This window comes from Alosa pseudoharengus, unplaced genomic scaffold, assembly GCF_046254945.1.
Source record: "Alosa pseudoharengus isolate Yale_2024_CS ecotype anadromous, Long Island Sound unplaced genomic scaffold, YU_APseudo_1.1 YU_APseudo_1.1_scf_7, whole genome shotgun sequence".
Taxonomy (NCBI): domain Eukaryota; kingdom Metazoa; phylum Chordata; class Actinopteri; order Clupeiformes; family Clupeidae; genus Alosa; species Alosa pseudoharengus.
The window spans coordinates 30,626,445-30,687,392 of record NW_027468859.1 but is presented as its reverse complement, the minus strand read 5'-3'; the positions used below and the strand labels follow the sequence as shown (position 1 = coordinate 30,687,392).

At 42.9% G+C, this 60,948-nt stretch overlaps 3 protein-coding genes across 5 annotated transcripts; 2 read left to right on the top strand and 1 right to left on the bottom strand.

Annotated features, from left to right (window-relative positions):
• Positions 1 to 3,876: 3,876 nt before the first annotated feature.
• Positions 3,877 to 23,017, bottom strand: LOC143109464 (uncharacterized). 2 transcript variants are annotated; one of them, XM_076272208.1, is made up of 8 exons: positions 22,747 to 23,017; positions 17,083 to 17,731; positions 16,478 to 16,653; positions 15,695 to 15,740; positions 15,487 to 15,594; positions 6,754 to 6,852; positions 5,033 to 5,379; positions 3,877 to 4,685 (listed from the first exon to the last, which is right to left on the bottom strand). In XM_076272208.1, exons 2-7 carry the CDS (start codon positions 17,132 to 17,134, stop codon positions 5,246 to 5,248), a joined length of 615 nt encoding a protein of 204 aa, XP_076128323.1. In that variant the 5' UTR covers positions 17,135 to 17,731; positions 22,747 to 23,017; the 3' UTR covers positions 3,877 to 4,685; positions 5,033 to 5,245. The 2 variants fall into 2 exon arrangements, with proteins under 2 accessions (XP_076128323.1, XP_076128324.1); XM_076272209.1 differs by lacking the exon at positions 22,747 to 23,017 and having other exon boundaries at positions 17,083 to 17,866.
• Positions 23,018 to 24,698: 1,681 nt separating this feature from the next.
• On the top strand, positions 24,699 to 25,625 carry ora6 (olfactory receptor class A related 6). The gene has a single exon (XM_076271936.1). It carries the CDS (start codon positions 24,699 to 24,701, stop codon positions 25,623 to 25,625), a length of 927 nt encoding a protein of 308 aa, XP_076128051.1.
• A 4,211-nt stretch (positions 25,626 to 29,836) lies between these two features.
• Positions 29,837 to 55,788, top strand: LOC143109126 (bromo adjacent homology domain-containing 1 protein-like). 2 transcript variants are annotated; one of them, XM_076271759.1, is made up of 7 exons: positions 29,837 to 30,450; positions 40,333 to 42,018; positions 42,245 to 42,603; positions 44,490 to 44,649; positions 44,974 to 45,053; positions 46,579 to 46,670; positions 50,302 to 55,788. In XM_076271759.1, the coding sequence occupies exons 2-7, from the start codon at positions 40,353 to 40,355 to the stop codon at positions 50,498 to 50,500; spliced, it is 2,556 nt and encodes an 851-aa protein (XP_076127874.1). In that variant the 5' UTR covers positions 29,837 to 30,450; positions 40,333 to 40,352; the 3' UTR covers positions 50,501 to 55,788. The 2 variants fall into 2 exon arrangements, with proteins under 2 accessions (XP_076127874.1, XP_076127875.1); XM_076271760.1 differs by lacking the exon at positions 29,837 to 30,450 and adding an exon at positions 36,091 to 36,188.
• The last annotated feature ends 5,160 nt before the right edge of the window (positions 55,789 to 60,948 follow it).

The window sequence follows — 60,948 nt, the reverse complement described above, 5'->3', positions numbered from 1 at the left end:
ATTTTTGGAATCTGATCCTTTATCATACCTGTTCATTCATACTCGTCGCTCGACTTATCGTGACTAAATTCAAGATGGCAGCAAACGGTAAACTTCCTGAAGGTACTGTCTGTATAAATCATCTTGTAAATGAACTACCAGTGCTTTTTCAAAGTTATCAATGTCTCGTTTTAAATGTCAGGGCCCTCGGAAGTCTACCAATGAAGTGTGGAGCTACTTTGAGCCTCGTAAATGGTGTAAAACAGTGATTTATTTGCATGGCTAGGCCGATGCCCGAGGCACCCCCTTTGAAAACCTGTTGGTAGCATCGGCTAACTAGCATCAGATTTTGGAGTGCAGGGGACAAGCCGAGATGAGCTATGAGACAAAAGTTCACACTCGGTATCATGTTTCAACACACTTTAGGTCAATATCACATCGAACTTCTCCTTTAATGTACACTCAGGCACACAGACATTTCTCACTTTAAAGAGTTCGATTTCTCATTATTTTTCTCTTGAACGTAACACACTGCAGATCGTGTGCTTTTTTTTAAGGTGCTCTTAGCGATGTTTTTTAGGCTAAAACATTTTTTGTCACTTACAGCAAACGTCACCTCACCATCCGCTAGCTGCCTGTGTTCTGAATACACTGTAAAAAAAAAATGCGATCTCTGAGGACAACCCAGGCTCCAAAAACAGCCACAAAACAACTTGGGCAAACCTTGCCCATAAAAACATAACAAACTGTTCCAGCAAATCATCAACGAGATGCGCGTTTAGGAGAGTTTCAATTGCATGGGAGGGAGGGGGAGGAAGTAGTGAGCTAGCTTTCTGTTTTGTTTGAACGTCAACAGAAGTGACGTTACCCAGCATAGCTTAGAGCGCCTTTATAAGCATTTTTTATTCAGATCATGTAAATAAATAAAGAACACATTACAGTTGAATTTGGTTTTGTTCAAACAATTCACAGAGTATACAGCAACTTACTTGTAGGAAAAGAGTCATCATGAAGTCCTCTTAAATCAGATTCTTCTTGCTCTTCACTTTCCATTGGTGGGTCCTGTCCCTCTTTGCAGGTGAATGTTGATGGTGTGGATAGTTCACTCTTATGCTCATGTTCAGGTTTCTTGTCTGCTGTCTGTGCTCTGAAAAGATACTCTTGTAGAAAATCATCAAACTCTTCTTCTTTTATCTCCTTCTTCACTGACATCAGCAGTTCTGATGGTTTTGTAAATCCTGACATCAGTTCTGTTTTGCAAGTGAAATCCAGTCCTTTCAGTGCACAGATAGTGCAAGTGAAGATGTATATAAATAAGCTACAAAGAAACCAACCACAGCATTACACTGTTGTTGAATTGTATAGCAGTATACTTCAAAACTACTCCACAGTGCACCATGAAAATGAGTTCAATCAGTGATCTCCCTCCACATGCCCCTGTCCGAACCATTCACAGCTTCCTGAATTCAAACCCAGCCAATCAGCTACAGGAGCTTTTGGAATGCAAATGTGCAAAGGATTGTGGGGAGGATTTCCAGCAGGATTCACACATCTGATGGCCCCTTCTCGGTGGGCATGCCTGCATATAGCTTAACCTGCAGGAACCTCACACAGGGCAGGTTCACACAGGGCAGGTTTCAGTGCTTTGTATTGTGTGTGTTTTTGTGTCAGGTTCTTTGAGAAAAGCCTACTGCACCATTAATTGCCTATCTACACTCACAGGGCAGAAGAGACTCTTGGCTGAAATGCCACCCTCACCCTGAAGAAGATGTACTTTTTAATTTTGGTACAGCGTTTGAGACAGAGCACAAGTGCAATTTCCAGGGTAAACAGTCAACACTACATAAAATGAAATCTAATTTATTATTAGGTTACTAACTCTAAAAAAATACAATTTAATCTTCTTTATTCATGACCAAAATTTGTGTATGCATTTATTTACTTACACATTTAATTTTTTCGTGCAATTATTTATGTACACTAATGTCTGTTTTGGTCTAAATAACTTCCTGTAGCCATCTTCATTATGGTTATTTTGTTTACTGGTTATACTGTTTCCTACGAAAACAGGTTCTCAGCTTTCTATAGAGGTCCAACATTTGATGGTAGGCCCCAAAAGAGGTGGGAACAATGCCCTTGTAAATAGGCACAGTGCAATTTCAGGCAAAAACTTGACATTTTTATTGAGATCCATGTGGTTAATTAATTATGCTTATTTCTAAGGAAAAATGTATGAGAGATTCCTAAAAGAAAGTTCTTAAATGCATCCTTTTTTTATTCTTAACTGTAAGATAACCCTGCACCGGACTTATAACTGTTACAGTAAAACATTCAGGAGAAGGTCCAAAATGAGCATGGCCCAGTTGTAATTCAGATGCAAATCAGCTTGGTGAGCTGTACCTTGACTCGCCATCAAGTTCTAATGGGTAAGTTCCATTTGATTCATGCATAGTATGGATGCAGCCCCTATTGGCCCCCCCTTCCCCCAGGTATGAAGCTTTTGAATCAGTTTGTTGAACTGACTGATGCTTCTGACCCAACAAATGACTGCAAAGTCCACAGACTGGCTACAGATAAGGCATATCCAATATCTTGCTGCACTCGTTAAAAATGGTTGAGAGGTCAGTTAGACCCTTTCATTGTTGGTACAGTATGTGGCTTGACTGATTTCTGGAATTTCAATATTTTGGAGCATGAGCATAACAGAATTTCTTTAAAAGCAACAATGTGTGTGTCTGCAGTGCCGCTGTGTGAGTGCATTCCCACCACGGGCACTAATGGGCAGCAGAGGAGCTGTGTCTGTGTCTTTTATTGGATATGTTCACAGGACCGCTCCCCAATCTCTTGCCCTCTTTCATGAAAAATTGGTGCCACTTCAATTTTCTAGATGACTAGCGGTTGTAGTGTGGCTCGAGCCACACGTCTCACAGAGGCAGTGTGAAAGCACTGACCTGTTAAAGAAGCACTATGCAGGCCTGGTTATACATGGCAATATATGAACATATATGTTAAAGCGATGGTTCGGAGTAATTTCACCCTAGGGTCCTTTGCACCATGACCCCGAGCCAAACACCCTCCCAGAACCTGTTTTCTCTTGGTCGAACCCTGGTCGAGTAGCGCTGTCAGAAACTAATGAGTACCACATAATGGTACCAACTTTTATCTCGTAAATTACCCCACTAATAATACCCTGAATGGTACGAAACTTCTACAGTAGTAGCACTACAACTATGTTCTTTACTCATAAAACGAGGCATTGAAAAGTTTGTAAATACACCAGTTTATTTAAATAACACTTGCCTGATGGATGCTACTATCTGCTACTATACCGCTGCGTCGACATTACTTCCGTGATTTGGGAAAAGCCCGTAAAAGTCCTGGCAGGAAGCGATTACATCAACGTTTTTTGGTAGATCAAGTTTTTAATATTTTTTTCCCGAAGTGGGGTTGTATAAAATGTATTTTGCATGTGAAATCTATGAACTAATCATGTTTTGTTACTTGTTGTCTAGCAGATACCACTGAGAATTGAGTATGCATAATGCAATTCAGTGAGACAGAATCATATATGCCTTTCAGCGTGACTTATTTTTGTGGAAAAAATGTGCTGGACTGGCCGGCGGTCATATTTTGTACCGCTCTGCGGTACATCTAGTTTTAAAATGATTTTACCTTGTGTGTTTTATGTTTTCTTTTTATTATGATCTTTACCTTTTGAACTACAGTATTCTTTGACTATATTGCCCTTTTATGCTTTTATTTGTTATTATTGTTTGGTTTTGTTTATGTAAAGCACATTGAATGACCCCTGTCTATGAAATGCGCTATAGAAATAAACTTGACTAGACTCTTTCCAAGGTTAGTTTTATTCAACAGAGCACACTCATGACATTTACGATAAAAGAAGGTGTGATAAAAATGTCTCTGGTTTACAATACAATCTACAACTAATGTACAATAAGTCTGGTGTCTAAAGAAAAGACCTGTATCATGACCATCCCTGAAGGCACTTACATATACACTTTTGTCAGTAGGTACAGGACTGGTAACCGTAACAAGGAAGCCCCCAATATGGGGACCTGTAGTGCGTCCACTCATCTCCACCCCTTCTCTTTTTCCTTCTTTGTGTGTGTGTGTGTGTGTGTGTCCATCCCCTCTCTATGTGTGTGAGTGCATTCCGCTGTCTCCTCCTCTTCCGTCTGTCTGTCTGTATGTGTGTGTGTGCTCATCACCATCACCTGCTCTTCCCTCTGTGTGTGTGTGTGTGTTCTCATCTCCGTTGTGCCCTGCTCTTCCCTCTGTGTGTGTGTGTGTGTGTGTGTGTGTCTCTGCAGCTGACGATGCTTGGGGTGGAGCCCTGACATGGGTTCGGTGGCCTAAGAGGCGTTCTTGGCTTAGGGCAGGTGGCTATGGACTTTGGCCTGCTTGGCTGGCCTGCCTTGTTTGCGGTTTGATCCACTGTGTGTCTTGTTTGCATGCTCAGCATTCTTTGTCAGTGATTTGGAGCGGTCATCAGGATAGTCTGCAGAGAGCCAATCGCACTCCATGGGCATGAGCTGCGCCAATCACACTCCATGGGCATGAGCTGCACCTGGGCAGAGTTCTGATGGATCTTAAACTGCTGCCGTCGGCTTGTCTTCCCCAGCTTGGTCCTGATCATCCACTCCAACTTCTCCTCCGGGTATAGGGAGGCTACTCTTGAGTGCCTGTTCAAAACACACACACACACACACACACACACACACACACACACAATCAAACAGCAGGATACTAACATTATTGTGTCAGTGCTTTTGCTTCTCAAATATGCCTGTGTGTCATTTCTGTTTCCCTTTTTTCTTTTCTAACATTAACATGCCATAGACTGCAGATGTTTAAATCTGGCATATTTACATGGCTCACTTAATTGACGATGCTAATAACAGTACATTGACCATTTTAAATAAATAAACTTAAACATAAATGTTAATGCTCCCCATAAGTTAACACTTTAAGGGTCTGTGGCAACAGTAACTATGGCGATGATTGTTAAAGGTAACCCCAGTAACCATACCTGGAACAGGAGATGTGGTGAGTGCAGACGTAGGGGCAGGTATGAGCTTGGCCTGGTGCGTCGTCAAGGGCACCAGGACGACCTTCTGACCGTTGGGTTGGACGTACGTGATGTCTTTCTGATTGCTGCTGGACATGACATTCTGCACTCGGAACACTTGGAACAGCTGCCCATCGCGTTGGCAGTAGAGGGCGTCCTTCTGAGTGACCTTGCTCACTGGCAGCAGAACGACCTTGGGGCAGGGGTCGCCGGAACGGTGAGGTCAAGGGTCGCGGGGGCAGGAGGAGCAGCTCTATCAGGAGAACCAATAGGGACGTGGACAAGCTGAGGAGCACTCAGAGCATCAACTGCAACAAAACAGAAACACACAATGACATTTAAACAAGGCACCCACAACTAAATACACAAACCAAATTATACAATGACATTTATACAAGGCACCCACAACTAAATACACAAACAGAAACCAAATCATACGATAAGATTTATACAAGGCAGCCAACCATTTTCTAAGCAATTTTCTTTTAAATATTTTTAATATTCATAGGTGAATGTGTGTGATCAACTCTAGTAGATGGAAGACCTTTGCTGGAACAGCCTGACCAGCTGAACCTGGCGGATGTTTCACTAGCCGACTTCAGACCGTCGAGCCAGGTCAGGCTAGGGTATTTTGGGGCCCAGGTCTAAAAACCTCATAACCCTGAGACCCCAAGCACACACAACATACATGTATCTAAATGAGCTATGTACCATAAATTACATTTTACTGTGACTCAAAGAGCTGTAAACAGTGTTGTAAGGCTGTGTGTACAAATCCGCTTGGAGCTCCAGTAGATTTTTGATTTCATGACGATGTGCCGCATGATTGGGCACCCACCAGCCCAGCACTAAACTCCGACCGCACAGTAAAGAAAATAGGATTTTGAAGGCAGTAGATGCTCCTGCTAAGAACCAAACCAGGCCTTGTTCAAATCTACACATCTATGGCTACTGGAAAATTGAAGATTAAATTATCAAATGTTATTTTGAAATATTTAAAAAAAACATCTTTATTTTAGAATTTCCGAACGAAAGGCCTGAAATTGGCTTTTACGATAGTTCTTTAAAGTAGACTATTCCACACTATCGATAGCATTAAACACACTGTCAGGAATAATTTAGTGAAACTCATAAGTTCACTTTTTACTGTGCTACATGGCGACCTCTGACCAGAGTTAACCTACTGACAGGCAAACATCTGCTATCTCCAAATTCGGCGTGCTAGCAAATACTGCTGTACTTTCATAGCCATTCAATCATGTTTCTCGACTCCACACACAACAACGGGTTGACCCCGCCTTCACCTTGACACCACCCCTGGCCCCGATCTAGCACCAAGTGGTCCAACGTTTAGGGTGGGCGAGAAATCAGGGGCCAGTAGCACCAATAACCGACCATTTAGCACCCGCACCTGAAGGTGTGAAAGCAATTAGCCCCGGCACGGCCTGGTTAGCTCGGCTTTGGCTCAACGGTCTGAAGGGGGCTAGTGATTCCACTACCTATTCCACTAGCTATTCCACTTTCTCTCAGACTCACTCACCCAGCGGTTCAGGCACAACTTGTAAAACAATGTCTCTATAATGGCCAATAAAGGTAAGCCTATTATTATTTCAAATACTGATTTTTTTGTCAAAATTCTCCCAAACAAGAAATCAGCAGCAGGGCTTTAAGAATGTTCTCACCTGCACAGGATTGTGGGAAGGGAGGCATCGGCAGGGCCACGCCCAGGTACTGCAGATCTATGGCCACTTCAGGATCCACCAGATTCAGCTTCAGGCCAACTGGAGGGAGAGAATGTCAGCATCATAACTTCAGGGCTGCCAACTTTTCAAAAAACCTTGGAGTGAGATTTGGTGGGGCCAACCAAAATTTTGCTGCGGTAATTTTTGTTTGGCTCATTCAGCATTATACCGTACAGTAAAAAAATATATACATCAGTGGTTCTCAAGTGTAGGGACCAGGCATGGACGGATTATAAACTTTCGGGCCCCTGGGCCCACATGTATTAAGGGCTCCCCACTAATTGTCGCATATGTGGAAGGAGGGGTTGGGGGTCGTCCCCCAGAATTTTTTTAATTTGTTTGATGTGATTTCCTGTACTCTGGTGCATTTTGGAGATGGCCAATACTAAATTCAATCAGATTCATAGCCTACATCCTGATGTGTTGATATTGAGTCAATGATTCCATGCAAAGGCTTGGGCTTCAGGGCCCCCTGACACCTTGGGCCCCTGGGTCTGGGCCCGGAAGGCCCGTGCAGTAATCCATCCCTGGGACCAGGGTCCCAGAGTTAAATTAACATTGCTATCTAAGGGATCTAGCCTACTACTAGGACCATGGGCGTCGGAGGCATTCTGAAAGTGGGTGGGACATTTTAGCAGGGGGTATGGGGGTCCTCCCCCAGAAACATTTTTTTGGACTAGATGCAATTTCCTGAATTCTGGTACATTTTAACAGGTTATTTAGATACTTCTATATAACAAAATAAAGCCAGCCTACTAAATTAATAAAAAGTAAATCATGCATAATTTAAAAATAACTCAATATATAGGCTACTTGGCTACGCAATAAGGTTTCCATTATAGCACCGCGGACCTTTAATGAACGCATGGAAAGTATGCCGCTCCAAAAAACGCATGTCTCAAACTAAAACTTGCATAAGAAATAAAGGGCTGTCTCGAATCCTGCCCCTAAAGGCCTGTACTTTGTCTTAAGACCCCGGCCATAATTTGAGGATTTACACTTACAGTATCTAAGTAGACAAACTGGCTTTAGATATCCAACAGAGTGAATACGAGATTGTGCAGTCGCTGTGGTTAGTGACGTGATGCTGTTAATGGAGAGTTTTACATAGCCTAGCGTAAACCTATAGGTTATTATTTATTTGGCATACCTATAAGGCTTTTTACCTTATCAAAAGTCAGGGGGATGACTGATCTCTTCAACACTGCGTGGGATTTGGCGCTTGTCATTGTGTGTGTGACAGAAGAGAAATGGAAGAATGCGTGTAACAAAAAAAACAATGTTTGAGCGATTTGCGCGCAAATGGGAGAATCCAATGAAAATTACAATGAAGCACTAAACAGATGCTAAAAACAGCACTGGTATTTCGCACGGCAAAAGTGGGGGTGTCCAAACTAACAACTTTAAAAAGTGGGTGGGTGTTTTGTAAGAATTTAAGAAATGTTTGTATATTTTAACTTTTAAATGCATCAATCAGGTGCACTTTCAAAATAAATTCAGAGGTCAGACTTGCTTATTTTTATGGAAATACTTGTGCTGTAGCCTAAGCTATTTTGCACTTCAGAATTATAACCATGCATACACAGGTGTTATAGTTATGGTGATATTGCAATAAGTTCACAACCACAAAAACATATGCTACATTTCACAGTTCAGAAATGTTCAAAAATGTGTGTACATTTCAGCACTCCATGAAATTATGCAGAAGTGGTCACCTGTGTTATTCAGCTAGTTTATTTAAGATAATATATTGGTCATTGTAATGGTCATAGCCTATAGCCTACATGCTATTCCTTTTTCAGGATGTACCCATATCTGCATGATGTGAATGTTTGCATATGGCTTATGTCAGGCTTTATATCAATATTTGTGTCTCGTTATTTGATTTTCTTCATATTTTTGCATTAATGTCACTAGGAAGCATGCCAATATAAATATATTCATTTGTCTCTAATGGGATTGGCTGGAACCTGACAATATAAGAACCATGATAGTGGGATAATCTATGGCTGAGCAATTTACAAAAATGTATGTACAGTAGGCCTACTGACAAATAGAATACATTATAATTTCGCCTCCAATGAGGCTATGTAGAAATGTGTTGCAATTTCAAAACCGGATTACGCAGGAACCACTTATTGCACATAGGCATGCTTTATATCCTCATATTCGGTACGGTTTGCTGTTTATTTTGATATTGGGTTTGCCACGTGTTGTGTGAAGGGTTAGTGAAATATTAAACCGAGAGTAATGGGTGTGCACTGTGTGCAAAATGCAAATATGATTAGCCTAAATTGCACGTCGGTTCAATGTGAATTTTCTCGCGAACCATTTATCACAGCAACTTGGCGCTAATATCATTGGAAAGCTTAGATTCCGCACGTTCACCTGATGTATGATATCATATGTATAGGTTTAGTTTAGTTGAACCTCATCTGCAAGGTAGGCTATTTGACCTACCAGGTTGACACTTCAGCGTGAAAAATACTCAATAATACTCAAAGCATAACTGAAGCCGGGGGAATGCGCCTGGGACGGCTTCTGAAGTAGCATCGCAAATGAGAGAAAATTTAGAAAATTCCACAGACAGGGGGTGCTCTTGAACCTTCTCACCGTCTCTGAAAGCATAACCGTGGCTCAACAGGTAGATCTATAGCTAAACTCATTTTTCAGGCATCTGACCAACCGGGTTGACACTTCAGCGTGAGAAATCGGGGGTGTGGCGTGTGAGTGTGTGAAACTAATCAAATGCGTGTGTCTCACGCCCAATGCGTGAGAGTTGGCAGCTATGTAACTTAAAGCTGTAGTAGGCAAGATTTTTTTGATCATATTCACTGAAACCAACACTATGCTCCGACATGGAACAGAAATCAGCTGGTTTTTAGACCACTGACGATACGCACTGACGAGCACAAACTTGATGAGGGGATGCTCGGTGGTAGTGGGCATGAGAGTTGTAAACATTCAAAAGTCCCCTCAATCTGTCAGACTTGCCTACTGCAGCTTTAAAGCAACACTATGGAGTTTTTCAACCTTCATAATATATTTCCAAGACCCTTGTGATGGTACATCGACTTACAATAGGTTGAATGACATGTATGCCATAGCCTGACAGGGTCTGTATCACTTTTACTGGCACTACGGAACTTCTGGGTGCGGGTAGTAACCCGAGCACAAAAAGAACTACAAAATTCGACTGCTCTACGGCATACCTCACTCCCCCCCACCCTTATTTCCTCAAATTCGGACGTGAGAGAAGCGTTTGTTTGCCAGCTGTCATGCATGTATGTTGTTGTCATGGCCGAAGCAGTAACGAAACCGAAGAAGGCATAGGTTTTGTCGGAGGAAACTAAGAAGAGAAAGGGAGAGTGATAAAATCAAAGGCCGGAAAAGGGTAAACCATAACTATGCGGCCATAATTAGCCGATCAGAAATGTGGCCTATTGAACTGCCTTCATGTAGCCTATTTCAAAAATTAAATGCGCCTGCAATTTCGGTCATACTAATAAATTCAAATAAGAATTAAGCAATAAAATAAAGGAATAAGGCAGGCTAAGCATCAAAGAGTGCACTTTAAAAATGAAATGCGTCTGTAGGCCATAGGCTAGACCTAACTATTATCTTAACTAATAATAGGCTAAATAAAAAATGAATTAGACAGGCAGGCCTACATTAGTTTTTTTGCATTCACTTTCAAGAAAACAATTCTGGCCAAGGTCTCAGGCTTCAGACTAGTCCGGTGATTTCTGGCCAGTAGGCCAGCAGCAGAGAACACCCTCTCAGCACTTGCAGAGCCACTTGGGATGCTGAACACTCTGCAAGCTACTTTGGCCAGGCAGGGTAAAAACACGGCATTCTCTTTCCAAAACGAGATTACCTCTGCGTCCGGGTTCTGCCTCAAGGATGAAAGATATTTCTCTACCTCACCTTTGGCGTCAGTAGGCGTGTGCAGCTGCTCGCTGTAATATGAGCCAAACAGTCGAGATTTTGGTTCAGAATCACTGTCGGATGGGCCCGCGGTGTCGGGTGTCCTGCTGGAAGGGCTAATTCCCATGATTTCCTCAATGAGGAGGTCCCGGATCTCCCAACCTTGTTGCACATAGACTCATCTCAGATTATCCATTCAGTCTTGAATCTGGGGTCTAATACTGATGCTAAAACGAGATGCTTGGCTGTGTAATAGCTCTCGTACCGAGTTGACATGTTGCGCCAAGGTGCGTCAGCTGCCTTACTTCATTAAGAGTGAGATGAGTAGCATTCGTTTTGAGTTTGTTTTGCCACAATGGATCTTTCTGAAATGGTCGGAGGACCGAATCAATCATGTGCAACTGGCTGCTCCATCTAGTGATGCAGGCAGTTGTGGGCCGGACACCTAATCGGTCTGTTACCTCAGCGTTCAATGTGCTCTTGCACACACTTCTCACCAGCTGACCGACTTTCAGGAGCAGCCTAGAAATGCTGCTGTGCTCGTTAACAGCATCTTTGATTGCCAGCTGCAGCATGGGAATCGGACACCTCAGATGTAGGCCTATGTTGGACACGGTGAAGTACTGGTTTATCATTGTCTTAAAGTTGGCCGTTACCTCTTCAACCGAGAGCGCAGGTGGTATATCCTCCTCCTGGTCTTGGTCAGCGCTGCTGCTGCTGGCCCCCATGGCCTCCATCTCGCTCTCAGCCTCCTCTTCAGTGACAGGGATGAGGTTAAATGCCTTCACCATGTTACTGGCACTGTCGGTGACGACCCTCATTACCTGCCGCTCCACATTCCAATATTGCAGGACTCTTTCGTACCTTTGGTAAATGCGATCAGCGGTGTGGTTCCCTTGTATGTGGTCACAGCCCAATAAAACCGTGTGTCCCCGGAACGTCCCATCAATAAAACTGGCCACGATGCCGAAGAAGCTGTGCCCTCTTCTATTGGTCCAAATGTCCGCTGACAGAACAAACCATTCACCATTTTGCAGTAGGTCTCGCAGCTTTGCTTCCATCTCCCCAAGAGCATGCGGCAGGAGGGTGTCCCGCAGAGTGTTGTAGCAGGGGGGTGTGTAGCCTGGCTGGGCCACGCTGGCAAAGAGTCGCATCGTGTCTCGTTCTCCTGTACTCAGCGGTTCATAATCCATGTAGATCATTTTAAAAAAGGCTGTGTAGTTCCTTCTTTCTCGTTCTAGATATAGTTGGGGCTCTGGCTGCAGTGAAGATACTTTTAAATGCCTCACTTTTTTCCTGTTGTTGTTGCTGCTGCGCTTCTTTCTCTATGAAATATTACAATATTATAATTATGAATTATAAAATATTATAATCATTAATATAATTTCATGAACAGCGACAAAAACCGTATTAGGCCTACTTTGAATGGCAAAACTAATTTATTTTATTTTTTACAATTAGCCTGTATTTACTTTAGCCTTGTACTTAATATGAAGCACATTCAAATTGCTCACGTTTTTCTTTGTTCTGCGTGTGTTCCCGTAGCACACTCTCGTGTTTTCTTGACATGTGTCTTCTTAGATTACAATAGCAATCTTTACCGACTGAAACTGTTTCACCACATGGCTGCTCTTGCTCTACGTTGTTCGTATCTATTTTTTTTTGTAGCAATAGTACACGTGTATGCCTTATGAATTTTTTTTTTCTAAAATATTTAACAAACTCCATCCTCATCAATGAGCTTATGAGGTCTTGGTTTTATTAGGAAGAAATAAATTTTGGGTGGAGTGAGTGGTATCCGAGCGAAATTGGAGCAGACCAGAGCGCCCGCTCCGGCCTCTAAATTAAAAAGCGCTCCGCGCTCCACCAAAATTCCATCCGCTCCGCTCACTAGCAGCCTACAGCCTAATGTTGGAGTAGTGTTTTACGAAGCCCCTTTTTTTAGGACAAAAAAAAGTCAGAAAAAAGCCCATTTATTTTTCTGGTGAAAGTGTCTTGCCTCAGGCGATTTTTCAACTTTGCAGATTCATCTATGGTAGCTTGATATAATAGCCTATTGATGATATGGCTATTACCTACCACACAAACATTTAATTGAATTAGCATATCCATTCTGTAAAACAGTAGCCAATAGGCTAGTAATGACGCTGGCTCGTAAACGTGAGCTACGCGATCTTTTGGCGTTTGAAAAAAATAAAACACACAAAATTATACTTGTATGACATGCTGAAATATATGGCACTGTAGGCTACCTGGGATGAAGACATTTCACACGCAACGCAGGCAGGGTATCGGCTTGTCAACAAATGCATGTGTATTCCCTGGTGTAACCCAAGGGGGCAGGCGAATTCCCGGAAGTAGAAGAATCAATGGAGGCTGGAGGGACCACTTCTCTGCTAACCCCATAGAAGCCCATTCATTTTAGGATTTTTTTTAAATGCCATAACCTCATATAGCATATATCCTGTGCCGACATTGTAGCTTCTGTATTATCTACATAAACAATAGAAGGCAAAACAGGCTCAGCTACCTCGTATGTAACGTTGAGGTTCCCGTAAGAAGTATAGCGAGTCCGGTTGTAGGGAAGTTAACGCACCGTAGGGAGATAACCGTATTGTTTGGATAAGAAGCTTAGTCCAGCCAGCACGGAAACTCATGAACAAAGCTATGTAGCCTACAATACATTTGTATGTTAAGGTAAAGCATTGGATAGAGGCAAGTAAACCTAATGAAAAACGGCACTAACGATAATCATTTTAGAGGTTTTCGATGGATTGACCGTAGGTCAGAAAAGTGTTAAGAAGATTAGCTTCTAGTGCTAGGTAGCAGTGCTAGGCTATAACTTTTTCGTTTGTTTTACCATGACTGTTTTTGAAGATGATCATGTGTGGTAGTTTCAACATTAACACGACTTGATATCACTTGTGAGGATGATATTAATAATAATACTTAAATAAATGTTTAACTTTGATGGCAAAGGAATTGTGAGAAGAATTTCTGTATAGCCTATCTATCATATGATTTAGTTTGATGGCTAACGTCACGAAGTTAAGTGCGAGTCTGCGCAGTACTGGGGGGACCAACTGAAAAATCGTTCTATTTGACTCAGTGCCCTCCCATTGAAAACGACGGAGTCTGTTCGTCCACTTCTTTTACTGTCTATGGGTGTAACCGTGACAGATTTTACGACAGTACTAGAAGACAATACTGTTTCCCGACTGTAGGGGGACCCCGAGAGCAAAACTTCCATAGTGTTGGCAACTATTTCAACGTAATAAACCCATTTAGAAATCATTTGGATGGTTAAATGACCTGTTCCGGTGAAAATGGTGACTTTTCCCGTTGCCCCTAGCGTCCCCAGGCGGAAAACCAACCTTGCAACATTGAGACTACCGTCCTGGAAAGAGAAGTGAGAAACAAGAAACTCGTTTTAAATCGTGTTTCTTACCTTTTAACATCCACATTGTTTGCCGAACTTATGCTAACCGTTTTGCTAGCTTGTAAACAAATCCATGTGCTTTATCGTTACCTTTTTCCACAGTTTGAAATAGCATAATGCACAATTTCTCCAGCAGAGGGGGAAATCATGCCAAGTTTCCCTTTAAGAGAACACCACACTCTAATACAACAGTCATGACATTTGACTGCAGTTGTATTGGTGTTGTGTCTGTTTCAAACAGTTTTACTCATCATGAAATAAAAAGTTGGCGAAGCTCTGTGGGTCCAAAATAACGTTTTATATATATATTGGGGGGGACTTTATGTCTTTAAAATTTGACAGGACAGTGACGTGAATGACAGAAAATGAGTAGAAGAGAGATGTGGGATGCAATTGGCATGTGGACCCAAATGTGGCCCCTCAAAATAAAGTTGATATTTCATTCCTGGATGCAACAGGCAAAGTACACCATACAAGACCTGAAGCTAATTCAATTACTTGGCAAAATAATTTAGCTAATTTAAAGAGGCCCTATGCAACAATTTTAGCAAAAATGACCTTAATTATGCAGGTTAAGAGTCGTTCTGATGGTTCTACAACACTTTTTGGGTCGTTTGGTGGGTGCTTCGTCTCCCCTTAGTGCTTCTCCGTGGAAAAAACGAATATGCAACTTTCTGGTCGCGGTCCGAACACATCCGGATGTAACTCGGCGGAAATACTCGAAAAAGTAGTTAGATTGTAGTTTCTAAGAAGACTGCAAAACGGACTCCAACTTGGCTTTGTTGCTGTTGAAATTGTAAGTAGCCTACCCTAAGGTTTTTGTAATGTGATTTGATAGTCTCTTGAACAATGTGTTTGCTCAACCGTTTTATTGTGAGCCCTATGTGTTTAGCTTGGTTTATTGATGGCTAGCTCGCTAGCTAGTGGGGGTTTAGCATAGCAGTCACTTGCTACCGAAGCTGCAGGGGGAGCTATGTCGTGAAAAATGGCAGCCCAAATCAGGCAAAAACCCAGAAACAGCAAAGGAATAACCAGACTTGCATAGGGCTTCTTTAATGACGTGAACTAGATGTGAAGTGCAAACATGAGAGCAATGCTGAGGATGTGGCTGTACAGAACCATGGCAGTGCAACGACTAAATAGTGCCGTCCTGGGGTACACTCCCAAGCATTGAGACGAGACTGTCAGTCTGTCTGTCTCTGTGTGTGTGTGTGTGTGTGTGTGTGTGTGTGTGTGTGTGTATCTTTGTCCATTTCTCCACCACCTGAGGGAACAGAAAAAAAAACAAAAAACTGATGTTGACTTACCCTGTTGCAGAGCAGGATGGATGACCTGTCTGTGTTTGATAGACCCCAGATGCAACAGCAACACCTTCTGCAGCTGCACAATACTCTCCTGCTGGACCTCTGTACCTTCTACACACATGCACACACACACAATATATAATATATACAATATATACAATCTGATACACTGCGTTCAAGTAGTTACAAAGAGAACCAGGGTTTGTGCTACCTTCAGTGGCTTCCTCAGGTTCTGTTACCCCAGTTGCCTCCTGGACCTGCAAGAGAAGGGGGTAATTAGATGGAGACGAAAGAAGGTGACGGAAGCGGCTGCCTCTTCCTGGGCAAGTGTGTATTGTGAGATTCCTGCAGAGAACGCCTCTGGCCTAGTACCAGGGAAATAGAAACAAAAAGCACAACCTCGTTTGTGTGTGTGTGTGTGTGTGTGTGTGTGTGTGTGTGTAAGTTAGGCTGTTTGTGTTTCACTAATTCACCGATTGGGTTAAATGCAGAGACCAAATTTCCCTCACGGGATCAAAAAAGTATATACTTATATATACTTATAAGTTGTAGGGCTCCATGTGTGGAAAAAAGGCATCAACAGGAATGCCCAGAATGTTGGCGGACTAAACAACTTGATCGTTTTTTGTTTTGTTTACTGTGCCACTTTATCTTCTTCAGTTGTTCTGTATGTTTCCTATCTTCCCTTTTGTTACCTCTCACCTCGCTTATTTAGCTACTCAAAAGTATTTACACTCATTTTAACCAGGCCTGTGATTGGGACATCCACTCATTCACTACAAAGCACACTATGTGTTTGGGACATCCAAACAAATACACAGGTAAACAGGTAAACATCTAAACTCATACACGGGTAAACATCTAAACACATACACAGGTAAAAATCTAAAAACTCATACACAGGTAAACATCTAAATACATACACAGGTAACCATCTAAACTCATACACAGGTAAACATATGTTATTAATGTGAGAGACCATTTATGTCATCACCTTACTGGTAATGGAGACAGCCATGTTACAAGTCACTTGCCCTGGTCCAGATGGTGTTTCCGTGACTACGGAGGAGTCATCTGGTGATGACGGCTCTGAGGGATCCATCTTCTTCTTGAGCACGAGATGCCTCGAGCCCTGACTGAGCAGCAGTGGGGAGATATGGCTTCTTAGCCCTGAGGAAGCCAACAGAGAGACATGCGTTACCATACCTGAAACACTACTTTCATAGTTGGGGCACTGTCAGTAGCCCAAAATTAGCTGAAGGATATCTTGTGCTTAGGAGCTAGTCATTGCAATTCAAACATTTTTGTACCAAAAACAGATTCTTTGTCGAATTATACTAGACATACTAGACTACTAAATTATACTATAACCTAAAGGCTTGAACCTCACCTGCACATTTACTCTCACAGTGACCAAAACAAGCTATTCTCCATAGAATTGGTTCTAATCCTCTGTACCGTGGTATGCTGACCATTTCTTATGTTTTATGTCTTAGTGAAATATAGGTAATCCATATCTAGGATTCATAATACCACTACCATATTGGGTCCTCAGCACCTGGGTGTGGTGCTTATGTGTAGTGTGGCGACTCCCCTTACCGCTTGTTTTTGGCATGATTGAAATCAGGTGATGGAGAGGCACTGGACTCATGGGCGGTCCCTGGTGGTGACTGCATGTATGTGCCTAAATGCATCTCTTCATGGTCAAACTGGTTGTGCTTGATCTTCAGGTTGATGAGCTGGAGGTTCTGGTAGCACGAGACGGCACAGAACTCTGTCTGCGGGAACATGAACATCCACGTCTCCGGGTCGTCAAGGTCGACCTTTTGACCCCTGCTGGGGTCAAAGGGCACCACGTGCAGCCGAGGGACGTACCGCTGGTCTGACTGCAGCATCACGATGAGGGATCATTCAGCAGGTCGCTGGTCAGCTTCACCATGTTGAATGTCACCGGCACTCGCATCCACTTCAAGCCCGTGGCGGGCGACGAGGGATGTGTGTAGATGTGGCTGACCACCTTGTGCGTGTCACTCAGTCCACCCTGCGCCCTGCTCTTGTTCACGAGCTGGAAGTCCATGAGGAGGAAGTACTGTCGGTGGGGGGGCCAGACCGGTCAGCCTGAAGCGGCAGAAGGGGATCATGCGGGAACCCTCCCTCGTCAGGAGCATCTCCGTCCCCATGCTGTGGAACTCCTGCCACACGGAGTCATTGTCCAGGGAGACGCGGATTTTACCGTCCATGTCGCGTTCTGAGGGGCAGAAAGTGCACATGCCACATTGGTCGGCCATCTTAGTTTTGGTGGCAGGAGCAAAGGCTTGGTCATCAGAGTGCTCTGTTGTTATCTGCAGCGTAACAATGCCAGGTGAAGGAAAGAGAAAGAACGTCCTTCTCCTCTTGCTCATCACCTGAGCCAGTGATGGTAATTTTGATACCATAGACTTAATAGAGACCCAATAGTATGAAAAATCAGGAACAGAGTTTATTCACAATGATGCGCATCAAGGGAGAGACAGCATGACTTCACCTAAAGATCCATCAGCTGCTCTAACTAGACAAGGAAATAGTTAGAGTTTAAGTATCCTTCCAGGCTGACGGGAGATGGCGTTAGTCATCCCATCTCACGTGGACTACACTGAATCAGACCCTGATTAGTGGCAGCCTGGCAATCCGGAGCAGATAGCTACTGACGCAGCCATGCAGAACAGTGAAACACTGCAAAGTCATAATATTCCTGCTTATCTCAACACAGTCACACAGAGATATACACAGGGACAGTACAGATATCATACAGTCATTACATAGAATCATACTCTTAGTATCAAAGTGACCTATTAATGAGAATGCAGAACATTAAACCATATATTGGAATATTGGACATGTTCTATTCCACTTTCTCTCACCAGTCATGCAACTGAGTCTGTTGTCTGTGGCAGAAGCAGAGAACTTCAGCCATTTTAACAAAGGGTTCTATGGTCAATATGCTGCCTATATTTTTGGCTATATACCAGACAAATACAACAAAGAGCTTACAACACTGCTGAAGGAGTAACGCATATAAGATATAAAAGACTATAAAAATTAGGCGTATAGGCTATAGATTTACAGTAGCAAGAAATTACCCTAAAGCTCAACCAACTCATGCTCATTGTCATTTGCTGGCAATCAAACACCTGTCTGATTTCCAGTCAGACAGGTGCAATTTAACTCTCCTAAACATGCATCTCGTTGGTTATTGGCTGGAATCGTATGTTATGTTTTTGTGGTTAGTTGCCATTTTTGAAGTCAGGGGTGTCCACAGAGATTATGTTTTGTTACAGTGTATTTAGGGCACATGCAGCTAGCGGATGATGAGGTGATGTATGCTGTATGTGACAAAAAATGTTTTAGCTTAGAAACCGCGTAACATCGCTTAAAGAGCTTGTTAAAAGTAAAGTTGGGTTGATATCAACTAATGCCTCTCATGGCTCTGGAATGCCGGGGCACTGGAGATATTTTTAACAGGCAATTACAACGATTTGCAACTTACTTTGCCCTTATAATCAACTATTAGCATTTTAACATTTTAAACATGTCTAAATACATTGAATTATTAAAATATAAAAATAAATAATTTCCCCATTAAAAATAGGCTATAGCCATGCTGTCATGCTATCTGACATATGCATATCCATATATGCATGCAATATGCCAACTGACATACAGTATGAGGGGATTTGATGACTATTGCATTGGACATGGCTGGGGGTGTATATGTCAACTTACATTGTTTGCCCTCTGAAAAAATTGTTATGCTTATTTTTCTGAATTCATTTGGATTTTCTTTGTTGTGACCCGAGCTTCAAAGAACTTATCACAGCTGTGACAGGTACAAGTAAGAAGTATCTAAATTCCCAGCTTGCTTAGGACCCCCCTGAATGCTATTAATAGGATACACTGTATCCGATACTGAGATGCCTTTACTGTCTATGAGGAATTTATGTACCAAGGTAACTCAAGTAAATTAATTGTGTCTTGTAAATTATGTCTGCAATGAATGTTTTAGAACTTAAATGTGGTGTTAGAGTTACTCATCTTGTGAAAACGAGTTGATAAGTAGTAGGCTCGTTGAGTTGGTTATTAAAACATAATAGATAACATCGGGATGACCAGGAGACGGTCTACAGAAGCAAGTAGCTATGATGGTTGTTAGACAAACTGATTAAACATTTCCGTTATCCAACTGTTAGGCTACTAGCAGAGTGAAAGTGAGATTGTGCACTCTAGTTGGCTGTGGTTAGTAGTGCTGTTAATTAGAAGTTTTATTTAGCCTATATTTATTTATTTATTTAAAGAGGAATGCCTCTTGAGATGTGGCATCTCATTTTCGAGAGGGTCCTCGATAGGACTGGACAAAGACAAAGGTACAAGGACAAGATACTACAGGACAGTACAGTACAACATACACATTCACTCACATACAGCCCCCTTCCCCCACCCCCAACAGCTCCCATTCCCTAATAATACATACATATACACATATATACAACAAGCATACATCTACATATCCACATATATACATACAGAGACACATATATGCATGCGCACAGTACATACATACACATATACGAAAATATAGACACGTACGCTCACATATCTATAACAGAGCATATTGACAGATCAGACAGATCAAAGACACACAAAAAAGCATTAAAAACAATTACAACGGTTACTTGCTTTCAGATATGTGAACAAAGATGTCTTGAAGCGACTCAAAGATGTAATTGATCTTAAGGCCCCAGGCAGGCTATTCCAGTCAAAGGGAGCCTTGTATTTAAATGAACGCTTGCCCCTTTCTTTGGAGATATGTGGTACTGTAAATGATAGATATTCGGTGTGCCTCAAACTATAGTTTGTTTGGTAAGGTATTAAATGTTGTTGCAGGTAGAGTGGATAACTAAGATGTATGCACTTAAAAATAAGCTGGAACCAATGAAACTGTCTCCTGGCGTTGGCTGACAGAATATTCAGTGAATCATACAAGACACAGTGATGCGTCCTGTATGAACATTTCAACACAAATCTGCAAAATGCTATTAAAGACAACAGTCAAAGGCTTAAGACAGGTCTCAGTGGAGTTGTGATATACTACATCAGCATAGTCTATAATTGGAAATAATAATTGCTTCATTCTCAACCTGATCTGCTGTGTAAAACAATTATTGAAACGATACAGCATCCTTATATTACAATTCAACTTTCTTATAGTATGATTTATAGTATGATAGTATATAGTATGAATATGTGGGTTTTATAGGAGAGTTGAGAATCAAGCCAAAAGCCCAAGTATTTGAATTCCTCAACTCTGCCAAGAGCGGTGTCATCTAAAAAGTTAATTAACAAGTTTGTTTGTTTAACAGTATATCTTGTTGGGAAAAGCATACAGTATGATTTCTTTTTATTCAACAGGAGGTCATTACATTGGAACCAATAATATCAAAGTCTGTCTGAAGAGTGTTCTGTATCTTAGAAATATTAGAGTCAGAATTATAGATCACTGTGTCATCAGCATATAAGTGAATAGAACAGTCTGAGCAAGCATGTGGAAGGTCATTGATAAAGACTGAAAATAGGAGAGGCCCTAACGAAGATCCTTGAGGGACACCCTTTTCCATAATGGCAAAGGAGGATAGACTACCCTGAAAAAGGACACACTGTTGACGAAAATGTGAATAAGAGCTAAACCAAAGAAGAGCTTGTTTAGAGAGCCCAATAGCATGAAGTTTATCTAAAAGCATGTAGTGATTAACAACGTCAAAAGCTTTGGTTAAATCTATAAAAATCGCTCCAGTAGACGTATTATCATCGAGGGATGATGATACATCATTGGTGAACTTCAATAAGGCAGTTGTGGTGGAAAATTTAGGTCTGAAACCTGATTGATGTTGAGACAAAATAGAAGACGCATTAATATAATTATATAATTGATTAAATATTAACTTTTCGAAAACTTTTGCCACGCTACTAATAATGGAAATGGGTCTGTAATTAATGTTAAGGTCAAATGGATCACCTCCTTTATGGATTGGGGTTAACCTGGCACATTTCCATCTTAATGGGACCTCACCAGTGGTTTAAGATTGGTTAAATAAATCAGATAGTGGATATGTCAATATATCAGAGGCGACCTTGATGAACTTGGTTTCCAGACCATCTAAGTCTCACTGCCTGTCTTCAGTTCAGATAGCTCTCTGTACATCGGGACTAATAGTTGAAAAAGAAAAAGAGGTAGGCCTATCACAAGAGTATTGAGCCATATTTAAGATGTTGTTGGAATTAGGATACTGGGTTTTGCAGATGGAAGCAAAATGCTGATTAAAAGCTTTAGCTATTGCAAGTGGATCAGAAAGAGTATCATTTTTAAATCTAATTTTAGCTGGAGCACTTGGATTAGATTTGTTAAATAACTCATTAAGATTTCTGCAAAATTTCTTGGTATCGTTGTAGTGATTTGATCAGATCAGATTTAGGATTCCTTGTTTTTGTAATACATATGTTCCTTAAGTGTTTATGTTTCCCAATCTACAAGGTCCTTAATCGAACGATATTTACCCCATGCCTTATCCCTTTGTTTAAATAGTGTAAGTTCACCACCAATCCAGGGTAGATGTCTTCCTTTTACCCTTACTGACCTCCATGGAGCATACTTATCAATAACTTGGAGAACCTCGGTGTGAAAATAATTCCAAGCATCCTCAACAGCGGGAATTAAGTTAAGCCTGTCCCATTTAATATTCAATAGGTCTTGAATGAAATGCTCATCATTAAAGTTTTTCAATTGTCTTACTTTAATAATTTAAGGTGGTAATCTTGTCTCATTTTCCATATGCAAGACACAATAGAGTGGTCACTAAAACAGTCAGGAAGTACTCCAGATTCAATTATCCTATCAGGGTGGTATATAGGCTATTATATAGGCTAACTATATAGGCTATTATTTAGCGTGTAAGGCTTTTCTCCCTCAAAAGTGAGGGCGACGATTGCGTCTCTTCAAAACTGCGGGTGTCATATCCCCAGTGTCGCCGGCGCGTGTGCAGGAATGCAAAGGTTCTCAAAGGCTCCAACATGACAAGAAATTGCTAGAGTGCCTAACAGTGCCTAAACTATTGGGCTACAAACTTAATGTAGTCGAAGAAGCTGCGTTCCCCTCGGAATATAACACTTTGGCCAGTGGCCACATCATGCAGCTTATCGCCCAAACCCAAACCTGCCCTATAGCCTACCTACCTGGTAAGTTGTGGTGACTTTTAAACTCAAGTTTAAAGAACACTTTTAGCTCAGTGGTGGTGGAGGCCCATATTCAAAGACAGACTGCAAAGGCCAATCAATGGTGCGAGATTCCAGCGGTAGCAATGGAATCTCATCTCATCACGGGCTAGTTGCACACTGCAAAGTTCTCTCAAAAGCTCATGCACGCTCACAAATCGTGCGTCATCTTATCCATCTAAATCTCTTGTGGATCGAGCTGTCGGAAGCGCAAATCCGTGCTATATTTCTTTTCGCAGACACTCTCACGGCCCTTTGACCATGCTGCTTCTCACTACAGACACACTCTCTCACACGCACACAACAAATAAAAGCACGTTCGCACATCCGTGCTCAGAGTGACGTACGAAGCAGCCTCATGGCGGCTTTTGGAATTGTGGACTATACGCAGGCTCCCTCCAGAGGTGACCCGAAGGCCCATCACTTCATTATGGTCACTAAGCTATGTGGGTCCTGACACAAGAGGCTTGTTGACATACACACACAAAATAAAATTTGAAGGTCATTGCCAGAATACAGTATGCCCTTGTATTGTATCCTATCATTACAAGGTTGAGCTTTTCAAAAATCAAATAGATGGCTGCATACAGGAGTGATTCTCTTAGTTTCGCAGAGGGGTTAATGTTTCATTAATGAATGTTCTCCTAGTGTAGGGCTACAGCAGGTTAAAACGGGTTGTTCATACTTTTTTTTTTAATTTTAATTAACTATGCTTCAAATGTAAGAGTTCACGGCTCTCTCAAAGAAGATTATGAATGGTGCAGAGGACCATTGGTGAGAGCAGATTACTCATTTATTATTGAAGTTATTATTCAATAACTTGTATTATTTATTATTTAACATATTTAATATATAATCCTATTGTTAAGACTATGCAGTTGGCAAGCCTATTTATTATGTTGTGTTTTAGAGAAAGGCAAAACTGGACACACTCAAATCAAATTGTACTGTAACACGGCCACACTGACTGGGGCTTATCTCACAACAGTCTTTGCCTGTGGATGCATAGATGCCTCTGCCCCTTTCATTGATAGAGCATTGAGTGTTTCCATATGTTTCTATTATGCAGTTTAATTATATTTATATGTGAGTTAAACCATAACACGTCCAAATAAGTGCCCTTCACAACCTGTAGCACATCTGTCTCCATAGGTTAACATGCCAAAACTCAACCCCCTGATAGATCCATACACATTTACATCGTTCTTTTCCATGTCTCACCACCACAAAATATAGTGTTAACACAGATTTGTGCATTTACTTGAGGAATATACTGTACATGAAGAACATATTCAGCTGATATATGGAGGTTGAAATGCTCAATGTTTTGACCTAAGGGTGTCGGCCTAACTCTGAGAGAGCCAGAGTGTTTGATCCATCCCCCGTTTCAATTGTCCCGGCTGTCCTCTACATATAATTTAAAAGCACCTTTCACGGCACCCAAATTCACAACTACACCAAAAATACAAATACAATTCATACAATGCTAAAGTAAGAGAACAATCTTATTTCTTCAATTTCTCTGTTGTTACAAAGGGCTGTCAATACACCTGTCAGTAATAATCAGAGTTAGCTATAATCGACAAACAATCACCAGTTTGTTATGTAAAGACATAATAATGGTAGCCATGCAGGCTGTACTAACATAATCCTAATCTAACTCAAGGGGAGGACAGGGCTCATAGGCATCAATTAAAATGCTCCCACCACACATACCTGTAATGAACCGCCAGTGAGCACCTGAAAATGCTGCTCAGGTCTCTATAGGTACATTATGACATCAAAGACATCAGGCCAGTGAGGCAGAAAGACAGAAAGAGTCTGAAATTAACCAGAGCACACCATGAGTCTCTTTCTTGGTTTGACTGTGACCACGATACCACGGGCTAGTCTTTGCAAAGGTGTTGATATAGATGGCATTGGTAGACCTGCTGGTTCTGAGAGGGATTGTTTCTGTTGCTGGACTCGTAGGCAACGTGATGCTGATCCAGGCCCTCCTGAAGTTGCCTCGGCTGAAGACATTTGAGCTCTTCTTGCTGGGGCTTGCGTTCTCCAACGTCGAGGAGCTCTTGATCGTGGAGATCTATGACATCATTGTGGTCCTGTTCCGGTCACAGATCAGCCGCTGGGTGTGCCGCACACTGAAGTTTCTCACCATCCTGGGGGAGATCGGCAGCATCGCGTTCACCGTGCTCATCAGCATCTACCGCTACCAGAAGCTCCGGGACGCCGAGCAGCGGGTCAACAAGCCTATCCTCATGGACAGCACGCGTGCGGCATACGCCTTCGCCTGGGCGAGTCTGCTCTTCGCGTTTCTCCTCGCCGTGCCCACCTACGTCACAAACCTCGACGGGCATCTGGGCAACCTGACCTACAACCCCAGCTGCCCGCCTGACTTCTTCCAGTGCCCGCCGGACAACTGTCCCCTGCTCAACGCCCTGTACAAGTACGTGTTCATCCTGCTGTGCAACCTTCTGCCCCTGCTCATCGTCACCTGGACCAGCTGTCTCATCGTCAGGGTCCTTATAGCCCAACAGAGGGCCGTGCACGCTCGCCTTGCCACGCAGATACAGTCACAGCAGCAGCAACAGCCCAAGTTCCGTCTCAGAACCTCGAAGTTCCAGCAGAGCACCGTTGCCATCCTGGTTGCCATGGTGGTGTTCCAGGTGGACTGGACCCTGTACCTGATGCTCCACCTGGCTTTCAGCCCTTACACATTTAGTGGCTTCTCTGAGTTGGAGTTCTTCATCACCACATCCTACACCACCATCAGCCCGTATGTGTATGGGGTTGGAAATAACCTCTTGTCCTGTAAGACTTGTAAGAGGTGTGACGGCTGACTATACAGTATACACTACACTTGTGTGTAGGCCACGTCTGCTGCAGAGGCAACAGGGATTATTATTCTATCCTCATTTGGCAAAGGTAGGCCCAGTATATTTAGTCCTAATCATAATCATCAGTGTATATGAGGACCTAATCTTTATTAGAAATTTGTACACACAAAAGGATTCTACAATCAAACATACAGTAAGATAATGATTGCATGCTGAGATGTTAGGCTGACTTGATTATTTATTTTTCATTAAAAGAAAACTTTATTTAAATCATAACTCATTTTAGCATATGGATTTAAACAATATAATCGCCTCCTCATAGGTCAAAAAGATATTATAGCTAAATGTACATCTTTAACACTGACCATTATTTTTCTTTATCTATTTTTCTTATTAGTGATGATCATGAAATGATTACATAATGTTGTTCTGCTGCAAAACTCTTTATTATTCATTATACAGGAAAAGGCCTATGTTTGACTATATATCTCTTTAGCACTATGTCAAGTGACATGCGCAGTAACAACACAAATTATGGTATGAATTATGAGTGATTATTGAGAGAGTGATTATAATTCCTTGTGTGTGTATTGTCATTACAGAATGTGTAACTCAGTTAAAGCTGATTATTGTAACGGTACTGCTTTTGATATATTTTTTGATTGACATGAATTATGATAAATAAACAAGGAATATTGATTTAATCTAGATATAATCCAGACTCAAGTTTGTTATTTTAATTGATTTAATTTGTCATTATTTGAATTAGTGGAATAATCCTGAATTTGTCATGTACAAATCATGAAATAGAAGTTAGAGTTAGTGAAGACCTTTCTCATCACAAACAGCATGTGACATTGAATTCCCCAATATCAGCTGACTGAACAGCAGCACTGTTTAGCAGTCTATCAAATTGTATGTCCAAATATAGTCCAAGGCATTGTGTTACAACGCAAAGGAGAGGCCCTGCATTTGTCAGTTACCAAGCACGTTGTCCAGGGGTTATTCCATCCTCGGTCACAACATTGACACAACACAAAGAAGTCTAAACGTGAAACCTATCCTACACAAGTTCTATATGGGATGGACACATGTTGAACCTACTGTGTGTGGACCTGTGTGTGTGTCAGTTTGGCGGAGCCACACCTGACTCACACAGGACTGGTCACACACCTGGTGGTGGCACTGCATGGTATAACACTCCCTATCAGGAGGCTCTGTTTGGCTGAACCCGAGTTCTGGCCAGCTCAAGCACCATTGTTGAAGTTCAAGGTTTTATTTTATTGGGCTGGTGGCTGCCTGTCCAAATGCCACAAGTCTTCTAAGACACAAAATAGAAGGAGACTATAGGCACCACAGAGGGCAAATTGAATTGTGTGCCAAGATGCCAGGGCAGGTGTGTTTTAATTAGCCACAGGTAGGGATATCACTGATGCCCTGTCCGTCAGTCAGTGCTTTCCCTACCATGTGATCTAACCTAACCTACCACATGTCAAACAAACACAAGATGAATATAAACCACATAACACTGAATCTGCTCAGAAGTTCTATTGAATAAACATTTCACATGCAGTCCGCATTTGGCGAAAGATTGCTATGAACAGAAGAGGGTTTTGACCATACTGAACACAGAGCTAGAGGACCGTGAGAAGCATTTTGATCAAAAGTATATTAAGACCACACCCGTATTGCTTGCAACGTATTAAATGAAAATGCTTTTCAGAGCAATTCATCAGAACTGCTCTGAGCATGAGGAGCTGCAACAGCCTACAGCCTCTTTCTCTGTTAATTTGCTGGGATGGATTCCTTCCCAGGAGACCTTCTCTATGCCTCCTGTGTCTCAGATACAGCTCATGGTCTTCATAGGGCAGCCCCATCTTAACAGCTCAACTGTGCCTTGATGTAACTAAAAATGTAACTAAAAAATGGGTCCAAGTCTAAGGTTTTTCTGGATTTTGATGGAATTCTTTGTTTATCTTAGTGGTACTTGGTTTGATCAGCTTCAAATTGTGCATGATTGTGAATAAGCCATTCCAGATAATGAAAGACTAAGGAATCATTAACACCATACAGAAACAATACTGCAATTTGGATAGCCTTAGAGTGGGGGTTAATTGGCTGATGAGAAGTGATCACCAAAACCTACAAATTAAGGTGCAGTATTGACCTGGATGGAGTCATATTAAGTAGTAGTTGCCTGATGTTTCAGACAGAAATAAGTACTGGCAAAGCTATGCTATGGAAAAATGCTGAACTATGATGCAACATTTATGATGGTGGTGTTAATTCTATACAAGCCAAATGGACATTTTATGCGGTTGTATCTTTCCATGCAACCTGCTTCCATGTCATGAAAATAAACACACTGTGGTGGGGAAATAATCATAATGGATAAGGGTGTTTATCCTATCACACATTACCATGGAAACATCAGAAATCTAGGTAATAAAAGTCAAACGCAAAAAAATCAGATGACCATAATTCAGTGGTCTGGCGATTCATCCTCTAAATTGCAGAGCATGTTTAACCAACAGATACAAAGTATGTATTTTCATTCACATTACGTTAGAGAAGGCACATTCACACATAGATAAAGAGCACATTTTATTGTGGCTTAATGTCATCGTTGCTGTTCTACTTTCCCTTGAAACCCATTATGTTCCATCTCCTCTCCCCATTGTGCATTGTGCGGTTAGCTGGCCGTGACTTGTATCTCTGTGACTCATGGCTATTTTCCAGTGCATTCACCTGTGTTTGAGGCACGTGTTTGACCCATGTATCATACTTGGTGGAAGTCAAAAAGTTAAATGGGCTTGGGGCTGCGGACTGAGGAGATCTATTAACCCCACAAACAGTAATGGTTGGAATGATTTATGCACAGGCATGATGAGATAAGCACAAGATTTCATATAGATGGTCTAAAAAGTGCAGCAAAGCACACTAGCACTCTTTCATAAGACGGTCAAATATTAGCAGAAAAAAAATAATGATTAAGAATGATTCCTTTCTTGTTGCCATAAAATGAGGAAAACTATGTTGTAAACTATGTCATATTGAACAGAACTGTGACTGTAAGAGTGTGCTCTGTTAACCCCACCCACATCATTGTGACATCACTAGGAAGCCTATGATGTCCTCTTGAGAGTGTAGTGGGACTCAATAGGTGGCATAAACAATAAACACTGTTTGGTCTTGCTCATGTTCCCCAAAGAGGACAAAAGATGTATGGCCAAGTCTTAGAATAGGGGACCAGGGTGTCAGCCTATAGGCCTATTTTAAGATGATAACTATGGAAGAAAACTTACCTGTAAAAATACCAGTCTTAAAAATCTGGAATTTTTTTACTGTTTTACGAAGTTTTTGGTTCCAAGGTCCCCTTGTGGGAGAGAACATTTTACGAGGACCCCTAAATCGCAACAATTAGACCTATTTGTAATTCTCTGAAGTTGTGCAGGTTCACTATCTGTGTTATGGCAGTTGTGTAACCTGGTCTTTTGTCAACTTTGGATTTAACTTGACGACGTGGACTGACTCAAACATTTCTCCATGTTCATCAGCTAAGCCAATCTTACCAGCAGTAGGTTAATAACCAGGTAGGTTAAGTGATTCAAGTTAAATGTTAATGTGGGAGGGAGAACATAGACAATTTGCTTGTTTTATAGGTAGTCGTCATCTGTAGCCTAGGTGTGAATTTTTAAAAGATATAGGCCTAGGCCTACCCCACTTTGAGAAGCACTGGCTAGGCCTAGGCTATGTGGTCACATAGGCCAAGAAGCCATTTAAATAGGCCAAAACAGCTGTAGTAGCCTATTTATATTTACATTTATTTATCTCAGCAACCATTGTCTGACTGCAGCTTATTGATCGGAAAACAAATGTCTTCAATGAGTCAAGGGAACTTCAGGTCTACAGCCTAGGCCTAGGCTACTGATTGGATGGTTAAATTAATGAGTGAGTGATGATCCAGTTATCTGGGAGATGGGGACGTCCTGTCGGCAAAGCAGAGAATATGATTATGATGCCTAAGCCTATCCATTTAGATTTCATGCAAGGGTGGGCTAGAAGAGGCATTTAGCCTACTCGTCAGGCTACCCCGAAGTGGTCTTAAGGGGTACAGGTGACGTCTCTCTACGCATTTAATGGGCACGAGTGTCCCTTTAAGAAACTCCATGTTTTTTTCACACATGTGATCGGACTAAGGAACGGGATGATGCTGTTATGTAAAATGCACTGTAATAGAACATGCCTGTTTGCACTAGAAAGAATTTGACGGACGGTTTTGGTCCCTGAAAAGAACTTAGTGCCGCGACGTATCTCACAGGACAACAGAAGTTGTCGAGCCTGCTGCCTGCCTCTCGGTAGCCCACTGGCGGCGCGTGAGAGTCCCAGACTACATGATTCTCAGGCTATGTGCGCAATTGAGGGATGTTCGTTCTGTTACTCGCGAAGCTCGTGTAATAATTTCTACCTGTATGTAACATACGACCTGGTCAACTGTCTTACAGTGCAGTAAGGTCTGGTTCCTGTTTGTTGCACACGAACAGCCTCCCATCCGAAGTATGGAGGCGTGTTAGGAGTTGTTTTCCTCGCACGTTGATTATTTCGGGGCATCCTCGGATCGAGAGACAGGCGAAGGCAACCTCGCGGTGGACATCAGACATTAGCGAAGACGATTCGGCGTATTTTAGATTAAAAACGGCTTTAACTGGTCACATCTGGCTCAATATGAGAGTAAAATCTTGAAAAGAGCGATACATTCCAGCATCGAGAGGATAAGCTTGCTTGCATCGACTTGCAGATCAAGCGACAACGGATTGCTTGGAAGTCGGTGAGTAACGCAAGACTAGACAGTTTCGCTTTTTCTCTGTGTTTGTGTCTGCCAACTTGGTTGTAACCATTAAGATTGCATCGTTTAACATTATATTGATTTCGATGGCTGTTATAAGCTACTCTGTACGATACTAAGGGAGTGGTACTTTCGTTGAAATGTGCGCTATGGACAGTGGTGGCAGTGGCAGCAGCCCTGCTGTTAGGTAGCCTATTCGGTTGTCCAGTGGTGTCCATCCAATTCCTGACACGTTTAATATTGCAATGTAAATATAGCAAATCGTTAAGTCAAATCAATAAGTCAGTATTTGTGGACACAGGCAGACAATGAATGTCACGTTTAATCAGATAATTAACGTTAGCTTATTAGCCATATGTGATCCTGGAAGAAGCTGTCGGGAGCTCCGATAGCTTACTTGACAGCAGCTTGCTAGCGACACTTAAGTACAGAAAAGTTAGAGTTTGTAGCACAGATGTGAACTTCACAGTGTGCATGTTCTATTGTTGTTGTGGTCAATGTGTAAATTTGTGTTTGTACGCGCTTGTGGGTGTAGTAGTCGTGTAATAGATGAGTCATGTCATGTATGCTATCATGTGCACACGGCACGTCATGGTTTGGAGAACGCAAGGAAGTGGATAGACGTAACTTCTTTCGATAGTCAACACATAGGTGTTAGGTGCCTGACATAATTTAGCTGATCACATTGCTGTATTGATGTGTCTCTTCTCTTAAATGTATGGGAAGCAAGTGTATTCATTTCATACAGTTTCCAACTAGAATTCGATGAAATCACATGCAGGTGCACGACTTGATCACGACCTTGTGGGCTGCTGCTTACGTCTCTTGTAGTGATGACATCACAGCTCGGACTGAGTAAGTGATACTTCAGCCATGTGATGCTGTTGATGAAGTGGGACAGTCAGTCACAACAATGCAATATTATACGCCCTGAATCGCAATTAACGCTCGATAACAGGAAGGGGGAAATCATGATTCAGAAATTACTGTTTTGGCAATTGTGTGCTTGCCCACCTGCTTCCTTCTTCTGACTGGCAGGACATATGACAGTTGATTAGGTGTTAAACTGTCCCTTTGAATGAACTGATCAGTCATATCCACCTCTCTAGCCTCAAGGTGACTGCAAGATCCCAAACTTTGTTTCGTCTAAACATTTGATGTGAAAGAGTGATACGGTGATGCTGTTGAGTTTGTCTTGTGTCTGTCCGAACCTCCTTACATTTTATCTGTCCTTGGTAGATTCAAACTTAAGGCAAATTTCCTTTTTGCCTCTCCGATCATCAGGGCTGTAACAACTGTTATTGCAGTTATAACCAAGATGTTTGAAGATCAATAATGTGTTCATATCAGCAGCAGACCTTGGTGTGTGTTTGTTGTCTGACGTATCATATCCTACTCCACGACTGTTTCAGTTACTACTGTCTAACCAGAGAACTTTGAAGATCAATAAAGTGTTCATATCAGTGCAGTCATAGTGTGCAATCAGCTCAGAAAGTATGCTGCTCCCTCGGTTTGGAATTAGTTGAAAAATCATTTGAAAGGAGCTGGTCTCATTGAACACTTTGAATGTTGTCTTAAAAGTATCTGGAAGCAAACCATATCTGATTTGTAAATGTTTTGAATGTTGATGAATGCTGCTTAGTGGTGCTTTTAACTTTGTTTTTGTTTTGTCTTGATCTGTAACTTTGGCCAACTGTCTCTCATCTTAAATGTTGATGTGTTTGTCTTTGTAATTGTGTGGCATCGCACGTGTTGCTGGCTGTTTTGGCCAGCAACTGTCAATGAATTAAATTCTTGGTTAAATAAAGGTAAGGCTAGCCTATAGTAATAATAATAATAAGAAGAAGAATAATAATTAAAGAAAGAACTTATACAGCTACGGTGAATCCTCTGATCAGGAGTGTTTCCATGAGCTCCATGATGGTTAGCCTGATCAGACTCGAGGCTTCTTCCCTATGCAGCACAGTGGGAACACTGGAATTAACCATATTACAGTAATTTCAGAAAGGTTTTTAGGGCCAATCCCAAAGTGAGCCCTGAGGACTAAAGACTGAAGACTCACAGACTTAATTGATCTCTGGTGCTAAGTGAATGAGTGTGAGGCCACATGGACTCAGAAATGGGATTGGGACAGTACTTCACGATGTTTAATAACAAAGATGTTGCTGACACGTGTGTCGTGCTGTTGTTTACCTTTGTAATTTCCCGATTTTCTCTATGGTCTCCGTGGTAAACGTCACAACGCTTTGAACTGTGGGTAATTCCCTTTGGTGAAGTCTGCACCGATGCAGACTCACGGAAAATGCTCGGTAAGCGTGTACTCAAACCCCCATACCCTTTGAAATTCGACATTGGGACAACCCTTACGAATTTCGCGAGAACGCGCACCAAAGTCTGTGAGTCCGGACTTTGGGATTGGCCCTCATTTTACTAGGTTAGCTCACCTATAGATGTTTTACAAATGGTTTGTTGAAATTCAAGTCCAGTTAAAATTGTTGTAGAGCAGTTATTGAGCATCACCTTGACCAAACCTAGGCTAACCCCTAACCTCTACCCTTCAAGACAAATTGTTATGTCAACAGAGGTATGTTAATAATTTGAGTATCTGTACAGTCCATAACAGATCATCCAAGTAAAGTGTGTGACCAGTTAAGCTGTATCCTACTTTCTCCCCTCTCATTGGCAGTCTGTAGGGTATATCACTGGCAAGCTGTAATGTTTGCTGTCCATAGCCTAATGTAGTCACTAGTCAGCTCACTGATAAAACCATTGCCTACTTCATTACCTCATTACTTTTCTCTGTAGATGCCGATACTACAGGTCAGCATGAACATGCTACAAGTTTTCAGTCGCATTCCAAAGGCAGACCCTCTCTAAACATGGATTTTTAGAATAGACTGTCTGAGCAGACTGAGTCAGACATTTTACACTCTGAGAAGGAACGAAAACAGACACAACAAGTTAAATTGATAGGCTATATAGTCTCATGTTATTGTTTAAAAATGATTGCATGTGAGTGAGTTTACGTGTAATTTGCATAATTGTGCTCATCAGTGGATTATGGTGCTAGTGTTTGCATGGGTGCAATAGTCTTTTAGATTATTTGGACAGAGATGTCTGCCCTAAATGGACCTCCCCCAAGACAACACAGTTTTCAGATCTCAGCTGTAGTCTGAACTGGCTGGGGCTTGGCAAACATGTCATGAGTTGTGCTTACTTGCAATAAAGCAGGTGTAACCATTCATGTTCCTCATTGCTGTTGAGCAGAGCCAGGGTAGTCGTGATGTTGATCAGGCACATTAGCAGGTATCAGTCCAAGCCGCTGTGCTTTTAAACGAGATCTGTGATTAACAAAATGACTAGAGTGGCTGACAACAGAGCAGGAAAACAATTAGCAGAGGAAATGTGACTGATGTGGTGGTGAATATAGCAACCATCCAGATGCATTTGCCCTTTAATGTTGGAACAATCTGCTCTCCATCAGTATAGAAAGTGAATGAAAGTGGTTAAACTCTCTCTCTGGGTCTGTCTGTCTCTCTCTATCTATCTATCTATCTATCTATCTATCTATCTATCTATCTATCTATCTATCTTTCTATCTATCTCTCTGCCTGTCTCTCTCTGTCTATCTATCTATCTCTCTGCCTGTCTCTCTCTCTATCTCTTTCTCTCTCTCTCTCCCTCCCATATTGGCCTGTGCTGTAGCCAGGGACAAATCCCGGTGGGCCACCATATCTGTGGGCCGATGGGCCATCAAAATAGGCTTAGTTTTTACAAGACACGCGCGCCTCCTCACTGGCCCTTCGGTCGGCAGCAGCAGCAGGGAAGTCCTGAGCCAAAATTCATCAGAAGGAATTCTGTCTGCTCCATCACACGTGCCGAATGGCTTTTCTGTTATCCAAGTTACACTAAAAACACATCTATTCTAACAATACTGTATTATGCATTGTATAATAATTGAATAGGAATAGGAATACAATAGGAATAGAAGCTTTATTTGTCATTGCATAAAATACAGAGTATCAACACAACGAAATTCAAGTTGCTACTCTGGTCAGTGCTTTTTTAAAAGAGCAATATATAGTTCATAAATAAATAGGTAAATATACAGAAAAAAACATCCCCAATATGCCCCGCCCTCTTTCTTACTCTCACACACACTCTCATCCACCCAGCCCCAAACACAGCACAACATTTACACACAAAAAATACTCTCCAAACCCTCCCAGACAGAACACCCTCCAGCACACATGAGTAAAATAGCCGCAGCCTAAATAGCAGGAAAAGTGCCGAGTGCATACTGTAGGTGCACAGAATGCAATATTGTCCAGAGGTGTTTGAGGTTGAACATGGCAGGGGAGGGGAAGATTGGGGGGGTGGGGGATAGCCACAGTTTGCAGAGGGCTACTTGTGACGCGGTTTTGTGTGTTTGTTTTGAAGAAAGACTAAACCCTGGCAAGGTTTCAAAACAAAGCCTTGAGTCAGCTGATTTCGGTGACTTCTCTTCCCAGTCGATGTGATAGGCAGGGGTGTGAAAGATACGGCACGGGCGCCAAATCTGGCCCGCCAGCAGGTCATAACCCCCCCCCCCCCCCCCCCCCCCACACACACACTTCCCAGATGGTTTGAGTAGGAAGGGGGGGGGGGGGAATAGATATTCACATCCTGTTATCATTGACTATGTGTAATAAGCAAATATCTCTATGATATGATACATTAATTAATTAAATGTAGCACTACACACTATCTTTAGGAAGAAACATGCAGAAAATGAATAATGTGGTTTGCTACACTAACAATTAGGCTACATTGCAACAAAGAAAAAGCAGTATATGACGGCATATAAGCAGGCTATGAAGTGGGAGTAGTAAAGGAATTTATGATGAGACAACATGATATCCATGCAGAAAAATGAGAATCACCATGAGTGGTCTTGACAATGACGGCCCCCCACGAGGTCTCATTCCAACAAATCCGCCGCCCTGTCCTTCTGCGCTAAAGTCGGATTTTTATGATGTTAACCCGCGAAGTAGCCTAACCTCAGTCTATGTAAGGCGCAATTGAAACAGCATATTGTTGAAATGTGACGCACAGTCGGGCACCCAGTCACCCGACTCTCGCTTTCCTTGGAAAAATGACTTTGCGTTTCCATAAACAGTTTTGGTTTTGCTCGGACAAGATAAGGTTTCTAGAGAAAAGCAACACAGACTAACTTGATCCAATTTCCTTAGGACTGTGTTGCCTGAAACAGGTGGAATGGGCATAGAGGCGGGCCTGTATTTTGTGGACTGTGGTCATTAATTGGAGTTTTGACATCAGTCAGATGTTCTGTCAGCCACTGTGGGTCTACACAAGAAGACACTGTGAGTCTACACTTAAGACAAGTCATCATATGACCATGATGATGATGAACGTTCCATGGGTTGTCTGAAAATGAAGGCACGGGCTTCAGGTCCAGGTCGAACTCCACAATTAGTCACGCAATTAAGCTATCGATATTTTACGAGACAAACGAAAAGCTGCCTTCAGCTCATTGGAGGGTAGAAATGTCAAGCGCTCAGTATCTGGGTGGCAATTGGTTGGGATGATGTATTGTAGGTCGCCAGAGCAGAACCAGGAAGAGGACGGTTTTCTAGAGACAGCCTGCGTACCTCGCACATCGAATCTTTTGGCGAGCTATATTGAAACTGTCATCACACTTGAACTGGATGACTTGTAATGTAAGTTAGCCTACGTCTTCATTGTTTTGGTATAACGTTTTGTATGCATGCTCAAGTTTAGATCAGAGGTACAGCGAGCCTTATTTTCGCTTTTGCTCCGCGCGATTGCCATTGGCAAGGGGATTTAGCGGTGTGACAGACTAACTCGGCCGTTAGAAAACACTAGACTGCAAACGGTAGGCCTACATAAAACCCCCGTAAACAAATATCAAGAAGATAGGCTACTTCAGAACTTTACGTGAAGCCATGACGTCCATTAAAGTAATTTGGTGATGAGAATTCCATATCGAATTCTCTTGTGTACCAAGTCAGTGGCCCTGGAATTCGAATATGTGAGATGTGAGATGTAACGTCATTAGACATGTTACACTCCGTTAAAATCTTAAATTCAATCAAGGTAGGTGTCTGTTGCCTTATATTTCATCGTGAACTAATTTGGTAGGCTACTTAACTGATGCTCAAGAAATGTTTCAAAATAGACGGTCCTTCCATATTCTTGTTAAATGGAAACGATGGTGGTCTTCCAAATTCTTGTTAAATGCAGACGATGGGGTTTGACTTCACGGGTTGTTTCGATTTCAAGATATAAAATTGTCTTTTTAAAGTAATTGCAATTAAATCCTAATAGGACAACTTTTTCGTCTTTTCACACAACATTGAAGTTAATGTGGTTAACTTTGTGGTTTGTGGTCACGGTGCCCTCGGCGTGTTCAGTCAGGTGTAGCCTGGGCTACTGCGTCTGTCGCAAATGATGATCATACAGGTGAGGTAATAGCAAACAGATGGAGAACATAACAATTATGGGATTCTCCATGTCAGTGATCGAAAAAAAGCAGTTTTGAGTCCGACTGCACCCGACACTGATCTGGCGCATTTCCGTTCCAGTTATGGCGCACTCCCAAACGCTTTGGGGATATGGCATATTGACATTATACATATAAATGCACGTTAGTGCCTACACACCTCACAACAAAGTAGAATACACACAGAGAGAGAGCGAGACTAGAGTAGGCTACACACTCATATCATACACAGTGACACACACACACACACACACATTGAATTCTTGATCTGGAACTCCCTGAATGGGCTGTGCTGTGCATCCTGCATCTAGTAACTGTTTTCATGTACCGTACCCTGGCCTTTGCACTCCTGAGAACCATTTAATGAATTCCCAAAAATGAGCCAGATATGCGTTGCCATTTTTTAGGTCTTCTTTAAGTCGTTAATTATTAAGAAAGTCCAGAGTTGCCGTTATTCTTTTTTCCACATTAAACCAAGTTGAACCCAAGTGTCAAGTTGTGTTGAACTGTCCATTTTGCGGAGCCTTTTGCACTTGTTTTTGCGTGTGAGAAAAGTGGGACATTCAGTGAGTCGAGTCGAGTCGAGAGAAGCTTCTTCCTCATTCTTCCATGGTGAGAACCCACATCACACGATGTGCATGCAATGCCAAGTCCCTAATGCATTTGATGGAATTCCTAGAACAATCACCCCCACCCCCCGAGGATAATTCCCAAAACACCTTTTTTGATTTTTGATTATTCACCATGAGGTGCTGGCTTGCTGAGTCAGCATTAGCTAATCAAGGCTGGACATGACTCAGCAGGATAACAATCGAGCGAGGTGCTGCTGTAAAGTGGACAGGGTGTCGTGTGGGCGTCTCGGGTTGCGAACCCCGCAGCGGTTTTCCAAAGCGTCCCTGATAACTTCCCATTTTCCAGTAACTTCCCATGATTATGTTTATAGTAACCGAATAGGCTATTCAAATAGGTCAGATGCAAATGGTGACTCAGACATTCCATTATCCAGGGATGCCCCTATTAAGAGTTTCATGTAGTCATGTGCTTTTTCCCCCTTAATTATCTCATGTAGTGAACCTGCCTCCATGTTGGGAGTCTCACACAAGAGGATGTTCAGGTCATCCGTGTGTTTGTGTCAAGTGGAGTTAGGCTACTGCTGTGGTGTCTTGTGGAGACATTTCGAATGTTGGTGGGAAGTGTTATGACTCTCTTCTGGTGTCACATGCAGTGTACCTGCTACTGCGTTGGTGTCCTGTCCCATGTACGTAACCTACTGCGTTGGTGTCCTGTCCCATGTATTTAACCTGCTGCTGTGTTGGTGTCCTGTCCCAATAATTTAACCTGCTGCTGTGTTGGTCCCGCTCCATGTACGTAACCTGGTGCTGCGTTGGTGTCGCGTCCCATATATTTAACCTGCCTGTTGTGGCGTGTTGCTGTCTTTATGTAATGAACCTGTTGCTATTCAGTGGAGTGAAAATGTTTCGGTGTGTAATATTGTGATTCCATCTCTGTTCTTAGTGTTGGGTGTAATGAAATTCTTAAGTATATATTGAGTTAAACCTGCTGTGGGTGTGTTGGTATTAGCTGTATGAAGCTCTGAGCTGTTGTGACTATGTCTGTGTTGATGTTTGAACCCGTCACTCTGTGGTTGGTTTAAGTGTAGTGAAACTCGGGGTTTAAAGTTCTCAGGCACTGCCCATGACATCAGACCTGGGACATGTTGTTTAAGATTAAAAAAAATAAAATAATATATATATATAACAGTTTAGAAACTTTCTGGTAACTAAATAGCCTAGAGACTTTTGCATCAAGCCCTGGAAACTCTTTACTGCAGTATAGTACGGTGAAACTGTTGGTGTTTAGTGCTGTTTAGTAGCCTGACATAGTCATACTCAATTCTAGTCAGAATATGAGTCTGATACTGCTCCATTGGGACTTAATTATGGGGTGTGTTTCAACCGAGACAGGGGGGAATGCCTCTGCACTAAATTGGACAGACCTAACCAATCAGAGCAACGAAATAGCTTACCATGAGGTGTAGGAAGCAAACACACGAACCATCCTTCTTCTCCACAAATGCTTTAACATTGTTTTCTGGTCTTTTGTAAAAGTTAGTGCCGTCAATAACTCCTAGCCTACAAGACTCATTAGCGAACTGTAAGAGATACGTAGTAGGGTAGGCTATTAGGAAAAAACTGATAGTTTTCCCCTCCCCTCTGTTTTTAAAAATAATTCTGTTGAACACTGATATGCTACAAACATGTTAAACAGCTGGGAAAGGCTGTTGCAAATCCCTCGAACAGGTGGTCAATCAGAGATTTCAAACGAACGAGGGAGCATGTCGCAATGCAACAGTGCTGTTTTCCCTTCATGAAAGTGAAACCACAAGTTTTCCCACATCTCAACTTTGGCCAAAGTTTTCAGAAATAATTGTTTTCAGTGATAAAACCTCATTAAATAATATGCATTTTCCATATGGGGTCTTAAAAGCCATGTATCCACAGCGTTTTTGTTTCAAACATAAGCCTAATCTAAGCGTGCTCAGATGACGTGATAGACCAGATGCTCTTGCTCACCTGTCCATCATCGTAAAGCCCGATTTGATTGGTCCGCCCGATCTAGGGCGAGCATACTTGCTCCACAATGGAGCAATGCCAGACCGAACTTCCCGACCTCAAATGTTGTGGGCGGGACTAAGTTCGGAATGGCACCCAGGCTAGCTGTTTAGTAGAGTGTAGTAATGTCCTGTGTATTAGCCGCATCACAGTGTTTTATGCAAGTTAAAAAAACGAAACCATATTAATACAATATGAACTGCCCCCGTATATTAACCTCATAGCTGAAGAAATTTTGCAAAATCAATGTTTAATTGCGGCTAATAGTTTGGAAATTACGGTAGTTTGTATCAGAAGCACTACTCTCAATCCTTTTACAGCCGTTTAGGTGTGTAGTGATGTGTTGTAGTGATCTTGCCTCTTTGAGGCTTGTGGTGACTGTGTATCTACGTATGAGGCTGAAATATCAGGCTGAATATTAGTTAGTCTCTTGCAATCACAATGCTAATGAGGTAAAACCGGGTGAAATATTCTTGATTTATTTCCCAGACAGAAAGAACGTTTTTGCCTCCGCCTCGTCCATCAGGGCACCTCGGCTGCTGTTATCCCTTACATATTGTCACTTGAAAATACAAATAAATTAACAATACTGTATATAGCCTACATGTGGATGTTTTGGTATTCATGTTACACTTGTGAATAAGTCTGTGAGGCTGTATGACCCATCTGTTTCATGTGCACTGTACTGCATTGAGCCCTTCTCTCTCTCTCTCTCTGTGTATTTCTTAGGCCCTGTGTAAAAGAATGCGATGACCCACGCCAGACAGAAGGGTTCCCTGAGCCGGTGCCACAGTTTTGGGCGAGACCAAACCAGAGGTTGGCCGCGTGGTGAGGCCATGGGCCGGGCCTGGCCCGAACGCTTCCTGAAAGAGGTGGGACCTAAGAAGGGTGTGGGCGTGGCCAGGAAGGGCCAATTAAAGGAGGCGAAAGAGGTAAAGGGGGAAGTGGACAGAAAGCACTACCCTCTGAGAGGACGTGGAGGCACCCTGGAGGATGAGGCGCTCAGCACCACCGTACGAAGCACGGAGCCACGAGCTCAGGCCGGCAGAAAGTGTGGGAAGGACCAGAGCGGGAGAGCGTGTAGGGGGAAGTCCGCAACAAAGAGCTTCAACAGCCAGCCTTCAGATAGCACAAGCACAGCAGGTCAGGTGTCATCTAAAACCACAACCACAACAAAAGTGCACCACCCGGGGCTTCCCCCAGCACTGGAGCCCCGCAAGCGCAGGTTAGCTTCCCTCAACGCCGAGGCCGTCAACAGCCTGCTGCTAGAGAAGGCAGAGGTGTCCCCAGCCACCAAAGTCGCCAAGAAGAGCCCACCGGACGGACCCGCACCTGGAGGTGAATGTAGCCCCTCTACAGAACCCGCTGCTCAGGATTCCGCCTCTGGAAAACCTCAAACGTGCCAAAGCCCAAAACAACAACAACAACAACAACAACAACAACAACAACAAACAAAGAAGCCCAAGCCAACAGAAAAGGATGAGATCGACTACTGTAAAATCTTTGCTCCCACTCCCCGGCGCCTGGCGGGGCTCAACGCTGCTGCCTTGCTGAAGCTAACCAGCTCGTCCGCAGCTAGCAAGCAGCGTGTGAAAACGGACAACAAGAGCCCATGCACTTCAGCGGGAAAGAAGGTGGCTGCTAGCACAAAGACACTTGCACCAGTAGCCAAGGAGCAGCTGAAACCAGCTGGACGGAAAGCGCCTTTGGCTGTATCGCCGGGGTCTGGCTACTTCTCCTGCAAGAAGGGGGGCTTTGAGCCCAGTCCGCACTGGGAGAGCCCTGTGGAAGATCCCCACATGGCTAAAGTGGGGTATCAGTCGGGTAGCGTGCCCGAGTACACGCTGAAGCAGGTCAAGGAGGAGCAGGTGGAGGCAGAGCTTAGCCCCTACTGCTGCTGCGGCCCCCCCGACACGTCGCTGGACTACTGCTGCCACCGGCTGGGCCTATTCCTCAGGCAGCAGCCTGCCTACCCCGAGGCTGAGGAAGGATCCTTTGCACCAGTCAAACAGGAATGTCTGGTGCCACAGCCACCGCCACCATCGTTACCGCACCCGTCGATAGCGCTAAGCGCCCACCACCCCTGCCTCTGTGCGGACCACTGTTTCTCCAGCTACTACGTCCACATGGCACACCCGAGGGCGCCGCCATTAGCAGCCTTAGGGTCACGACCTTTGACCTATGGCCCCCCTGCTCTCTGCCCTGGACCTGTCTCTGGCTCTAAGCTGCTAGCGCCCGGCCTTGCCCACTCCTCAGGGATCCCTCATGCGCCATTCTGCACCTCGGTGAGGTCGCCATGCTACGGCGAAGCCTGCAGGGTCTCCTCGTACACCTACAGAGCGCTGCAGCCCATGGCCACCAGGGGGTGCTCTTTCAGCACAGGCTGCTCAAGGTGTAGACAGGAAATCAAAACAGGTCAGGGGGATATATGTTTCTGATACGGGACCTCAAATAATGATGAGCTACAGTTATTTAGTTTCATACTGTGTGTGTATTTATAGTAATTTCATGTCTGCTTTGGTCAAAAGCTTTTGCAAAATACTATAAACGAATTCACATTTATTATAAACTATTACACATGTCTTTACTATAAACTAAGACAAATTTATTTTAATTTATTTTTCTTGTGTGCCCACTGCAGAAGGATACTCCTCACCACGACGAGAGCACAGTCCCTCTCTACTGCAGGTGCCCCCTGCACTGCCTCTCTCGGGCTGCCCGTTGCCCCAGGTTGCTACCCCAACCGCCCCCGTTCCCCACCTCCTGTCGCCCTTGTCTGAGCGGAGACCGAGTGAGCCGGGCATGGGGTCAGTCCGCGAGTGCCCCCAGGGCAGCAAGCCGTCTAACGGGGCGCTGTCCATCCGGCGCGCCAGGCTCTCCCTTAAGCAGCAGGCGCCCACGACCGCGCCCAGTGCCAAGCAGAAGAAGGTGGTCCGCCGACGCGCCACCAACGGCTGGCGGCCCCTCGGAGTGCCTGTCGAGAAGGAGGTCTTTGTAGTGGTGAGTGCTGAAGATATCACAACACAAGATGTGGGCACGTTTGTCCTCATACTGAATGAATAAATAAACGTTGATGCACAGTAGTCGACATACACACCAGACGTGGGTTTGTCTGGTCCTCACATGAAACAGACAGACAACACAAATACCAACTGAGGGCAGAGTCACTCTCACCCTGAACTAAGATCTAAAAGGAGATGTTTCATTCTCGACCAGAGGAGATGACATAAACTGGTGACATGTTCACCAGCTCTGTAATAAGCGTCAGTCAGCTCTGAGATGACAGGGAGCCCAGTTGACATTTCTTAAGTTGCAAGTGTTTGTGTTTTGTGCTGGAATTGAAGTACATCTATGCCCTGTGCACTCAGAAGCTGAAGACATACCCCAGCCACATTCCAACACAACCAGAGGAGGAGGTATTCACAGAATGTGAATATTCTAAATTCATTCTGAAGATGCAAAACTGTACTTTCAAACTCGGCTTTCTCCATTCCCATGGAAAGTTGATAGCGATCACTTTCATTTTATAAAATAATAAGATAAGTTCTGTGTGGATATAATTTTATCATCAGAGAGAAAGAGAGAGAGAGAGAGAAAGAGAAAGAGAGATTTAGTGTGACCAGTCTTAATTGTGGAACTGTTTTTTTTTTTTTTTGAGTAACTACTCCATCCATTACTAATTCATCTGTGGCAAATTGATGATGAGAGGGCTGAGAACTCTCTGAATGAAGCGAAAGCAGATCAGTCTCTCTCTAATTATCTGAATGAAGCAAAGGCAGATCGGTTTTGCTCGTGCTCATCGGCACAGACAGACACACTGGCCTCCCGTGGACCAAACTGACTCCACATCAGCGGTGCTGAACACTCCTCTCTGTGTTTGTACTACCCATTGGGGATGTAGACAGGGTGCTTGCGCAAGTCTGGAAAGACTGGAAAAGTATGGAATTATGAAATACTGTTTTCCAGACCTGGAATATGGAAGTCTGCTCATAGTATTTACACAAAAAAAGGTCAAAGATATTTAAAGGTCAAGCTCAACAAGCTCAACTTGTTTTACAAATCTATGAAAAGTAGCATCTTTAAAGAACAAATGAGTGGGGAAGTCAGGAAAAAGTTTGGAATTTTCCTTTTTGGAATAGGTGAGTGTCCCTAGGACCAGATTGGATTCTCCCCTCTTCAGCCATCACGTAGTTCACCCCTCCCACTGGGCGTTCATAACACCAAGCCTGTGACTCCTGAGAAGGTCTGCTCACTTCCCCCATGGCCACAGTGTTGAGAAAAGGGGGTTGGCTTCCCCCATGGTTACAGTGTTGAGAAGGTCAACTCACTTACCCATGGTTACAGTGTTGAGAAGGTCAACTCACTTACCCATGGTTACAGTGTTGAGAAAAGGGGGTTAGTTTTTACTGTTTTACTCGGTTACACCAAGGTCAAAGAGGTTGTGTTTAGGATGTTGAACGTGCCCGTGGTGAGTGTTTTACATGGTGCTTAGGGTAAGGATGAACATACTCAAACTATGTTTAGGATCAGGATGATGAACGTGGCCGTGTGTTTTCTATTTTGTTTAGGGTGAGGATGTTGAATGTGGCCGTGTTAAGTATTTTATATTGTTGAGTGTTTTATATTGTGTTTAGGGTGAGGATGTTGAACGTGGCCATGTTGAGTGTTTTATGTTGTGTGTTCAGGGTGAGGATGAATGTTGCTGTGTTGAGTCTTTAATGTTGTGTGTTCAGGGTGAGGATATTGAACGTGGCCGTGTTGAGTGTTTTATGTTGTGTGTTTAGGGTGAGGATATTGAACGTGGCCATGTTGAGTGCTTTATGTTGTGTGTTTAGGGTGAGGATATTGAACGTGGCCGTGTTGAGTGTTTTATGTTGTGTGTTCAGGGTGAGGATGAGCCTGCGCTGAGGCAGTGTTTTGAGGGCGTTCAGCGTGACGGGGAGGAGATCCGCGTGCGAGACACTGTGCTGCTGCGCTCCGGGCCGAGGAAGAAGTCCCTGCCGTACGTCGCCAAGATCTCAGCGCTCTGGGAGGACCCCAAAACAGGTCAGACAACAGGGTTGTGTTTATTTATTTATTATTATTATTTTCCTTAAAGAGACTATGTATTGAATTCTGTTGGATTCAAGTTGTTCAAATGAGCTATTACATTTTTGTGTTTGTATCCAAGTATGTATTTACTGGTATCATATACTAAGTACCCTGGCTATACTGTAAAAGGCTTTGGGTAGTCCTGCTATAATTGATATATAAATACACTACACTATATAATACAAAAAAGTAAGGGGACACTTCAATCACACATTGGATCAGTACTTTGTGTGTGAGATACATAGTAGTGAATTTAAACGACGTCTCCTCTGTCCCCAGGCGAGGTGATGATGAGCCTGTTCTGGTACTACCGACCTGAACACACCCAGGGGGGCAAGGATCCCAGCATGCACTGTGAGGTGAGTGGGAGGTGCAGGCTGACGCCAGCACTCCAGCACGTCTGTCAGAAACCGCACTAATTGATGGTCCTTTCCATTAGACTCGTAAATCATCGTACACCCACCCGTATAACATGTACGAATGAGTTGCTAAAGGAACGCTTTTCTCTCGAGCCACGAGGGGCTAGTCACTGTTATTGTTTTGTGCTACATGTAGCCTCTAGCTAAACGGCTGGAAAACAAATTGTTACATTGTATTGCACGCACAGCAAGACCGTGCAATGCATGAATTGGTGACCGGATTGAAGCAGCAATGTAATCTAGTGTGTAAGAGCATTGCATCAACATTAAAATGACCAACACAGTACATATGCAAAAAAAATACATGTCATCTCATCTCAATTATGGGCGCAGCCATGGTTGTTGTAAGGTCGTACGTCCACCTCGGGGTACCCTCGAGTACTCTGAGGTAAAGGGGGCGTGCCTGCGCAAAATGCCGCAAGAAAGCTGGGTAATTTGCACTTTCCAACTCGGGCGACGGATTTACAAGTCTAATGGAAAGTACCATAAGACCTGTCCATACGGCCAACCCTAAACTGAAATGATATGATGATATGAGCATCCACACTAACAACGCTAAACTGTAATGATATGATATGAACGTCCACACTAACAACGCTAAACTGTAATGATATGATGATATGAACTTCCGCACTAACAACCATAAACTGTAATGATATGATGGTATGAGTGTCCACATTGAACAATGATGAGTGGTTTCAGTCATTTAAACAGTCTCTCTGAAAGTGATGCCCAATGACATCATTCTTCATGTTGGTTGTTACTGTTGTAGTCTGTGGTGTGGACATTTTCCTGCTTATGAGTGAGAAAAATATTAACAAGTTAAGTGTTTACAATTATTTTGATGATCATCGTTGCAATGCAGACGTTAAACACCTTTAAGGTTGTATCAGCAATGGCGAGGTAACGTCACTTCTGTTGATGTTCAAACAAAACAGAGTTTTTTTTGACGGCCTGCTTATGGGGCAGGCAGCTAGCGGATCGTTAGGAAAGATTAGATAAATGTGATCATTTATGTTTGGGCCTTTTTTTTTGGGCCTGAAATCGCTGCAGCCGTGGCCTACTGGTTAGCGCTTCGGACTTGTAACCGGAGGGTTGCCGGTTCGAACCCCGACCAGTAGGCCCGGCTGAAGTGCCCTTGAGCAAGGCACCTAACCCCTCACTGCTCCCCGAGCGCCGCTGTTGTTGCAGGCAGCTCACTGCGCCGGGATTAGTGTGTGCTTCACCTCACTGTGTGCTCAGTGTGTTTCACTAATTCATGGATTGGGATAAATGCAAAGACCAAATTTCCCTCGCGGGATCAAAAGAGTATATATACTTACTTACTTACTTATACTGATACAACCTTTAAAGGCAAAATTCCAGCACTCTCTTACCTGAGCTCTACTGTTGGGGCATTGTCAGGTCCTCCAATAGCACAATGTTAAGAGTTAATACATTTCAATGTCTGTTTTTAATTTCACAGAATGAGATATTTGCTTCCAAACATCAAGATGTCAACAGTGTAGCCTGCATCGAAGACAAATGTTACGTCCTGCCCCTAGCCCAGTACTGTAGGTAAGTCAAGGTGTCCGAGCCTGAAGGTGCGTTAGATCTGTACCAGATTCCTCTGTGTTACAGAAATCACCAGGATGTGATTTACAATATTCTAGAATTTTCCTTGTGGAGAGTAAAGAACTTCTCTTTTGTCCTATTAATCGTATGTCTGTCTGAAATTGTAATCTATTCTATTCTATTCTATTCTATTCTATTCTATTCTATTCTACTCTACTCGAGTCTACTTGGTCTGAAACATCACAATGGAAAATAGAGTACTCCTCAGAGTACTCAAGTACTCGCTTTATAATTTTATGCCTCATATTCAAACACTCACACACACATATGTATACACACACACACACACACACACACACACACACACACACACACACACACACACACACACTCACACACTTCTACACCGATAGCTGGCTGCCATGCAAGGTCCCAACTTGTGTATCTGGAGCAGTTTGGGGTTTAGTGTCTTACTCAGACATTTCGATAATAGCTGTCTGTATTAGTTATGAAAATTATCTTACAAATTCACTTTTGGTGTCAAGTGACCTTGGGTGTCATGAAAGGCGCTTTAAAGGAGAATTCCGGTGTGATTTTGGCCTAAAGTGTGTTGAAACATGATACCGAGTGTGAACGTACAGTATGTCTCATAGCCCATCTCGGCTTGTCCCCTGCACTTTGAAATCTGGCGCTAGTTAGCCGATGCTACCAACAGCTTTTTCAATGGGGGTGCCTCGGGCATCGGCCTAGCCATGCAAATAAATCACTGTTTTACACCATTTACAAGGCTCAACGTATCTCCACACTTCATTGGTAGACTTCCAAGGGCCCTGACATTTAAAACGAGACATTGAGAACTTTGAAAAAGCACTGGTAGTTTACTTACAAGACGATTTATACAGACCGTATCTTCACAAAGTTTATCGTTTGCAGCCATCTTGAATTGAGTCACGATAAGTCGAGCGACGAGTAAGAATGAACAGGTATGATAAGGGATCAGATTCCAAAAAACTGTGGCTTCTTCCAGTAGCAGAAACTGGAATCCTAACTAGCGCCAGATTTCGGAGTGGAGTGGACAAGCTGAGATGGGCTATGAGACATACGTTCGCACTCGGTATCATGTTTCAACACACTTTAGGTCAATATTACACCGGAATTCTCCTTTAAATAAAATGTATTATTATTATTATTATTATTATTATAATTATTATTACTCTGACTCTGGAATCACAAACAGGGTCGGACCCCCCCCCCCCCCCCCACACACACACACACACACACACACACACACACAAGCCCCCCGATACCAAACTATAAATAACAAACACACAGTATTATGCTGTAGCAACACTTCATAAACTGAACCCAAACATTTATATTTGGACCTATAGCCTATAGCAGTGGTTCCCAAACTTTTAACAGGCATGTACCCCCTGAGATATTATGATCTTCCGGAGTACCCCCAACACCACCAATTGTTAACAAGTTTTTTTTGTATTGTTTTATTAATATTTATTTTTATCAATTTTGTCGAGAATAGTGAATAGGATCATAAACATATGATACAAATCTCATCAATAGTCAACATATGATAGGCCTACAAATGTGCTGAATATAATGATTTTAAATAGATCTGCACCTAATCTCACACACAATCGTCTTGTTGAATGCAGTGATCTTATCTGCTAGGTGCTTGTCTTTGCCTTGTAACTGGAGATTTAACTTATTGAGCTTTCCAAATATATCGCTAAGATAGGCCAGCTTCGTCAAGAAATGTTCATTAGTGACTGTGCTTGCAGATTCAAACATGCGCTCTTCCTCCAAGAAGAGGCGACTCGGAGCTCAAACACGCGACAGCACTTTACCTCGGGAAAGCCACCTTGCCTCGCTGTGAAACAGTACAGCCTTTTGGTCAGCTCTCCCATCTCCTCTCAAAATGCGGAGAATAGACACGCTTTTAAGGGCCGGGTCTTGATGAAATTCACCATTCTCACAACCTCGTTCAAAATCTCATTCAGGTCGGGACTAACTAAGCTGCCTTGACACAAGCGCTTCCCTATGAATAACACAGTGCGTCCATTGCGCATCGGGTGCTACCTGGGCCCAGGCTACAGATAAAAAAATAAATAAATAAATAAAACTCCTGTTTCTCACGTCATGTTCGCGCCCCACCTGGCATGTCTCCGCTACCCAGTAGTGGGTTGCGACCCACAGTTTGAGAAACGCTGTTTTACCCTCTCTGTTTTCACTCTCGAATATTTTGTTAATGCGGAGAAAATACGTTTTTAATGTGCAGTGCAAATGCGGAAGTTAAGTTACCAACGTGGGATAGAGAAAATGTTTGAAAAGGCATAGGCTATGTCTTTTTTCGCGTACCCCCTGAAATCAGTCCACGTACCCCTGGGGGTACGCGTACCCCAGTTTGACAACCGCTGGCCTATAGGTTATTATAATCACAATAACACGGGGGTCCGGGGGTGTCTCTCCGGGATTTAAAAAAAAAAAAATCATAAATAATCACACCATTTTAAAGTGATTTGAGAGGGACAGGATTCAGGGATAGGCTACTAAAGACAGGCTCATCTTCTGTCTGTCTCACGTCATGTTACCCCATGCATGTCACTGCTTGACTAAATGAAAAATATAGCTACTGAACATGGACATCGTCATAGTTGACAGAAATTACATTTTGTGCCACAACACAACCACAACCTTTATTTGGTGCAAATCTTCTCCTTTACTTTGTTAGTCCGCGATTCACATTAACTGTAGACTATCACCACAAGTGTATACTAAAGGTTTTTGCCCAAGTTTGTGTGCTGTCATCACATTTTGCAAAATTAGGCTACCTTTGTTACTAACCTACCAGTTGATACTCTTTACCTGCATCGACTCGCGATTGATTGTGCATCTCCATCTCTCGGTGGAGAGACTTCCACTTTCCAAGTTTCACTTTCACTGTCGTTGTGAGCTAAAAGGCTACTATATGGGAAATACTTTGCAGTTCCTTTTGAGTCCAAAAATGAATGGGTTTTCTTTAACCTGTGCTACACTTTTCCACCAAGTTGTGCGAAAATTGTAGGCTACCCGTAGTTTTTTTTATGTTGACAGACAAACTGCACTACAGTAGCCTAGCCTACATGGTGCAGTAAATGGAAGCTCTTGGTAGCGCCTGCAACTAACGTCTATAAAAACAATATATAGACACCTCTGATTGCTGTTTACGGTTAAACTGCGATGATGTGAACACCAGCCAGCGGAGGGCACTTATAGCCAAGGCTGCAACTGCATTTTTAGGCTAGGCCTAGGCCTACATGACAGGCCGCAAATAGGCTAAATAACTTTACAAAAAAAAAAATCCCAGAGGTCACCGGCCCACATGTGGACCGGCCCACGATTGTACAGATTACCAGTCCGAGCCTGATCACAAACATTATTTGTAAGGCTTAGAAAGCTGTGAGGCAATAAGAAGTTCAGTTTTTTTATTAGAATCACATACTTAAGCTGTAACAAAAAGGATTGAAAGATGAACTTTATTTTACAGGTGAGATGAAAAGTCAGTAATGTTACACTTTCTAGATTAATCTAAGCCATGATCAACTCTTAATGTTTGTTTGTATGTGTTTTGTTGCAGATATTGTGCCTTGATAAAGCGGCGAACAGAGGGAGTGTCCAAGGGCCCTCCACTGGTGCCTTGCCCTGTCGACCCGCCAACCCCGACCCCAACCCCCCCACACCGCCGAGTGCCCCCGGACGTCGACCCCGACCTGGTGTACCTTTGCCGTCACGTTTATGACTTTCGCTACGGACGCATCCTGAAGAACCTGCAGTAAGAGGCATGGCCTCTGCATCTGTGTGTGCGCACTCACAAACAAACACACACACACACACATTTTTACACACACACACACACAGAGTCGCCTACAGGGGGCATTGTTCCCCACACATGCACACCCCTGCCTTTTAGTGTAGGGGATGTCCTTGAGATGACCTTGAGAGATGCACTGGAATTATGGGAACAGGGCACGGAAGGTTGGGGGTGTAGCTACATTCTATGTCCTTAAAGTCTGTATTGACATGAATATTCAATGATTTAAGTAATGTTTTTTCCCCAGAAGCCAGGTGGCTTGTTTGGGGCTGCTGGCATTAACAGAGAGGATGCTGTTGCTATGCTACTGACACCAGACCAAAACCCTACAGGATCTAATAGAGAATACTGCTGTAACGCTACTAGCACCACACCCCTGCTGGCAGCAGACTGGTACCAGTCTGACCTGGTCTTGGTTCTGATCCAGATCTGGTCTCTTGGACTTGATTCTGATTCAGATCTGGTCTTCTGGGCTTGGTCCTGTTGTGTGTCTGGTCTTAGTTGATCTGGATCCAGCCTGGGCATCGTGTCTGATCCAGATCTGGCCTAGTCTCAGTGCTGATGAGTATTTAGCCTGTTCTGTATCTGGCCTAGGCTGATCTGGATCCAGGTGTTCTTTTCGGACCAGTTCTGTGCCAGATCGAGACCGGCTCTGCGGTACATCAGCACAGTCGTGTCCCTGATCAGGACGTTGTGAAGTCCAGGCGTGAGCGCCCGCATGCATTCAGCATCAGTGAAGGGGGTCGTGCCTGTGTCTGTTGACCTCTCTTTTATTTTCAAACCAGGTCAAACGAGGGACAGTCACGACCCCAAAGTCCAAGCCCTTGAATAGCACCCAGATGGGAGCTGGTCCTGAATGTGCTCAGGGGCAGATCTTAGTCAGACCCAGGCCAAACCCCGGCCATGTTGGTCCCAGAGTATACTGCTGACGGGGTCTAGATAGAGTCTGTTCAACGTGCCCTATCCTCACACCTACCCCTTTGCCCCTCTCCAAAACTTGCCTTATTGCGGTAGGCAGCTAGTTCTTTTCCTGGCCTTCCGTGCTCCATTAAAGCTAATCCTTGTTCTTCAGCAAGACAAAGGACAATTAGCATCAGTCCAATTTTGCATCCTGCTGTCATATACCGATTCCATCACCCACACACCTGAATCAATCAAAAATGTTGTTAGACAAAGCCTGCTACATCTGATCATTTGGAATGAAGGCGTGAATATCGTTTGGAATTGCCAGTTACTACATACTCCCCTGGAGAGCCAGCAGAATTTGGCGTGAATCTGGATTGAATCTGAAGTGGATTTGGATGTGTTAATTTTAGACTCAACCATGGTTTTTGATTCTGTGATGGCATTGTTTTTGTAAATTCTACAACCTTTAAAATATGGTTACACAACTACATTTATTCCCAATTAAGTTAAGTCACTTGTAGATGTGACATAAAAATATAGTGATATTTTATTAGATCTTTATTGCTAATGCTATCCTTATAAATTATTTGCATTTGTATGTATTTACATCATAAGTTCATTTATGTATTTATTTATTTGTTTATTTCACACACTTGAGTGAAATGTATATCTGATCCCTGCGGCATCTTTTAGTTAGTGGAGATGGATTACAAATGTGACTGCTGCTTTAGTGAGCAGTGCCCAGAGGTGGCCTGAGGCATCTTTTAGTTAGTGGATATGGATTATGAAATGTGACTGCTGCTTTAGTGAGCAGTGCCCAGAGGTGGCCAAAGCCATTCCCCCCTGATGTCCAGGCAGACTTCAGATGGAGTGACCGATGGTCATTTGACACCGGTCTGACCTTTACTCTTTTCTTCTCTGTCCCGGCCCAGTGAAGTTGCACTAATTCAGCCCATAATGGGTGGAACTGGTTGTGTTTCATGGGCTCTCTCTTTCAGGTTTGGGAAAGGGGGCATGACATCAGTGCCCCTTTAGATGGTGGTGATGTGTCACATTCCAGTAAGGGACTATTCCATTCTGTCTTGCAGCAAATGCAGTAACTAGTTAGCTGATCAGTAACTGTCAAATACAATCAAATTGTTTTAGTTTTTTTTTGGGACCATAACAAAACAATAAGCGTTCCCAAGACTGGATTTTTTAATTTGTTTTGTCCATCTTTCTGTATGTTTTAAATATTATTTCAATTAATCTGACATTTGATCACACATTTCAGCCCTGACCTTGTCCTGACCTTGACACGTGGTCTGTTGCATTTGTTCAGCTTAAGTGTTTGTGTTGCCATCTTTCACCAGTTCCTGCGCTAGTTTCTCTGACAGGAAGATATGCCATCTAGAACTTGTATGGCTTCCTCTTCTGGTCTCGTTCCTGTCCTGGCAGGAGCAGCCTAAAAGGAAATAGTTTGAAAAGTTTTCTTTGAATTTCTATGAAGCACCTTTAAGAGAGTTCTCTGATGAGAACAAGCTGATTTGACATCAAGGCTTAAAACCTGGTCCTTTCTTTCATTCACGCCCCTTGTCACGGAACTCGCTCTGCTCCAGGGTTCTGCCACTACATATGCAAGGACAAGGGGCCATTAAACTTCCATAAGCAATTTCACCCATGTTGAAATTACAGCCAATATTCTGGAGCACATATCCTTCTTAAAAAGATATCTACAATCGGTTTACTGCTTCTCTAAACAAGCAAATGCAAAACAAATTCAAAGACAAATATTTTACTATGTCTATTTCCTTAGTTGGAATATGCTATGTATATTTTTCAATGGAGTATTTTTGGAAAAGAAAATCTTTATTCCGATGAATGATTCTAACATTGCTAATTTCTGATGAGATATTCCATCATTGATGCATTTAAAGTGGAGAGGTAAATAGCCCAAGCCTGACCCAAAGCTGAAAAAAGTATTGAGCCATCAGTTGAAATATTTCTAAGGGGATGTACATATTTTCTTTCTTTAATAAGTGAAAGGTAGTCTTTTATAGATACTACTCAGTGCATTTGTATTAAAAATTTAAAAATCTGATTGTAATGAAACTTCTTTAACAAAAATGTGTACATTTTTAATTAATTAGATTTTTTTTTCTTTACGTTGCAATATTGTGGTCAGTGACAGTGACTGCTGTATTACAAGAGATAGTTATTTAAACTATATTATTTAAAAAAAAATGTCTATTGAAAAGATGAGTGTATGTTAATATCTGTGTGACAATGCAAGTTAGCATCACTGGTGAGGACCAAAGCACACTCTTCTCAACCATCTGAGAGGACTCCCACCAGAGCTGGGTCGGCCATTTTGAGTCGGTTCCTCCCACAGACCACATATGTGGGAATCGAGTTAAAACACACATACACACACACACACACACACACACACCACTGTTTCAGGGATCACACATTCTCTGAAATGCAGAGCTCTGAATGCTACTGTGTTCTTTGGAGCTCGTTTCTAAGCGAGAACGTTTCACGGTTCCGCTGAGACCCTTAAGAGGCGTTCTGTATCGGCCTATGGAGCACCTCCGGGTCTTACTCTCTGAAGAGAGGGGATGGTGATGGTGGTCTTCTAGTCTGATATCCCAGATGGCTGACTCTCTCTGTGGGCCTCAGTGTCTCACGCCAGAGAGCAGCGGGCTCGGCCCAGATGTGGTCTTCCTCCGGGCCAGATCTGGGCTACTGAGTCCGCTCCTGTCTGTGAGTGTGCTGTATGATTCTGTACTGTTCTGTCTTGATCCTCTGAGATTTTTTTAATCGGTGAGCTCCTCAGCTGTGCTTTTGTTTTAATTAGTGTAAATTAACATTAACGATGTGAGTGGGTAATATACCCACCAAAAAAAAAAAAAACAACAACAAAAAAAACATGTATATCTTGAGGCCATCACACTGTATTGAGTGTGGCCCTAACTTGGCATGTACCCTTATTTCCCACCAGGGGGAGCTGTTCAAGGGGAATCCTGAATGCTCTGAGCAGTGAGCCTCTTACATGCAGTACTTTTCACAGAGAGACTAGTGTGCTCAGCTGTCCTGCGAAGGCTCCTTAGCCCAGAGGAACTCCCACAGTCAGCTGCTACCTGTCTGTCTACTTAGCTATTACAAGCCATCTACGTAGACCTACCTACCCTTACTCCAGCGAGAGCAGGAAATGTGGGAGGGTTGTGACATCTGCTTCCTCATTCCCCTGATTTGAGATCTTTTAAGATGTGGCTCCTGGTGAGAACGGGGGCATTTGGGGATACAGCTGTAAGTCAAGTGCTCACTGGTGTTTCTCTGTGAGACAGAGACGAATACAAGCTGTGTAGTATGAAATCTCTGTAATCTAAAAGGAAAACTCTGCTCTATTTTTGGATGATAATGATCCAAAGTTTCGTTGGGGACTAAAATGATGTTAATTGGAGAAGCATTGAGTGAGATCGGATGTAGTGAAGGCTAGGCCTCAAGGCTATGCTATATGCTATTTACTTGCACATGCATATTCCTGTCTTCCTCAAAACTACTCAACTACCCAAGCAAAAGTTTACACTCATTATCATCCAAAAATAGACACTAGGTTCTTCGACCGAGAATATCCTGGTGTCCGCCTGGACGTTCTCCACCCACAATCCCTCTCCCTCCTGGCTAGAAAACCCAAATCCAAATCCCTCTTACTAGTATTCAGGGTAGTTATAGTATTTCCCCAAAACTATGGGACTAACTTCCTCTGTAACTGAAAGTGTTGAAAAGGACCCCTTTGGTGGTGGTTAGTAAAGAGCAGAATTGTTCCTGAAACACAGCCCAGACGTCCTTGATTGTCTTTGCCTGATTAGATATGTGGTGGGTACAGGGGATATCTCTAGTCTTTAGTCCCCATGGCAGACTGTAGACTTCCTCTCACTTTTATGACATCACTTCCTCTACAACCAAAATTCTAAGAGGGGGAAAGCAATGATATGGAAGTTGTCCAGTGCTCAGAACGCTTTTTTTTTGTTCTATCCAAGGCTTAATGTTGGCATATATCTATATTTATACATATTTTGATATTTAAGACTGGGGATGATTCCTTTTGAAGAGTTATTTTTAAGTAGAGAGATGTTTGTACTAGATCATTTTGATTCGCTTTGTCATGCACTCTTTTTTTGTTTGTTTCTAAGTGTTGTTTTGTTTTTTTAATGAAGTAAGAATCCCTGCTGATCTGTTGTTCAAACTGAAAACCTATTTATACGTTGTCTTTTGTGAGTATAACTTGGACTCCCTTGATCTGCTGGCCGTACCTTTTTCGAGCTTCTGCCTTTGAAGGGAATAAAATGTACCTTGATATGAGATCTGGTTGTGATTGTCTTTCAAGATGTCTCTTATTCCAACATCTCCACACACACAGCACCCACCTCTACCCTGGCTCGCCTAGTAAATATGAGTTCAAAGTGCTGTAAGAAATAAATTACGTTTTGCTGAATTGTCTTAATCCAACCTTTAGGTAAAGCCTGAAGAAATAATTATTTTTCACATTAATCTTACACATCTGTGAATCAGGGTAGACCCTTAAAACTACATGATATCTTTGTGGTTTTATGGTCTTCTGTGAAGATATGTTATGTGGATATGTGATGTATCCTAAAGAAAATTAACTGAAAGCTAACAAGATTACTGCATTCTAGGCATTCTAATACAATATGATCACATACAAACCTATCAAACTTCCCCCTGAACTCTGCTCACCCGACTCAACTCTGCCCATAGTAATTGGAGAGATTGGAGAACGATAGCCTGGTGAGCCAGACCCACATTAAAATGTAGGGTCTGGGCACTCACCGTTCGCAGTGCTCAGTCCGAGGGGCGGGATAATCAGTTGTCTTTCAAATTCCCTCTGCACGCAATAGGACGCAATAGGATATTTGTTTTCAAGTAGCAGGGAATTCAAGCCAAACCGTTGCAACTCTGCCATCAATCATTATGTTAAGCCCACCAAACGACTCTATACATGATTTCAATGCCTGATTAAGTTTTGATCTCTGGAGCTCACAAGCCAACGGAGAGTTGCTAGACTAGCCCTGGCAGCAAATGTAATTTGCTGCCGCTAGGGGCGCGTCTAGATTTCTAGGCTAGGAGAACGATTTATTTTAAGCTAAACTTGAAAAGAACTGTTTTTTTTTTTATGTAAATGTGTAATGTAAATGTTTTATGATATATTAATGATATGCAAGAGTAGAATAATTAGTTCCCTACTAAAGTATGCACATAATCACCACGTCTAAAATACTAGTCTGCGTGACTTGGTCTGGGTTTGTGCCAGTCTGGGTTGTCCATGACTGGGCTTTGTTGATCTGTACTGGTCTGCTATACTTGACTGACAGACACACACACACACATCTAATGCCTCACTAAGGCCCTTGTGGTGCATTGTGGGTAGGAGGCTCGGCTTTGTCCCTCATCCTGATTAAGGATATCAGGTGTCTGTGTGGTGTCTGTGGCCCAGGACTCTGGCTGTATGCTAGGGGTTGCTAGGGTTAGGTAGACCGCACTGCTACTGCGTCCACAGTTCCGCATGTATGGTTGCTAGGGTAAGGTAGACCGCACTGCTACTGCGTCCACAGTTCCGCATGTATGGTTGCTAGGGTAAGGTAGACCGCACTGCTACTGCGTCCACAGTTTCGCATGTATGGTTGCTAGGGTAAGGTAGACCGCCCTGCAACTGCGTCCACAGTTCCGCATGTATGGTTGCTAGGGTATGCTGTATGGTTGCTCTGCCTGGTAAGAAAGAAAAATGCAAAAATGAAAGAAGAATTGAAATAAACACTTTTGTATGCAAAGTGCAGCCTTTTTCCTTCTTTCTTATCTTGGGCAGCCGTGGCCTACTGGTTAGGGCTTCATGCTTGTAACCGAAGGGTTGCCGGTTCGATCCCGGACCAGTAGGAAAAATGTGGGCAGGGGGAGTGGTTGAGCACTGCTCTCCCATGCCCACATCCACGGCTGAAGTGCCCTTGAGCAAGGCACCTAACCCCTCACTGCTCCCCGAGCGCCGCTGTAGCAGGCAGCTCACTGCGCCGGGATTAGTGTGTGCTTCACCTCACTGTGTGTTCACTGTGTGCTGAGTGTGTTTCACTAATTCACGGATTGGGATAAATGCAGAGACCCAATTTCCCTCACAGGATCAAAAGAGTATATATACTTATACTTATAGGTTTGGCCTAACACAGTAAAAGATGCTTCCGCTCCTCACAACCCAACAGCCTTTTTTGGTACCGCGGGCTGAGTGACTTTGAGCCCACTCTCCTCAAATAATACCCTTATACTGTACTAGATGGTGTCTGTGTGCCCTCCTGCCCCCCTCTGGTCTGAGGGGGCTATTAAATAATGTCACCGTGGTTAAGTGGGGAGTGTTATTGTAGAGTGTTGTCATATTGTATTATTGCAGACTAGAGTGTGTTCTCCATGCCTGTGACATCTGTGCTGAGACAGTGACTCTCTGATTGATCTTAATCGTTTTGATTATTACTGCCCCAAGAGGATAGTGATGAATTGGCATTCGGTGCCCTGCGGAACATCTGCCAACGGTGCCAACAGGGGTGGCAATCCCAGCACTGCGCTGTCGACAGAAAGAGTGCTTATTTCTGAATGGCCTTCTGTTGCCCCCCGCACCACCCCCTCCAGCTACTCCGAGCCGTGTCTGGCAGTGGGGTAATAAACTGCTGTGTACAGTTCCTTAATGAATCAGTCACTAATTAAGTTTCCCTGCTAAGCCACTAAGGGGGGGGGGGTCATCAATCCTCACACTGAGCTGGACTTACCGACCTGCTGCTCTTTTTTTTTAAGACGGGGGGGGGGGGGGGGCAGAGATGTGTGTGTATGAGGGGTGTCAGGTGGAGGGGGCGGGGGTTGGGGGGGTCATAGGGCAGCATGTAATGGTATGTGGGTGGATTAGCATGTATGTCATTGTATGTTTTCGAGTTTAAGTACAGTATGTGAATGTGTGAATTTGTTCAAGTGTTGGTATATGTTGTGTTTATGATTGTGTGTAGGTATATGAGTGTCTGTGTGTGCAGGTATACGATTGTGTGTAGGTATATGAGTGTGTGTAGGTAAATCAGTGTTTGGCTGTAGGGATATGAGTGTGTGTAGGTAAATCAGTGTGTGTAAATCAGAGTGTGTGTAGGTATATGAGTGTGTTTAGGTACAGCGGGGAAAATAAGTATTGAACACGTCAATATTTTTTTCAGTAAGTATACTTCCAGTGAGGCTATTCGCATGAAATCTTCACCGGACATTAGTATTAACTTAGGTAATCCACACATATATAAAAATCCAAACATTAATGTCTAAAAGTAGAGTTATGAGTAAAAAAGTGGAATGGCACAGGGAAAAAGTATTGAACACACTAAGAAAAAGCAGTACACAAAGGCAAGAAATGGCAAGGAACAAACTGGAATCTATAAGTAGTTAGAGAAATTATCCCTCCTATCTGTCCAAATTGATATAAGCTGGGTTAATACATACTGGTGGGCTATAAAAAGGTTTTTTCTTACCAAGGTGTCAAACAAGAAGCATTTCATAATGGGTAAAAGCAAAGAGCTCTCCCAAGACCTTTGCAACCTTATTGTTGCAAAACATATCAATGGAACTGGTTACAGATGCACATCAAAACTTCCGAAGCATCCAGCAAGCAGTATTGGAGCCATTATCTGCAAGTGGAAGGAACATCACTGCATCATCACTGGCCATGCACAGGATCGATCTCCTTGCAAGATTTCTGACCAGGAAGTCAGAAGGATAGTCAGAAGAGAAGCCCAAGAGCCAAGGACCACTCGGAGAAAGCTCCAAAAAGACTTGGTGCAGTTGTTACAGAGAAAATCATAGGTAATGCACTCCACCGCCATGGCCTCTATGCACACTCATCCCGCATGACTCTATTGCTGAAGAAAAACATGTCAAAGCTCGTTGAAAGTTTGCTACACAACATTTGGACAATCCTATGAAATACTGAGAGAATGTATTCTGGTCAGGCGAGAGCAAAATTGAACTTTTTGGATGTCATACTACACACCATATTTGGAGGAGAAATGGCACTGTGCATCACTCTAAAAATACCCTACCAACAGTGAGGTTTGGAGGTGGTGGCATCATGGTATGGGCTGTTTTTCATCTCATGGTACTAGCAGACTTCATACAGTTGAAGGAATGATGAATTGAGTCATTTTGTTCCGGGAGAATCTTGACCATCCACCAGGATGATGAGGATGAGACATGGCTAGACCTTCCAGCAGGACAATGATCCAAACCATTCAGCAAAGGAAACTCTCAATTGGTTTCAGAGAAAGGAAATCAAGGCCCTGACTTCAATCCAATTGAACAGTTTTAGAAGTAAACTAAAGATCAGGATTCACAAGAGGGACCCCTGGAATCTTCAATATTAAAGGACTATCTGTTGAAAAGAATGGGCCAAAATCACACCAGAATACTGTAACTGGTTAGTTTCATCATACAGGAAATGCCTTGAAGCTGTCATTACGAATAAAGGCTTTTCCACAAAGTATTTAAGACATTTCAGCAGGCGTGTTCAATACTTTTTTCCTGTGTCATTCCACTTTATTACACATAACTCTACCTATGGACTTTAATGTTTGGATTTGTTTATATGGGTGGATTATCTGAGTTAATACTAGTGTCTGGTGAAAATTTCATGCAAGTAGCCTCATTGGAAGTATACTTACTGAAAAAAATGTTGACGTGTTCAATACTTATTTTCCCCGCTGTATATGGGTGTGTGTGTGTGTGTGTGTAGGTATATGATTGTGTGTGTGTGTGTGTGTAGGTATATGAGTGTGTATGTGTAGGTATATGAGTGTGTGTAGGTATAATTGTGTGATATATGTTTGTGTGTAGGTATATGAGTGTGGATAGGTATATGAGTGTGTGTGTGTGTAGGTATATGAGTGTTGTGTCTGTACGTTTATGAGTGTGTGTAGATATATGAGTGTGTGTAGGTCTGTGTGTGTGTGTAAGTATATGAGTGTGTGTAGGTATATGATTGTGTGGTATGTGTGTGTAGGTATATGAGTGTGCATAGGTATATGAGTGTGTGTGTGTGTGTGTGTGTGTGTGTGTGTGTGTGTGTGTGTGTGTAGGTTAATGAGTGTGTGTAGGTAAATGAGTGTGTGTCTGTAGGTATATGAGTATGTGTGTGTGTGTGTGTGTGTGTGTGTGTGTGTGTGTGTGTGTGTGTGTGTGTGTGTGTGTGTGTGTGTGTGTGTGTGTGTGTGTGTGTGTGTAGGTTAATGAGTGTGTGTTGATATATGAGTGTGTGTGTGTGTGTGTGTAGTCAGTGTCTACATGGCTATGAGTGTGAGGCTGAGAGTGTATTTGGTGAGATCACTGTCTGAATTCTGGTCTGTCTAAACATACACACACACAGATACACACACACATTGTCCAGATATTACATTCCAGATATGATCTCAATCCACTTCATACAGACACACACACACT

Bases quoted from the DNA above. Each gene is read 5' to 3' on its own strand.
- LOC143109464 (XM_076272208.1), bottom strand. From the start codon at position 17,134: ATGAGTCCAGTGCCTCTCCATCACCTGATTTCAATCATGCCAAAAACA. The intron at 15,741-16,477 runs GTGATGACATAA...CTTCTCTTGCAG, and splicing joins CTGTCTCCATTACCAGTAAG to GTCCAGGAGGCAACTGGGGT. The intron at 6,853-15,486 runs GTAAGTCAACAT...CTCTCCCTCCAG, and splicing joins CCATCCTGCTCTGCAACAGG to TTGGCCTGAAGCTGAATCTG.
- ora6 (XM_076271936.1), top strand. From the start codon at position 24,699: ATGGCATTGGTAGACCTGCTGGTTCTGAGAGGGATTGTTTCTGTTGCT.
- LOC143109126 (XM_076271759.1), top strand. From the start codon at position 40,353: ATGACCCACGCCAGACAGAAGGGTTCCCTGAGCCGGTGCCACAGTTTT. The intron at 42,019-42,244 runs GTCAGGGGGATA...TGCCCACTGCAG, and splicing joins TAGACAGGAAATCAAAACAG to AAGGATACTCCTCACCACGA. The intron at 45,054-46,578 runs GTGAGTGGGAGG...TTAATTTCACAG, and splicing joins ATCCCAGCATGCACTGTGAG to AATGAGATATTTGCTTCCAA.